At 45.2% G+C, this 72,089-nt stretch overlaps 2 protein-coding genes across 2 annotated transcripts; both read right to left on the reverse strand.

Moving 5' to 3' along the window:
• Window positions 1-6,168: 6,168 nt before the first annotated feature.
• On the reverse strand, window positions 6,169-7,412 carry LOC307246012 (heparan sulfate glucosamine 3-O-sulfotransferase 3B1-like; the record flags this gene model as incomplete). The annotated part of the gene is made up of 1 exon (XM_080021781.1): window positions 6,169-7,412. Exon 1 carries the CDS (start codon window positions 6,751-6,753, stop codon window positions 6,169-6,171), a length of 585 nt encoding a protein of 194 aa, XP_079877907.1. The 5' UTR covers window positions 6,754-7,412.
• Window positions 7,413-11,235: 3,823 nt separating this feature from the next.
• On the reverse strand, window positions 11,236-48,389 carry cox10 (cytochrome c oxidase assembly factor heme A:farnesyltransferase COX10). Its single transcript, XM_080021510.1, has 7 exons — window positions 48,292-48,389; window positions 45,981-46,123; window positions 44,811-45,177; window positions 43,810-43,934; window positions 18,490-18,560; window positions 13,957-14,189; window positions 11,236-12,327 (listed from the first exon to the last, which is right to left on the reverse strand). The coding sequence occupies exons 1-7, from the start codon at window positions 48,320-48,322 to the stop codon at window positions 11,900-11,902; spliced, it is 1,398 nt and encodes a 465-aa protein (XP_079877636.1). The 5' UTR covers window positions 48,323-48,389; the 3' UTR covers window positions 11,236-11,899.
• Between the last annotated feature and the right edge of the window lie 23,700 nt (window positions 48,390-72,089).

Here is a 72,089-nt window from a genome sequence, read left to right on the forward strand (position 1 = left end):
TTTTGGGGAGGACAACGTCCCGCGGGGGGGGGGTCCCAGGGAGCAACGGAGAACCAACTCCACCAAGCAGCTTTGCCTCCTCTGCGCCGTCCGCACCGCTTGGTGGCGGAGCCGCGAATCACTTCCTCTGCATTGGACCGTGGTACGAGCGGCAGGAGCCGGGCCGCCAGGGAGCGGCGCCCGGGACCCGACGGCGGCGCCGGAGTCGGTGCCCCGGTCGAGGGCCTCGGCGGGAGCGTCCAACCCCCACGTGCGTGACTTGGGGGCGGGACGCCATCCGGGGGAACGCGGGGAGGACACGCCGACTCCAAAGGAGAACCCAGGACCAGACCGTTGCTCGGATTAAAAATCAAACGATCAAACGACCCAGTTATTAAACACAGTGGGTTAGAGCTGGACTACAACACCGCCTCCATCTTGTTTTGGGGAGGAAAGGGCAGTTAACCCCCAGTGGGACTTGCATGTTGCAGCAGCTTTCTCCTGCTCTGCAGATGGCCAGCGTCAAGGCCCTGTCAGCCACCAGACGAGGGCCCTGACCCCCCTCAAAGGCCCTTAACCCGGCTCCCCACATTACCTCTGATCGGCCCCCGACCGATCAATACCCCCCCTGTCCCGGCGGAGCCGTGACATTTCTGTGTATAATTGTCTGCGTCCTCCGCCTCGCGCCGCCTGTGATTGCGAGGGCGAAAAATGATTTGCGGCCGGGCAGCTGAGCCTGTCACAACGCCGCGCCGGCCGCCCGCTCCCCAGACGGGGCCCGGACTCCGGCTTCCTGTCGGCCCTTTCCCTCCGAGACACGGACGCACATTGTCCCCGTGTGTGCAAACATCACCGCGCTCCTTTGTGACCGACTCCGGTTTAATCCTTTTCACTGGCACTCCACAGAGCCAGGTGGCCTTTTTTTTTTTTTTCTGCCCATCGGGAGGAAGGGAGGGAGGGAGGGAGGGAGGGAGGGCGAGGTCAGTGGCGACAGAGAGTGAAAGGGTCACCAACATGGAAATAGGAGCGCTCCCGCGGTGAGCGGCTAAAAAGATGTGCAGCCACCCAGAACTGTCCCCGACACGGCTTGCGGAGCCGGTCCCAGCGCGGCCGGGCGGAGGCGACGAGGGGGTGGTCCTGCCTTTTGAAAACAACTTCCAAGTGGCACAGACTTCCGCAAAAACCACCTCAGCGCCGATGGCGGAACTCGGGGCTTTTCTCTTTTCTTTTCTTTATTTTTTTTTCCCCAGAAGCCCTCGTCTGAACAATGCCCCGCCCCCGCCTTTGTTGTGGGGACGCTTTAAGTGGCCCTTACCGACGCCGCGCTTCAAGTATGTTTACCTCCGCAGCCCTTTATCACAGACAAGATACAAAGGTTGACCAAGGAGACTCCCAACTCAGGGACGGCGCCAGTTCAATCCCAGCTTCAAGGGAAGCCCAACCTTTGATCACGAGCCCCACACACACACACGTATGCACACGCACACACACACACACACACACACACACACAGGCTTCCACGCTGGCACCGCAGCGTTAAGATGGCGTTCGTTTCATACCTGTTACGTAACAGCAGGGCCGGGGGGGGGGCGACGGGATCGGGTGTCACAATATCCTTTGGCAAACGCCTCAAAATCGATAATTTGATCGTATTTTGGGGGCGACTGTTGGTGCTTTCACGACACGTGTATGCGCGAGAAATATTTGAGACGCGATCATTTGCAGTGTGGATATTGTGACCCTCAAGTACTGTGGGGGGGGCGTTGGCTGGAACAGTCTGTGAAGCTCAGAAAGTTGAATTTCTTTATTGCAGCTCAGCCTGAAAGACGACGTTTACCTATATATCCGTATTAGCATAATTAAAAAACCCCGACGATGTCTGATCCCAAATCAAGATGCTCATTATAACAGTATATTTCCCAGCTCTACATAATAGCCTGCAACACAACTGTCATATGTGCACTATATGGGCACATTTGCAAAAATAACCACTCATAGAAATACAACAATCAATCAACGAGCGGTTGTTTCTGACGGGATCTGCCTCGACGGCACAGCCTAGAAAACAACACGGCATTGCACGCTGAAGTCAAAAAAAAAAAGTCAAAGTTATTTAAACTCCCTCGCCCTGGCATGCCAGAGCCCTCGGCGCGACAACAAAACCACAGCAACAGCAGAGACCCTTCAAGGCCAGCGGGGCCGCATGCAACATGAAACACCGGCCACAAAACGACAAGAATGACCAGAGGAGTCAGTCGCAAATCAAACGCCGCGAATGAGGCTGAAAAAAAATACAAATTATGGATTCCTACATGAGATACTGTGCTTGAATTCTTAAAAACGAATACACTACGACTTAGAGGGAGGTCAGGGGATGGGAGAGCGGGTCAAATCAGTCCCCAGCCAAGACAAATAACCCCAGAGACACATGCATTACAAATTTAAATTCTATTTTTCTTTGAACTATGTGACAACCCTGGACACAAATGTTCGGCACAGCATCCGCCGACTCCCCCACCAAACAGGTGCCAACGGCGACCGGATCCAAAAATCCAGATCCCCGTTTCGTTTGACACCGTGAGGCAGGTCGCCGGCACAGTCTCTCCCTCCCTCCCTCCCTCCCTCCCTCCCTCTCCCTCCATCTCCCTCTCCTTCTCCTGCCCCTCGGGTCCGTTTCATGCATGACCTCACCGTGGAAATGTGTCTGCTGATACCAGGACCCAGGACCCGTGAATCAAGCGTTGGTCTTTGGTCACAAACGAGAGGGAACAATGTGCAAACGCTCCGGCTGCGTTGGCCCTCCATTTAAATGTCTTTTTTTTTTCCACTTTTATTGGGAGGGACGCCCCCCCCCCCCCCTTCCCGTTCCTTCCTCGTCGTGTCCAACCCGTGACGATAAAACCCCGGTCCAGACGGGACTGGACGCTTATCGCCGAGGTTCGTTGGCACGTGCAGGACGACCGCGGCTTCGCGCCTTTATGCGATTTTTAGATTTTTAGCGTCAGAGAAACGAACGAGGAAAGCCAAAGGAGGTGGGGGGGGGGGGGGGGACAAAAAATCTGATCTGAGCAATAAATCTGAACGGCAGCGCGAACGTGGCCTTAAGTGTGGAATTCCAGGATTTAATGTTTGTACCCATGGGTACAGCGCGGGATGAGGGGGGGGGGGGGGGTAACGTTAAAAAAAGATGGAGGGCTAAAATTGCACAATTCCCAATGTAATTTTAATACCGCATTTCAACCTGTTAAACTCCCCCCCCCGTGGTCCGTTCTTATCACCGGCTCGCCCCGAGGGGTCTCCACTATCTGCTGCTACCGGGAACAGATTGGTGTGGGGGGTAGGATCTCCATCCCTCCCCGCTCCAAAAACACACCAAAACATTTTTCGATGTCTCAAGCTTTTCCACGGTTGAGGCAAAGCCAAGCGGAGAGCACGTACGAGCGGCAAACAAACATCACCGGACAAAATCGCTCAAAGGTATTCTGGTACAGCCCAAAATGTTGTATCAGACAAAGGCCCGACTTCAGAGAAACGTCCATTTCAGCCATAAAAAAAACTGCTGTTATAACATAGTCACTGCCAAAATAAACCCATTCAATATTAAAATAAGTCTGTGTGTGTGTGTGTGTGTGTGTGTGTGTGTGTGTGTGTGTGTGTGTGTGTGCTCAGAACAGTGATCTTGTGCAAACACTGTGCTCATTCCATTAATTGCCAGGACAAGTCACCGAGGTTGATTCTCATCGTGGCTTTTAATTGCAAAATAACAAACAAGACTTCATAGAATTTCCCTTTTTCCACAGGAATGCTGCTGCAAAAGAGACGCAGTGAAGCCGACTACACTACAGAGTAAATCAAAGCAATCCCTGGGTCCCAACTAAAAAACCCCAATAAATCAAATTCAGAGTCTTTTATTCTGAAGGCTGCCAATTCCCTGGTCGCCCGTTCCTCTTTTCTTCCATTTTGCTCCACTTGCTGGGGCCCCTTCTTTTAGGGGCCTGCGCGTTTAACATGCAGCTCCTCGGGCACCCGACCAAGACCCTGCAGCTCATTCAGATCCAGAGGCGTTTTTCTTTTTTGTTTTTATCATTATCAACTTGTCAGATAAGCTTTTTGGTTCGGAATAGAAACCTTCCCGGAGCTCCTGTGATTAAGCAGAGACCGCGTCTTTGCATATTAAGGTATTAAAGCAAAGTAGACAAGTGGAGGAGATCCAGAAAACTGTGAACACGGCTCATTCAATCCCCCCAAAAAGTAGTATATAGGATAAGGAAAAAAAAAATGTATAATATATATATATATATATATATATATATATTTATTTATTTATTTGTTATAATAATTAATCCCTTATGGAATGGTCATGACATTAACATTGTTTTATTATTATTTATTTAAATTGTATTCAATTTAAAATGCTGATTTTAATTATCTGTACAATATAAATATAAACGTTTTCAGTTTGTAAGTCCTGCCAAATGGAGGGTATTACCGATTCCGAAATCCGACAAAGAAAAGAACTAAATAAAGCGCCTGGATGGGGCCTATTTGTGGTCACTTAGGCCGCAGTCGTCGTCTCATTAAATTTACATCTTTTTAGAAATGCAAATGACAGGGATGAACGGAGTTAGTCGCTCCCGTGAAGATGTTAAGTGCATTTAATAAAAAACCTTTGTCCTGAGAGAAACTTTTTTTTTTTTCTGTTGTCTTGCAGATCGTTGCTGTTCCACGGAAGAATCACTTTTTAAAACTTAAAAAAAACAAAACGTCCCTGTTTTATTTCTCATTGTATTTAATTATTTAATTGTATACTTGTTTTTATTCATTTATATTTTTGTTTTGTTTGTTTGTTTGTTCATTTATGTATTTAATTTAGACAAACTATTCCGGGGTGGAAAAAGTTGGGCCTAAACTTTTGTCAGTTGAGTTAAAGTGTTTTTATTCGTCTCAAATTGACCAGAATATGAAGAGAAGCGTCACCGCACTTCAGCTTTACAGAGGCTGAAATGACGGGAACTATTTACTTGGAAGTTATCGTTAAAAAAAAAAAAAGGTAGATATGTACATAAACCAGCACGACCGTGCCCCTCCAGCCTAGTCCCGTATTTGCACTTTCAAAAAGTCGTTGCAAAAATATAAAACAGTCGGTGTTGAACGGTCCAGCGGAACAAATGGTGACGCCGCGCCCGGTGCATTATAACTTGTTTTTTGTCGGTTCAGATCCGTTAATTGCGAAAGTAACGCTCGAGTTGCAATGTTGCGCAGTGTCCAACAGAGACCAGTGCGCAGCGCTGCAGGGCTGCGGCGGGGGGGGCGCGCAAGGAAACACGCGCGCGCACGCGGGCGCACTCACGCACACGCGCACGCGGGCGCACGCACGCACGCACGCACACCCGAACAAGCGCACGCGTATACACACACGCACGGGACCATACGTATAACACACCCTTCGAAGGCTCCAGAAATGATGTATTTGTTTGAGTTAAACTTCAGAATAATTCAAACCTTTATTCCACGAGGCGCCTCCTGCGCACGATCCACGTTCAATGAAATTCTCAGCAATTACACGTAAATCAAGCCGGGCTGGTGTCTGTTAGAGGGAGCTATTTCTAAGGTCACGTTTTTGCCGTAATAATGGGAAATAACCATTTTCATCCATGCGTAGATTAGGCGACACCAGTATCCCAAACCCTTTTCCTGCCACGGCGCACCTTTCTATTTTATATCTTTTTTTTTTTTTACAACGAAATAATCCCACGGCGCCCCACGATCCCATTAACTCCCCTTCCCCAATCAAATAACTGTACTTATTATTATTATTATTATTATTATTAATAATATTAATAATAATAATAATAAAATTATGGCTTCTACTAAAATGGAATTGGGAGAGTTGAGTTTGTTCTGGTGAACACAGCGCTGCATGGTGTCCCGCCTCGAAGTGATGAAAATCGTGCGATTTTTGATCTTGCAACACAAGAGGCAAATTTCCCAATTATTGATTAATAATAACTATTGACAAGGCTTGTTGGGAGAATTGAAGGGGGAGGAAAAAAACCCAACGAATCAAATAGTTGGATCGCGTTTGATGACGGTGTCTGCGCTCCTCGCGTTTACGGTTCAAACGCATGGCGGACACAGGGAGTGAACCTCCAACCTCCACCTCCAACCTCCACCTCCACCCCACCCCTCTCACCTGTACCACTCCAGGCCGTGGTGGTAGTTCCGGTCGAAGAAGTGCGGCTCCGCGCCCACGGCCCTGATGTCGGGGTGCACGCGGAGGAACTCGAGCAGGGCGCGGGTGCCCCCCTTCTTCACCCCGATGATGATGGCCTGCGGCAGCTTCTTGCACCCGGAGCCGTTGGAGAAGCTGGACATGGCGGCGGCCCCGGCGCCGGGCTCCGGGGCCCCGGGGGAGCCGCCGCGCCGCTGCGGGTCCCAGTCCGCCTCGGTCCCCGCGTCCGCCTCGCGGTTGTCGGAGCTCCCCACGGAGGGCTCCGCGTCGTAGTCCGACTCCACGTCCACCCACGGCTGCTTGCCCTTGGTGCTGGGCATCAGCCGGGACATCAGGTCCGCGCGGGCGCCGCTGTCCTCGGCCCCTTTGCCCCCCGCGGCTCCCCGGTACCCTGCGCCCGCGTCCGCCGCCGCGCTGGGCACCGTGGAGCAGTGGCCCACGCAGGAGTACAGCATGTAGACCCACAGCAGGAACATGATGCCGAGCAGCAGGAGTTTGTTCTTCACGGCCCCGGAGGAGAGCGCATACAGACTATATTCCATAGGCCTGGGGGTTGCACGCCGTGCTCCAGCGACTCATACTGCCCCTCATACAACGCACACACACACACGCGCGCACACACACGCGCACGCACACGCGCGCACACACACACACACACACACACACACGCACACACACACACACACGCACTCCCACGCACTCTGATTTAGTCCCGCGAGCGCAAAAACACGCACATGCTCGCCCCAGAAATAGGAATTAAAAGATGAATAAAAGCAAAAAAACAAACAAACAAAAAAATGTTTGTTTTTTTTGTTTTTTGTTCAATTAAAAAATGTGAAATTCAATCAAATGAAATGAAATGAAATGAAATGAAATTAAAGCCGAGATGGAGAAGTTAAGTCAGAGCGCGCGGGGCCGACAGCTCTGTGCAGCCCGGTGCGGAGGAGCCGCTGGGTGGAGGAAGGAGCCGCTGGGTGGAGGAAGGAGCCGCTGGGTGGAGGAAGGAGCCGCTGGGTGGAGGAAGGAGCCGCTGGGTGGAGGAAGGAGCCGCTGGGTGGAGGAAGGAGCCGCTGGGTGGAGGAAGGAGCCGCTGGGTGGAGGAAGGAGCCGCTGGGTGGAGGAAGGAGCCGCTGGGTGGAGGAACCTCATCTCCCACGGAACCGTCGCCGTGGCCTCGCGGGGACGTGCGGGGACGTGCGGGAACCAGACGCGTGACGACGCTCCGCCGACCAGCCCCGCTCCGCGCGCTGCGCTCCACGCGCGGCAGCGACCGCTTTATGGCGCCGCGAGGGGGCGTGTCCCGGCGCCGGGACGGACGGGGGCGGCGGCCAATGGGCGGAGGGCGTTGCGGGGCGGGCGCGCCGCGGCTCCGCCCCCGCGCGTGAGAAACGGACCAATCGGCGTGGAGAGTGGGCGGTTCCCGAGCGTGGGAGTTTGAATTGGGATGAGTTCGGAACTTTCAACTTTTCTATTCCAATAACTACGGTTTTATTGTGGAGCTTTTTGTCGTTGTGATAAACATTTGGGTTTAATTTTTAAGCGTTTCAATCAATCAATCAATCAATCAATCAATCAATCAATCAATCAATCAATCGATCGATCGATCGATCCATCTGTCTGTTCCCATTCTTGAGTATATACTATTCATATTGTATGTATTAAAAACAAACAGGACGTTAATGATCTTACCTCGTGGAAATAAACAGAATGAAAGGACAGATTTTCCTTCTTGCTGATTTGAAGGTTTTCTAAAAACAAAGTCGATGCGTCTCTAAAACAGCCGTGATGAGGAATCTACAAGTTCTGCATAATATACATTTACACGGAGTTTTAAACCATGTAGACACACCCCATAGAATAACAGGAACTTTCGAATAATAATTATAATATTGTAATGATTATAAAATACAACAATAGTAATGAGTTATAAAAATAATTAAAACATTATTATTATTATTATTATTATTATTAATAATAATAATAATAATATCAATATTATTCACTAAGAAGTCAACTCAATTCATTTTATTTTCCATTCCCAGTTTCTCTCTAAATTCAGTCAAAACAAACACAAAATGAAATGTTGATTTGGTTCATGTGGAAATCCTTCAAATGGATCAAACTCATTTGTTCCGAAAAAAAACAACGACTCACGTTTCTCTGCAGAACCGTTGGAAGTGGATTTGATCGCAGAACTCAACGTGTGAACGTCAGTAAACAGTGGAGCTGTGTTTAAAACCAGTTCAACGGACACGGAGTCAAGTGAAAGCTCCAGGAGGTCCCGTTAAACTGTAGTTAGAGAACCGATCACCAGAATATAGGAGCATTTCTCAAGAAAATAGTACATTTACTTTATTAAATATCGTAATATAGTAATATAGTAATAATATAGTAATAGTATAGTAATGTAGTAATATCGTGATATAGTAATATTATAGTTATATAGTAATAATATAGTAATATAGTACTAACGTAGTAATTTAGTAAAAATATAGTAATGATATTGTAATATGGTAATAATAGTAATATAGTAATAATATAGTAATATAGTAATAACATAGTAATATAATAATAACATGGCAATGTCGTAATAATATAGTAACATAATAATATTATAGTAATTTAGTAATATATAGTAATGTAGTAATAACATAGTAATATAGTAATATTATAGTAAAGTAATACTATCGTAATATAGTAATAATAAAGTACTGTAATTATTTAATAATATTGTAATATAATAATATATTACTATATTAACATTACATTATTATAGTAATATAGTATACTAACTCTAGTTCCAGGAGGAAAGACGCACTCCAAATAACTTCATAGAAAGGGAACTGGGAATCTCAAAGTTGAGTTTTGAGGCCAAATGCATAAAGTTTTATTTCCCAAAATGAGCGAAAAAAAAAAATAGGCTTATGACCTTGAAAAGACTGTAGAAAGGCCTTTAACAATTTAGTTTGAGGTTCTATCCATTACTCCCGGCACAGTAAGTGTCGGTCAGAAACTCTGAAAAAAGTCCCCAATTATTGCAACAGTGATATACACATATATATATATATATATATATATATATATATATATATATATATATGATAATTGACAAGAAAATAATTTAATATGGATTAGACACTGCAATGACTCGCACAGTAACCTATTACATTTCGGAGCTGATCTGTTTACATGCGTCATTTAATATTGGACTACGTGATCAGTTTGATCAATTCGGCCAAAAGGTTATTTGTGGGCCTTCGATTTAACAACAGTATGTGACAACTGCAGGGATTTGAGTTTTCCCCCCTTTTAATTTACTTCCTATGAAAGCGCAGATGTGCGGATAGCCGTTTTGGGACCTTCTGGTGTTTACTGATGCATATTTCCTTCTTAACTTGTTGACTTTGGCATGGGAGCTGAGTTTCCCAGCTCCACTTTAGATTTACCACTTGATGTCATGGTGTGCGATGGGAGGAAAAGGAACAACCCGGACACGTCCTAATGCATGCAAAGGGACGGGACGAGGGGAATACTTCCTCATGAAATATAGTTGGTTGATGAAATAATCACGCGTGAACTGTGTGAAGTCTCCTCCAAAAGTCTCTCTGAAGAACTCTTCCTCAGGGTACATTTTATTATATGAAATTTCATAATAATGGTCTGCAGTAGTTGCCATGCCAACCATGTAATTTTCCATTAAAGGCAGCATATGAGGTCTCCCTTGGGTTATTGGGCCATAGCCCCAATTTCTTAAAAAAGCTTGAACGCAGGAAAAAAAAAAGAAAAATGATCCATATTATTTATTAAAAAAATCTTAAATTACTGTAATAGTCACAGTCCAATGACTTTGTCACACCTATTTTAAAGATGAAGAGAAGTTACGGTGAAATATTTACACACACAATAACTTGTAGACAAAAAAAAAATCTTTAAAATCGTTGTGACAAACTAACCCAGAAACTGAGCCGTTCATTGCACCGTGAATTACAAGCTGAGTGAATCATAAAAAAATAAAAAATAAATCAGAATTTACCTTTTTCTAGAAAATGAAGAGTTGAGTACAGGATTTTAAATTTTTTTGTTAATCCATCTCTAAGGGCCCAGGCCAAATTGAAGACTCCAGAGTATTTTCTTGACAGACATCAAAAGTTCCTCAAAGGGGTAGATGAAGTTCCATACCTAATCAATGGCAGGTAAGCGCTTCTGTCCAAAGCAACGTGTACATGATGACTCGGTGGAACAATGTTAAACTAAAAGAATTCTCCTTAATAATAGTAATTCCACTTCCAGATTGAGCCCCAGGACTCCTGCGCCCCCATCGGAGCGGAGGTTCTAAACCCTGACGGGACATCACGCTGACATTCAATCTCTTTACAAGTTCGCCGTGCCCCACCCCGCCCCTCCCTAAACTGTAGCAGCTGGCTCGACCCCCCACCCACCTCTGATACGAAACACGGTATCCGGTCGACACTTTACGAGGATATTAGCGTTTCGGGTCTCCAACTTTTCGGCTCGGCCCCGGCCTTCGCCAAATCCCGCAGCGCCTTTTTTTTTTTTTTTTTTTTTTTTTTTAATTTTAATAGCGGGAGGAGGTGGAGAGCGGGGCAAAGGGGGCTCGTTTCTGTACGGACACGGTGATGGAAACGTAACCAAACACCAAAACTAAGGGTAAGGAGCGGAAGGGGGAGCATGTGCCGAGTGACAGGTGCGGAAGGCGGCTCGCTAAGTAGAACGCATCGGGGCCGCGCGTCCGTTTGCGCCCGACGTCAGGACAGAACCTCGACTTCGACCAGTACGGCGGGCCGTTAAAAAAAACAATACAAAAAAAAAAAAAACAGGTCCAGGTGTGTTGATATTCAAGGTGCAGAACGTAAAGCGGAGGGCGCGCCACACCCCAGGGTACAAAGACAAACGAACGCCGTCGATGCATGAGCAATGCTCAATTTGGGGAGGACATGGAGGAAAAAAAAAAAAAAAAAACCCAACATCTGACATTTCAGTAAATCACGACAGAAACACAACACTGCGGGCGTGAGACATTTATTGCCACAGAACATTTGCCCTGGTGCTCCTCACGCAGGTGGAGCACTTCCCTGACCCGGACGCAGACGAGCCGTGTTGAGTGAAAAGCTTCGTGAAGCACAACTTGTAACCGTCAGGGAGCTTACAGACGAGCAAAAGCGGAGGATCAGGCCTCAACGGAGAGCCGTGCTTAAAAAAAAAGCTCTTCGTTTTCAGTTTCAAAGACTCCTTCACAGAGTTTTGATGTTCAGCTCATTTTTTGCATTTACACAATGCACCGTGTTCGAGCTTCAGATTATGGCTCCGGTGCAGATACAGAGCCAATAGATTTACACTGTACAGTATTATTTAAGATCAGTCATGTATAATACGGGGGAGGGGGGCGGCGCCTATATAACATAAATATATATATATATATATATATATATATACACACACACACACACACACACACACACACACACACACACACACACACACACACACACACACACACACACACACAGCCATGATTAGAACCTGATGCAACTCAGGGATTTCAACAATTCAGCGTGTGCTTTCCGTCAATCGACTATTTTCAGCCAGTGAGCACTGCGGTTTCGACACCAACGCGCCCACACACGGGTGCAGTATCCAGTCCGTGGGGTGGGGGGGGCGCCGCTGGGTCTAAGTTAGCCCCGCAGGCCGAGCGGCGGGGGAAGCGGCCGGGAGCGCCGCCTCGCCGCGGGACTTCTTGCAGGTGAGCGCCAGCAGCAGCAGCATGGGCAGGTGCCACAGGCTGCAGAAGAAGAGCTTGCGGGCGCTGGCGCGGTCGCCCCGGCGGTGGAAGCGGAAGGCCAGGAAGCTGATGTACAGGTTGATGGGCAGGGAGACGAGGGGGAAGGTCCACGTGGTGACGTCCAGCACGGGCGCCAGGCACGCCAGGCCCGCCAGGCCCACGCTGTGGCGCAGGGCCACCCGCTTGCACATGCCCGGGTGGGTGACGGACATCATGCGGTAGCCGCCGCGGGAGTAGTCCTCCCGGAGGTTCCAGCTCAGGGCGTTGAAATGGGGGAACTGCCAGCTGTACAAGAAGCCCCCCAGCAGGAGAGCTCCTGCGGGGAAAGGGAATCAAACATTTTTGTTGATTAGCATCTTCAACGTTTCCTTCAACCTGCAATAAACTTCATGCAGTTTTCAACGTGAGTTCTTAAAGCAGCAGCTCCATGAGAGAGCTGAGAAGGGGGCATTCCATCTCTCACACACACTTATTTTTTTAATGACTTCCATAATAGCCACAAGCATGGCGACGCATTTTGGCTCTCGAGTGGAGGCCTTCATCGGAGCATGATGAAGCCTTTCAATTAATTTAAAACCCAGCTCAGATGAACATTAGATGTTGTTTTTTTTTTTTATTGATGGCATTTCCTGCAAGAGGCCAGAAGAAGAACAAACCTTCTAATTATGGGTCGTTACGTTCTACGACTGTGCTCATCACAGTGAAGCCGACAGGAGGGCGCATCAAAGTGAGCCACCGCAGAGGCAGCAGAGCGGCACGTACGCGCTTCCTCGTGCCCTCATTTGCCTCCCCCGACGCCGCGGCGAGGAGGCCGAGGGAGCCGAGGCCCCAGGGGCCATTGAGAAGACCCCCTTCATCCGAGGTCTTCTCAATGGCGTCTGGGGCCTGTGCTCCCTTGGCCCCGGGAGCGTTGGGTGGTGTGAGAGGGCTTGTGCTCTCCCATTCACCTCATTCACTGCGGCTAAACCTCAGGATAACTCCCCGCTCCATTCAGGAGGAGAGGTCTCCTATCCGGCCAAGAGCTACAGTACAGGCCCAAAGTCCTTACAAAACAGCTAGCGTGAATAGCCCCAGTTGCTATGGCTTCAATGGCCTTCTCCAAATAAGTGGACGTTCAATGGCTATGGAAGCGTGTTCCTCTCCACCAATAAAAAAGGTTTTACGGCGTCAATCATTTTTGTCGCTGTTGAGGAAAAAACAAGCTAAGCACTGGCCACCTCCGTGTAAACTTGTGTACGTGTGCACTTTTCAACACGTTGCATAGTTGCCATAACAGAACACTTAGCATGTCTAGCAAACAAGGCAGGCAGGAACTCCTCTGTACTACTAAATGAGGGGGTAGTGTAGTACTGTAGTACAGCTGGGCCACATGTAAATAAACGTAATGTAGTGTGGGGTCACAGAGGCTCTGCTGAAGAAAATACAATAACTCCACACACGGGCTGAAGTGAGCTCAGAACAAAATGGCCCCATTTTGGCCGAACACTTGACAGAAGAACGGAGGAAAAGGGATCTAGACGCCGAAGGAGCGTTCACCAAATTATCAGCCGAGCTGTTTGGTCGAGGTGTGATCTCGCCAACTGGTTCGCTCGACGCGCAACATCCCCGCTCGCCGTAAAAAATCCAAGTCTGTCCCGTGACTTCACCGCCGCCTGGGAAAGCCGCGGTGGGGACTCTGTAGGGACATAAAAAAGAACCCGACCCCATTTTCCCGCCGGCGCGTTGTCGGGCTTGTGCCGCTCGTCCCGAACTGGCAGGTTGGAACAGCAGAAGAGCGAGCGCCGCGTCGGGCGCCAATGACGTCAGCGGCTGCGTGACGCGCGGTGGGAGCGCACGTCTGCATGGAAATGACGCTCGGGGAGGAATCCAAATTACATTTCCATTGTTGCCTGTGCTGCTCTTGCAGATATTCCAGTGTGTGTTTGTGTGCGTGCACGTGTTGTACCCGCGTCGAGGCTTCCGGTGGCGGCCGTCCATCCCATGATGGGGGGGATGGCCCCCACCACGGCCCCCACCCAGGTGTTGGCGATGCTGAGCCTTTTGAGGGGCGTGTAGCAGCAGGTGTACAGGAAGATGTTGAGCGCCCCCAGGAGGCCGGTCAGCGGGTTGACGGCCAGCGTGAGCAGGGCGACTCCGGGAACGCCACAGGCCAGAGCGAAGGACACGGCGTGGAGGGGGCTGGAAATGGTACGGAGAAAGGGGGGGGGGGGGGGGGGGGTGACAGGATGTTTATTAAAATAGACGAGAGGAAGATATTTAAGGGAATGAAAAAAAAAAAAAGAAAAAACACGTGAAAATATCAGGAAAACTAGGAACAGTGATGTGATAAGTTTCTGTGGGTTAAATAGAGTAAATACAAGACCATAATGTCTCCACACATACACACACCACGGCCGGGGCCCACACATCCAGAGCAACTCAACAACTGAGCCCGGCTTAGTCTCCAAACGGGAGGCTTAGAGGGAGCCTCTCATCTGATAAGAGTTTGTCAGGGATAAAAGTCGTTGGGCAAAGACAAAGAGCGTGTGCACACGCTCGAGATCAAAACCGGCTCCCGGGAAAAAACCACAGTGGCTCAGGCTTTTAACCGGATGAAGACTTCCCACTCCTCCTCCTCCTCCCCTCATCTTTTATTGAAAGCAGGGGTGCTGAGGTCTGGTTCAAATTCACCAGTAAATGCTCCATAAATTAGAGAGGGGAGAGATTAAAATCTTGACCAAACGCAGGCCCTTTCTTTTGAAAGCAAACAGGAGCTTTTATTTTGGTGGTGTGGCCAGGCAGGGAGATTGGTGCATTAATGTGATTAGTGGTGTTATGACTGTTTTATGTGGGCTGAGGTGGGGCCGTGCAGGCGGGCTATGGGCTGGATGCCGTCTGGCTGTGGGCGGCCTCGGTGGGGGTCTGGGGGGGGGGGGGGCTAAATCGGGGCTCCTGCCCTTTGTTTACGCGGTGACACATCCAGCCGTAATAGCAGGCAGGTAATGTCAATACAGACCACATCGAGTTAAAAGGGGAGATCATTCACAGAGAGGTGAGTTTAGAGCCATTACCGTATTGGAATTCAATACTGCTCTGGCTCTGCCTGAAGAGCATTAATATTTTGGAGTATCAATATTAATACTGTGGTGTTGAATGCCAAATTACAGCACCTAGGCCCTTCATTTCTTTGGTGTCAATGAGCCAAAAATAAAAGCGACAGTTGTACAGTAAACGTCTCATTGTGTGTTGTTAAGGGATATTTTTAAAAGCGGTACGAGGCCTTTAACTCAACATTTCCAGTACAGAAATAAAGAAATGCTATTGTATAATTTGGGAAGCATTATCAAAGTCAAGTTTTCAACAGCTATAAAGGATATTTTTAAATAATAAACAATCCAAGCTGAGTTTGTGCCAAAATACGACTTCAAATAATAGTCAGAAATCGCAAGGTGATGGTGCCCGTTCCTGTACCGTTGCCGCTCTTCCCGTCTCTTCTCGTACCATATTTTTAGGCAAATAATTACACTCTGTCGTATTACACGTATGAAATCTCATATTTTGCAATTTAGTGTCGCTGATTCTGAAGCTCTGTACTATCCATGACTTTATGTGCATCCATTATGGATCATTTTGAATCACTGGAAGCAAAGGAATGTGCCCACTGGCACACAATACAATAGTTTCAAGGACGAGCGTTTGTGGAACAAACGTCATCTTCTGCTTTCGGTCTCTCACCAAGATAACTATCGTCATCCCCACAGGCTGCAACCTCAAACTAGGCTGAACGTCCTACCACAACAAAGAATGAAGCTCCTCTCATCCTGATTTCAAGGAAAGCCAATTGTCTGCTGTGACTCCCACAAAAGGGCCGTCTACAGATGGGGGAGATGACGCCGTGTGCTGGTGGGCGACAAACCATCTCTGACGCTGACGTCACCGCGAGGCCGCCTCGAAGACCGTTTTGTTGAATTTGAATCTCTTCTGGGAAATTATAACCGATGTGTCGGATTGGTTAGATGTGGGGAGGGTGCCCAGATGCCTCATTCTGGGCGAGAGTAAGTGAATGTGTAGAATGTGGCCTTCTGACGGTTTGTTTGACTAGAGTCCAGCCACCCAGCTGGTCCCCGTCTGAATGCAGGTTGTGTGTGTGTTTATTAAACAGAGAGAGAGAGAGAGAGAGAGAGTCAGATAAAGAATTTCAGCGAGCGTCGGAGACAGAGCTGTGCCTATCCGACTCAAACACACACTCGAGATTCAAACACACTCTGTCGTCGCATCAACAGGTCAATAAGCAGCTCTCTCGACGGGAGCGGCCGCAAAGGCATCCAGGACAGGCTGTGTTTAGAGGATGAAGGAACCTCCTCAATCACTGACTCAACAGGACAGGACTGTCCACTCCGTCCAAGCAGTGCCTGTGGGTAATCCCCGTGGCTGGGATCCCCCATCTCACACGTTACTCCAGTATCTAGAGCTCTCACATTTTAGCCCTGCAGAATTGCCCCCCGCTGCCAGCTTGTTTTAAGAACACGATAAGGTGAATAAGTTTGTTCTTGCTCAATTGGCCACGTTTGGATCGGACTGGCGCTGAAAGGCGACCCACCCTCTGTCAACAATTCCAGCTTTTTGTGTTGTTACTGGATAAAACAAGAGGAAATCAGGCAAGCTTATGTGAACCTTTTGGCGGTAAGAGTGGACTGTGGGGGAGAAGTTTCCTGGCACTAGGCTTGGGAAGATTTATGGTTAAATCGTCTATCGGCGATCAATGGAGTCCATCGCCGATAGACGTTGAAGAGGCGATTAAAAAAAATAAAAAATTAATGTTTGCGGCAGGAAAAATTGAAACAGTGTAAGTGCAGTTTACTGTGTTCTGAAACTGGAGCGGGAAGGGAGAGACGGGGAGAGGGAGAGGAGGCTCTCGCTCTCTCCGCTCAGAGTTGTCCAGTCCAGTAACCACTAGTGATCGGATCTCACTTCCCCGCTCTACAAGCAGAATATTTAAAAGGGGCAGGTGCTCAAAAAAAAAAAAAAAAAAAGGCGCATGGACCCCCAGCTCCGGTTCTAGGCATTTTGCCGCTCTGGGAAAACGGAGCAGCGCAGTGGAGCGCAGATCAGGGGCGACCAGGATTGTGTGCATTGAGACGCCCGTGATCTACGCTCCACTGTGCACACATTGCGAGGCGCAGAGGATGGGTTCCTCATGAATATGCATATCTTGCCCAGACAATCAGCCACCTCAATGCCCTCTTTAAAAAAAACCCTGATAAAGAGGGCACCATGGGGTCCATGCCACCCCCCAGTTTAAAACAAAACGAGTTAAGGGACTGTCCCCTTCCTGTCCAAAGCAACAGGCAGTTGCTTTGGGACTTCATTTAGTAACAACTGGATGTTTTTGTGTAAATACTTTACCTGTAAATAATAAATCCTGCACTTCTGGAACGGGGAGACCGCATTTGCCACATTCAATTACATGCTATGCTATGCACCCCCGATAAAATCGTCAATCGAATTGAAATTTTGCATGATCGCCCAAGCCTACCTGGCACTGACGCAACTGAAAAGGTGTATGTGTGTGTGCTTGTGTGTGTGTATGCATTTTGTGCAAAAGTGTGGATGACCTATTGTGAGTTGGACTACAACTGAGTGGTGGCAGACGTCCAATGGGGCAGGCACAAATGTGCCTATCCGGTTACAGAGTCAGATTAAGGAGAATGTTACTAGTGGTTCACTGACCGGCACGGGAGAGTTTATCTGCCATCTAAATAGCAGAGTCAATTAGTAATACAAGCAAGGTACTCTCCACCCTCCCGCCCACCCTCCATCTATCCATCCATCCATCCATCCCTCCTACCTGGCAACCAGCTTGTGTTACACCTGGCAGGTGTGGATGGGAGGATCCGCCGTGTGCTGGCGTGCTATTTTTGTTATTGGCAGTAGTGACTTGGCGGACTGCCTTTACTCTATATACAGTACACAGCGTCTAATGGTCACAGCGTTAACAGATATGGCATGTGTGCTAAATAACTACTGTTAGTGTACTCTTCATTACAACATTTTTTGGGGGAGGGGGCGAGTAAAACAAAAAAGTGGATTAGTATCTAGATTATTCTTCCTCCGCTTTTCTGTCAAAAGTGGATTGGCATGCATGCTTACACTGTATATTGAGTGGTGGGATTGGATTTCACTCCCAAGGAAAATGCCACACAGTGACACTGGATCACGATTAGAGGACTGTTTAAAAGCGAAGTAAATTAAGAAGTATTATTATATACGTTTTTGGTCGGGTCCAACGTGAAGGGCGTTGAGCTGGCAACAGCATGTCGGTGCGTCTGTGCGTCTGTGTGCAACCTCCGTTCATACCACGCAGCTGCCCCTGCCCTTCCCTGCATCCAGTGATTCTAAAGTGGTTCCTTGAGATTAAACTTAAGATAACTGAAGTGCTGAAGGAGGCAAAACTGCCACCTAATCTCCTATAATACAGAAAATAAGAAAAAAGAGGTACCTGATCTGTCCTCTGACGATTGGACGGTTCTTTGTGCGGTTCATGTTGGAGTCAAAGGGCACCTCGAAGTACTGTGGAGACAAGAGAGGAACAGCTGGCTTAATGCGAGAGACTCACCTGGACTCGTAGAGAATGACAGACAGACAACACGACAGAAACACAGGACACTCGTGTGCGCCACTCCGCCCACACGCAAACGTTCATCTTCAGAACCAGAGGCGCCCAGAGCCAGTCAACTCTGTGATCAATAAATCCTGTCAGCTGGCGATCATTTGGCCGAGCCCCTTCCATACAGATTCCCAGACGTAAACAGCCAGAAACCGCCTCAACTGCTGTGCTCCCAAGCTGGCCTCCGAACCGGAGGAGCCTCTCCGCTCCCCGCCTGCCGAAGGACCAGGCCTGATGCTTGCGCGCCGGTTGGGTTTACATTTTTCATTTTCCATATAAGTAACAAATTAAGGAAACAAAATAAATTCCATACGAAAGAAATTCCACTCTTTACGCAAGCTCCTGCTCGCGGAGAGCAAGGGGGCGGAGGAGTGCGGCCCTCCCTCCCTCCGCCCTGAGGGATCAGTCATTCAGAACATGGTAAACTGCACTTACACTGTTTAAATGCGCTGATTTATCCTGGCAGATTGAAAAAAAATCGTCTGTCATTAAAGGCAATTGCGATCGACTCCATCGATTGCCGATTGATGATTTAACTGTCAATCTGCCCAAGCCTACTGGTATTGCATCAACAATGCATTCAACATAGTTGAAGTCAATACCTAGATAAAGCAACAAGCAAAAAGACAGAATGGGAGCGCAATAGCTAGTGATGCCGAACCCCCATTCAGAGCCCTAATGCTGAGATACTAGGCACTAATGTCTCTGTGTGTCCTTCTAGGCCACATCTGGAAAGAAAGAACTCTGAAAAGTCAACGCTGAACCTCTACATGTAGGGTTAGAGCGGTGTGAGGCGGGGGCTGTGAAGAGACAGGTGAAAGGATGGTGGTTTGTGTGTGTGTGTGTGTGTGTGTGTGTGTGTGTGTCTGTGAGGCGGCTCCGGGTTAAAACTATGTGAAAAATGACTATTCATCATGTTTTATGATCCGCTTTGGAGGAGTTTGCTCCAAAGTGCCCCCTTGAGATCTGCATTGTGTGACTGAAATACAAACACATGGGCCGCTTAATGGAATCTGCAGCGTGCGCACGTATACATGTTTGCGAGAATGTACATGGACACACGACTAATGAAGAAAACAGAAATGGAGACAGACCAGATATATCAGGAACAATAACTCCTAAAATATAGCTCCCATTAAATATCTAATAAACATAAACTAGTACTCACTACCATTCTCAAATTACTACCCACTTGACATCTGAAAACAGCCACATTAAAGAGCACCCCTGAGGATGGTCTCATATTGCATACATTTACGTTTTGGGACTGTGTTGTAGCAGAGGGGAGTCCTTCTTTAGGTTGGTGTTTCAGTGCTGTTGGCCTTGTTTTCTTGAACCCTCAGTGAGCGCCCTTACGCCTCACCCAACACAAGATTAGTCCGATTCGGACCAGACCCGACAGAGATGGGGCGTCGGGGCATTGGATGTAATCGTTCCACGCCACGTGCCATGACATCTTGAAAGACAACCGACAGCATCTGAGACGCCTCAAGATGCACGGACGGAAAGCTTCCCATTCCTTGGGCCTCTGTGGAAGTCCTGGGCAAACATGAGTCAACGTATGTCGCTCATTGTGTGTAAAAATTAAATGGTGTCCGGGGGGGGGGTGCACCCTGATGCTGGAATGGGTCACTTTCAAAGTCTGTAAGAGCTGCTCAAGTGGGCTCAAACCTTCTTGTAAAAACACCTTTACACGTGTTGTAGTTGAAAGGAGGTCACTGAACAGACCATGTTATTTCCCCAAATACTCCTTTAATTACTCGTCTGAAGACAGCATTTGCACTAGAAATGCAAATGCCAGTCCATGCCTGAAGCTCCCAGAAATGTTGGTGAATATGATTTCTTCTCCTTTGGCTCTGGTTGCCTGTGGGATCGCAGTGGAACTAACCGCCCCCCCCGAAAAAACCACCCAGATTGATAAACGCTGGCGGTAGAATAAGCTCACTCCCTCTCTGTCCATGAGCTCAGAAGAAATTCCTCTGCTTTTGCCTTTCCTCTGTTGCCCTGGCCAGCCATAGCAGAGCACTAGCTGGCTGGATGTGACTGCCGGGCCAGGCCTCCCGTGCACAGCTGTGGCTGTGGGACCCCCGAGGCCCGGGCCGAGGTGTTAATTCTATTTCCTGGGTCAGGAAACACATCAAGAGGTCAAGGGCTGCGTGAGAGAAGTGCTGTTTGCGGCCAGGCCATAGCTGGGCGGCGCTGAACCAGGTCTTAGGCAGGCACGGGGCTACGCTCGTTGCTTTGCTCACATTAGAATGAATTAAACAAGAATCCATCTATAAAACAATGCTCCCCAATTCAAAGGTAAAAAAACAAAAACAAAAAAAAACTCTCAAAACCCTGCTAGACAACGCTTTAGATGCCCCCACCACACTTAAAAGGCACTATTTTAGGGGTTAATGGGACTGGAAGCATAGGGACACAGCCAGCAGGGGGAGGGAGAAAAGGGCATCGCAGAACAAAGACTTTTAGTCTCTGTCCGTGCGAATCCCTGATTTTATGTGGATGTAGCAGTCACTCCGCGAGCTCACTGTATGCGCCGTGGCGTCATTTCACAGTTTGTCCCATTCTACTCCCTTTTCCTAGATCTCTGCCTTTTAAGTCAGGAGTCGTTCATCTGGTTCACATCAGTGTTCCTCTCAGTCCCATGTCATTATTTCCGCCCAGCGCCGCCATGTGTTCCAACGATGGTCTGTGACATTAAACTGATTATGGCCATTTGCGCATTCACACAGGTCGGTCTGAAGTTAAACTGCAGGATCAGTTGATTTTTTATGTAAGGGAGAGTCATTGTGCTTTCTGTTTAATAACCTCCTCTGTGACACATGCTTACTCCCTGATATCATTACTATTTTAACCATATAAATAACTCTAGGCTGTTTTTTCCCCATTTTGCTGTCAAAAAAAATAAGATGAGGTTAAAGAAACGTTGGAGACAAACAAATAGGGCTTCTGATCTAGCACAGCACGAGAGCATCCATAATCCAGGTCTTACATTATCTACCTCCTGCTCTCCTTTAACACTGGAAATGAATCCAATTCTCTGCATAACAGGCAGGATGTTATGGATAGGCAGGATATTACCATACATCTATCCGTATCCGCACAGTATCATCCACCCTAATAGCTATGATAGAAACGTTACATTTTGTTATCTGCCATCCCATACATTTATAATGAATTTTTGTTATTGTGTGAATGTCAATCTAGTTAGTGCAATGAGGACGTGTCATATTTACAAACACACTCCTGCAATAACACAATTTCCTAAGCAGATCAATAAAGTGAAATCAAAATATATCAATCTAATCATGCAAAATAATAAGATGAAAAATAATCTATCTAGAACAATAGAAATACATTAGCGACTGTGTAAATATTCTTAAGTATGGTAGGCAAAAGGTCATGGGTATCAGGAATCTTATACTTGAGAAGGTCAGGTGGCATATTGTTATGCTTTCGAGTCTGGGGATGATATCAACCTATGATTGAGTTCTTTGAAGGGATCCATTCATGCCACTAAAATGTGTCTAGCGTTGATATAATATTGCAAAAAATTGCCAATGAGCCACAAAGGTCACATAAGCCACTTTCTCCAGATTTTTCTTAATTTCAGAACAATATGCCATGGGTTTCACGGCACTCCAATTCCATGGTCCTTCACCAGCGATGAAACAATCATGGCTAATGATCCGAGCTAGCTTAAGTGCTCCGTTGGAACATCCCTACCACGAGGTCGAGGGAGATGGGTAAACTGGAAGTTTAGGAGAGCCTGGCTGCTGCTTCCAATTATAAACACGCATGTGCATGCGCACGCACACGCACGCACACACACACACACACACACCATAACTGCAGGGACAATTATCTGCCAGATGATAGAACGGAAAACAGAGGCAAGACCAAAGCCAGAAGCAGAGGTGGGGGGGGTGGCGGGTACAGCGGCCAGATCCTCAGGGGTATCAAAGACAGAACGTGATCCACCGACCAACCACCAGGGCTCAATTGATAACAGGCTGCAGGCAGGCATTTCCTGCTCTCGTGTGGAACACGAATGAGATAACTGGGCCGTGCATCATGATGTATTTTAGAACAGCGTAATGGCCAAAAACCTAACAGAGCATGTGTCATAATACTCCTGATATTGAGCTCAATACAGATGGCAAACTACTTAACCATTTCACACACTTTACAAGGAGAGAGCGACGGTCAACGCCCCACCGAGAGCTGCTACCACAACTCCGTGGGGAGCTCCTCAACTCTTGTGAAAAGATAGAATAGGAATTGTATAACACAGAAAAATGCACAGGCAGCGTTGCATGTTTTAAATAGCGCATACCTGTTTCATTATACACCGGATGCTTCTCCCACTGGGACAAGTTTCCCTGCCAACCACACATGACAAACACCACCAGGTAGGCACTGAAGGTTGGAAGAGAAAGAGAGGGGCAGATAGATACGGTAACTAAACACACGGCATATACTGTGTTTACTTGGGAGGCAGGTGTGCGCCAACACGCGAGCACCAAGAGTACACACAGCTGAGCAGCTGGACAACTGGGGCTGACAGGAACATCGGCTGGGCCGGGCAAAACGTCTCTCCTGGTCTGCCCAGGGAAATCCAGGTGCATGGGCTGAACTCAACAACAAGAGCAAATCATCACCGCTCGAAATGTCACTGGCTGGCACAGTTGAGCTGGATGGCAGACTCCGGCATCTGCAGTGGCTGGTGGTGCCTCCGCGAACGCAAGCCAGGTCTTCTTCAGAAAGCACGCAAGGGCCCCGAAAAAGGCTGCTTTTAAATTGACTGTGAACTCTCTCTGATCAACTGCTTGGCACAGACGAGCAGCCAGAGATTTACATAGATTAAGTTTTCTAAAGAAGTCAGTTCATTGGCTCTGGCATAAAATACTAGATGCTTTGAAGAATAAAATGGAAAAAGAAATATTTACAGAAGACATGCAACTAGACTGGCCACCACACAAACCCGCTGGTGGGACACTCAAGGTTATTATGGGGTGTACACACTGTAGAAATAAAGATGGTGCACTGCTGTCATTGAAAAGCTTTTAGTGACTTTTACTGACTCATTGCAAATAACCCTGGTGCCATGACATGCTGCTGTGGTTTTACACTATTGACTTGAAGAACCTGTTTGCTAGATACTGTCTTACAAAGAGCTTATTAAACTGTGAACAAGCAGTGGGGAGGTAACAAGCTCACGGTGAGCTGTTTAGCAGATAAACTGAACCACACAGTAGGAGATGGGTGGAAGAGAAGTGATGCACAAACATGAAAATGCTTGACTTCGACTGAAGCACAAACAGTCTTTTTTCATTTATTTGCCTTTTTTCACAGAAGAAGTAGTGGAGTAGTGTGGAGAGTAGAGTTAGTTGAAAAAAGGAGAAAAATAGAGATGGCCGCCAGCAGCAGCAGCAGCAGCAGCAATGGAAACTTTGATACCAAAAACTAATGGATTACGACAAATGTATCTAGGCTAAGAAGAAGAACAAAGAGTTAAGAAAAAAAAAATAGTGGACGGACGTTAGCGGAAGATTTTTGTATCTGCATCGAAAAAGAAAAAGGGGCATTGTACTATCTAAAGAAAACTATAGACAAGGCAGAGCAGATGACAGTGATTGGACTGAAGTGAACGCACTTGGGTAAATAAGGAAGAAGGAATTAAGTAAGGGAAAGACAGATGATGGAGGGGAGCGGGATGGGCTCGGGTGTAAAAACACTGCAGATAACTGTGCCAAATCTGACCCTGTTCTCACTGACAAGAGTTTTTATAATAGTTTAAACTTTATAGTTTCAATAAAAAATATGTTAGCGCTTCACAAAAGTAATGTAAGCGGTTCGATGCACAACAGTTAGACATCCGGTGCTAAGTACATCTCCCTTATTTCATCGCTGTCACGGAGAAAAGGACAATATTTATTTTGCACCAAGGGCAGCCAGGGGGTAAGAGATAAAGAGGGAGACAGCCCTCTGAGTGCGGAATGCGACCCTTGGACAGCTGGCAGATGTTTCGAGGTTCTCAGCCCGGCCGCTCTGATCCGGAGACGTGATGAAATGACAAGGGATCATTTGGTGTGATCCGTACGAGAAAACCCAGCATTGTGTACACTCTGCTCCGCGTGAGGAATAATCTTGGGATAAATAAAATATGAAGTGGGACAGAAAAGGAAAATGCATAACCTTTAAACCGCACATCTCTCCCAAGCTGCAAGTCCGATTTTAGAAGTCCTCTTGGCAACCCATGCATTTAGTGAACTATTTTATGTGCAGCCTCAGAGCCCCAAGCAGATGTAGCTAGCCAAGTTGCTAACAGCTCTGCCTACTAAATCCCTCATGGAGGTTCACTGTACTTTTAGCTGCGCAGTTAAGTCTCGTTTAGGTGTTCCTCGGCACCACTGTCCAAGACTACATTACTTTGTCTGGCCACAGATTGGGTCACGTCTCTCTTTTGGCTGTGGATTCTGGTCTATGCTCCCCACCCCGCCCACCCCCAATCCCTCTCTTTATAGTGCTCCATTTAAAACTGTTGGCAGAAGTTCAGCTGGCACAGCCGCTCCTTTGATTAATGGCTTGAGTGTGGGACAGTGAAGTGCTAAACTGTCCTCATGTTAATCAGCCAATTAATGCTGCGCAGAGCGGCATTACCTCTGCCCCGCTGATAATCAGTCCCTTCGGCTGCAATGATCTGGGAACGCTTACTGCGGGGCAGGGGGACGCTGTACCCCCACCGCCCGGGCAGAGAACAAGGCAAAGGAGGAAGGAGCTGAGAAGAAGACAAAGCTGGGAAAGAATTAAAAAAAACAAAAACAAAAAAAAAAAAAACATTGCTCTGGAAGGACGGCCTTTTTTTCGAGGTAGAAGGATCATTCTATAAAGACAATTGTGGTTCCAGCACTCCATGTAAAAAGTCTTTGTGTTCCAGCTCAAGTCAAACAAAAACACACAAAGGCTACTTAACATGTACTTTTTTTTAGTACCAGCAAGATAGATTAATGCAGTCTGTTTAGATTGGTATAGCTGCTCTGGCCGACTGCTGCTTCATCACACATGCCTTGTGTGTCGCAGCGCATCACTATGCTCATCGTTTTTCTAAAGCCGTGGCCATGGTGCAGCGCCTCCTAATGTGCGGCTTGTGTTACACACTAAAATCTCAGTGCACATCCTTGAGGATGACAATGACAGCAAGTCTCTAGTATTTCCCCGAATCGTCTCGAAATATAACTTTTTGTTGTGACTCATACTGTCATGAAACCCCCATTCAAGACCTAATATGCATTATGCTGTTAATTCCTTAAGCTGGTGTTGGACATTTGGACTTCCGACTTGTGGTCCAATTTTTCTTTGGATTTGTTAAATATCAACTTAAAGACTTCATATAAGATATTAAAATCTTCATTTTGACTTCTAGGATGTGGTTTGGTGCCATTTGCCACAGGACCAAATGAAAAACTATAGGTCAACCTAACCAGAAAGCTTAACATTGGCCTCACTGGCTGACACGCTTATTTTCACTCCACTGTATACACATCAATTATACTAATAGGACAAATTCCTTTCCTCCAGCGCCGGCCAGCCATATCTTTTGTCTTAGCTTGATAAGTTAACATTCAGTCTATTTAGCCATACATTGAATGGGAATGGTGGGCTAATGTAGCAGTGAGGCCTGACTAAATTGACCGAGGCGCTGTGTGGTCAGGACACTTGTTTAAAAAGGAAATATAAACAGCCTTTTCCGCTGTCATTGGGCATTTGAAAATAACAGAGGGTGTGAGTGACATGGCATGCCATTCGAAAGCCTCTCAACAGTTTGGTGCGGTTGAAAAAGAGGCATGTGCATGACTTTGTGTATGTTGGAGAGAATGTGAGTGTTTAGATTAAATTCTTCCCCAGCTGTGTCCAACCACAGGTCAATTGTACTGTGTACTTGAGTCTCCAGTAATGGTAAGAAGGGGGATGTAGACATCTATAGCTCTTACTGTATAAGGCTGGCTATTTAAGTGTTGAGGCCTTTGGTAATTAAAATTGGACGAGCGAGGCAGCGTAGGTCAAACATGTGAAGGCCCTCCTTGTTCTCTCAACAACATGACAAGAGTTATCAGCACCTCTGGCAGGTTTCTGTCGAAGCTGTAGGCATTGGCGGCCCATAGCCATATCCATTCCTTCATCTGGACAGGCTCATTCGTCAAGCCTTTCAATTCACGATGGCAACTCAGAAAGAAAAGAAAATCTACAGACCCAACTCTTTCCCTTTGTACATAACCAATGTTTTAGATTTCAACTGCCCAAGGCATTTCCTTTGAGGTGCCTGTAAAGCAAAAATAAATTTGTGTTCTGAGTTTGTCAAAAAAAGGCAGTTCCCTCTGCTCTGAGGTTATGGACACACACTGGGGGACGTGTTCGCTCTCATGCCCGTGGCATGAGATCACAGTCGGTTCATAGAAGACGCCTCTTACTTGGGAACAGGACAAAACAGCAATTAATCCAGAGCTGTTAGCTTAGCTTATGTCACCACTGATGCTCCGGTTCCAACCTGGTGTTTATATAGTGTTCGGGGGAGGGGCCATGCCAAGTATGACCACTCCACGTCATCGAGTCATGATTTAGGCCCGCCCAAAAAATCCGGACAACAAAAATTGTGAGTAACTAATTAAAGGTTTAACTCCACAATGCAGCACTAAACCATTCAGTCTTCTCACATGTTTTCGGCAATGATTTTCTCACATTTATAATGTGTTTAGAAACTAATCACTGAATTCACTTCCCAGGTACTTTCAAGAAGGCTCACTTTACATACTGACTTCACAATGCGACTGTGTGATGGTCAAACTGGTATCAATTTAACAAGCCAAAGCTAAGTAGGCTCAAAGTAGTTTCTGCTGCACAGTACTGAGTACTGAAAGGCGCCTGTCATGACCTGCACAGACATCAGTCTAGTAGTATTTTCAGTATTTGTGTTTATTAGCGAAAGACTCAATACTGAGATATTAATCAACAGAAGATAACGTTCTTATGATTTAACTTTGGCCAAATGATTTCAACATCAATTCTGAACCTCAATGTACCCCCGCCCCAATTTTAATTTTCATGGAGGTGCGTCCTGTAGAAGATGTTTGACATGCACTTCTGCCTGCCGAGACATGGGTCACAGGACTCGACTGCCCGCTTTTGCTCCAAGTACAGGCTGCCTCTGAAAACAGACCGCAACGACAACAATCAGACCCGACATCAACTATACATTCCTCAATCAGGACGACCTTTGTTCTCTCCCCCTCCCCGCTCCCCCCTCCTCCGTGCCAGCATGTTCTGTAAACTAGCCATCTGATAACACGCATGCAGCTTGACTTTGAATTTCAGAAATAGTTGCCTATGCAGCGTATGGTTCTACATAGCCACCTCCTTGATCAAAATATGAAAAGACAAAAAGACAGTGTAGGAAACAGCAAAGTCTAACATCAGGGGGATCCTTTGAACTAACCTGGATAAGTTGACGGAAACCTTTCAACCATCACGTGGATCATGAGTTAAATGAAAAGGTCAACCGCCATTAAATCTCTAATTATAAACTGAAAAAGTGTGGTTTTCCACTATATTAGTAAGCTGAAAGACTGTTTTTCCACTAAGCCACTATCCATTAGTTCACTTTAGGCTGGACGATATGGGCAAAAATGTTATCACAATGTTTTTATCTTATATTGATCGATAATTATATATTTATAATTTTTATTTATTATTATTAATAGTAAAAATAATAATGCTCAATTTACAGTTTGAAGTGTATTCTCATGGCTTTATGTTAAACACTGAATAAATAAAATAAGTGTGAACAAAAAAAGAGAAATAAATCATAATAATATTATTATATATTATATAAATTTAAATATATAATATAATCATCATTGTCGTCTTAGAACAGTCTGAAAAGTTCCCGAATCTGCGCTCTGTGATTATAAGCGGGGACGTTTGAAGCAGAGTGCGGGACCCTCTCCGACCATGTCAGACCAGACGTCACTGAAGATCACCAATTCTTTCTTTAACCGCTCTCCTTTTGTGGGGATGGGGGCCACGCTGGGCCCGGGTTGGGGGGAGGAGGGGGAGTTCCACATCAAGTTGGTGTTGGAGGAAGATCCGCTGCCCCAGCTCCAGGGGGCCCTACCCCTCCTCGCTTTGCTTGGACTGACAGCGCCGTGGACGGGGAGAGAGCGGAGGAAGCTCCGGCGCATCTGGATCACAACACTGGTCAGATGATGCTGTTTGTGTCACATGGTTGTTCCTCTGCTGTATGATTGGCTGTTTGTGTCCCATGGTTGTTCCTCTACTGTATGATTGACTGTTTGTGTCACATGGGTGTCCCTTTGCTGTATGATTGATGTTCATTTTGCGTCTTTAGGTGGAGGAAAATGGACTCAAAAAACGATTGAAAATAAATCTCATCAAAATTATAAAGATGGTTTTATCACCCAGCCTTGGTTTTACACGTTTGTGAAAAAGAGGGAACAAATGATTGAATTTATCTTGGCATGAGTTGGGATGTTTGGCTGGAAAATCCCAAATAACAAGCCTGGCCATGAATGGAGGAAAATATGGGAGGTTGGGGGGGGTGGTTAATAATTCATCCATGGGTGGCAATCCCGTTTGCTTTAGCAGTTGGGAGGAGACTGTGTGAATAGGGTAACAGTTCCTGTCACAGTCTGTCGTCCTCGAGGCTTAGCCCCCGAGACCAGTCGTTCCCCTCTGCCGTTTTCTGTATCCTCTCGCCTCTTACTGTCCCCTCAAGCGTAAAAGGCAGCCAGTTCACTCCTCGACGGGTCCTACAAGTGAGTTGTCAACCATCTGTCCCTTGAACGGAACAGAAACGCTTTCTGTCAGGACACGGCGTGCGACAGCTTTCACTGCCTTCGCACGGGGAAGCATGGGAGCACTGGAGTAGTTGTGGGAGGACCAGAGAGTGGAAATCATGACTGTTGCTAAGAAACCCTGGCCTTCCGAAAGCTCCACCGATGACGGCGGGTCACTCGAAAATATCATACATAAATCGCATATTAAAATTAACAGGCTATGGCAGTCAAGCTATTCTGTGGTGTTAAAAAATGGTGGTAAAGAATAGATAGAGCGGGAAGAAAGAGTGGGTTGTGGCAGTTTTCCAAAGCAAACTTAAAATCCAGGATGCATTTCTGTCTTCACTTAACAGCTCATGGCTAAAATGAATCTCGCATAACCTATGAAATTACATAGGCCCTATAAACAAAGGAAGTGATTTTACAGTGACTAATGACCATTAACGCAGTCAGCTGGTGAATGGCGTCGCTGCCCCTTTCCAACCCTGCGTACTCCCTGTAAGCATTTATAAGAGGACGCTTCACACAGAAGGCAAGAAGCACAGATTAAAACACCCTCAACAGACAAGCAGCGGACATAGTTAATCCACAGGTTTTGAAGAACAGAATCAACTCTGCTTTTATTTAGAAACTGGTTACAAATGTAAGGGTTGTAAATTAATGGGGGGGCGCAGTTATGACCTCTGAAAGAATGACTAATCCTGGACAGGGTAAAAGGCTGTAGTTCGGGTCTTTTTGTGTGCCCGTGGCATTTGCATTAGAGGAAGTAGGTAGGCAGATAACGCTGGAGTATGAGGAGAACTACTTGCTGTTCAATTGGGTCAAAATCTAAAGGTTGAAGAACAGAAAAAAAGAAAACTGTATGTTTAGCTGCTAAAACACCAAAGGCCTGATCACAAAGCCCTTTCAAAGCAGAGCAGTATTGCTGCCACTCTCCCAGTGGATAAGTCTGTTTTGTCCTGGTTGACAGAGGCGGCGGTTTCAAAGAGTCTGCTCGCAGGCAAGTCGTGCAACTCACAGAATACAGTTATTAGGTTCAGTGCGGAGGGCTAATGTGATTTTATGCTGCAGGCATAAAAACAAAGTACAGCATTACACTCCCTTTCTGTAGTCCAGGTGGGGTTAACCACAGGATTGCAGGTGATACAACCCTGACAGACACAAACACTCTTTGGCCTCTCATGTGTATAGTAACAGTAATCAGTGCCTGCCATGCTACAGAACCTGACAGCGTGTCAGCACCAGAGTTGCCGTTATCCGGTAATTACCGGTTTTTGACAGGGAGAACCTGTTGACTTCCGACATATTTAAATCGCTCAGGTCATAATGTCCGGTGAAAATAAAGCCCTCATAGCACAATTCTTAAATAGTGCTGGGCGATAAAACGATAACTATCACCGTATTTGTTATATTTTATTATATTTAAGTTCTGACCCAAAGCAGACGGTAAATATGCATTGTGTAAAATATGTCGACAAGACGTGCAACACCAAACTTTTATTATTTATTTAGCCCTACTGGCCATATTTTTTGATTTTTATTTTCATCAATTTTATCGAAGTAAAATGTTAATTAGAGCATCTATGACCGTATGTATATGTATGTGACAAATAATCTCTTGAACTTGTCACTTATTGTTCACAAACAGAAAATTTGATTTCAAGTAGTAATATTTGTAATATTTAATTATTTATATTTATTTTTTTTAAAACGCCTTCTGATGGGCCTTGTTTTATTTTGAATATTCAATCAAAAATATCATAAATCTACATGACTTCATGATTTCATGTTTTATATAGCCTGCCTATCAGTTGTTTCTAAGCTCAATAAACACAGATGATATTTGACCGGAATTTCTCCCATTTGTCAGGGACATTGAAATCTTCCAGGACACGTGGACCGGCACCAATTTTTTCTAACAGCAACTCTGGTCAGCACATCAGACACTGGTATTGAGATTCAGTTAAAGGATAGGTTAGCTCGTATTTTACTCCAGCCTAGGCCTTACTAAAATGTCGGTTCTCATCATTTGCAATGACAGTAATACCACCCCCTAAATTTAAAATGACTGCAATTGCAAATTGCAAATGCATTTGTGGCAGTACATCCAAGCAAAGTCTTTTAATTTAGCACGGATATAAACAAGAGTCAATAATAACCTGAAATGCACAGCTTTCTTAAAAAAAGAATAAATAAAAATTAAATCTGACTATACCAGACCTGCCAAACCTGGTTAAATATTTTGTGAACCCCAATAGTGTAACAGGGAGTCTCTGTGGCATTTGAGTTACTGAAGCTAAATGACTCAGATATTCACATGGAGCCGCCTCGTAACAAGGCCAATTACATCGTATGAGAGCTACTACGGCTAACTATATACAGTATACACATTCCTCTCATTCGGACATACAGCAAGAAAGGCATCATCTCGTAAAGTTACCGAACATGTTTACCAAGTAGAGATGCACCCACTGCAATTTTCTTGTCTGACTCAGATTCCTGATTTGGTTTAATTTTTTAAGTCTGACCTGCAGATTGTGATTTCCGATCTGCTGTGCGTCAATGACAAATACATCCTGTGATCTGATCACGCTCACGTGATTGGACAGCACCGCTGCAATTTTCAGTTACCACAATTTACGTCATTAAATTACAATTATTAAAATATATAATTTTTTTTTCGTAGTTTCAGCTGGCATTTCGTACCTGCGTACTTTGTCTAAGAATTGGGTAGTTGGTACATTTGGCAGGTCCACTATACAGTGGCTTTCGTGTTTTCAAAACAGAGATTTAACATTTTTCAAGGCTTAAAACAGCACTCCCATCGGCGGTAAAAGTCAAAAATCCAATTGGTTTCAAGGGAACTTAATGATTGATACAATACACCACATTTTCACCAGAGAACAAGATAAATGACGATTCAGAAGACATAAGGGCCAGTGAAGGCTTAGGGACAGGCTTTGGTCAACGTGGGAAGCCATCTTTTATCCCAAACAGCAGTGACACTGGCCCAAAAGCTTCTCAACTCAAATCAAATTAGCATGCAGTGTTAGCTCGCAGGCACACTATAAACAGGGCTTCTTTTGTTAATTATCCACGCATCCCAGCATTAAATAAGAGTGTTCTCGCTTGCCTTTGGCTGTGTTACCTTCAAATGGAGAGGGCAAACTTGAGATTCAGGGGGTGGAAAAAAATAAAATAAAATACTGGAGAAGACATCAGTTGAGGAAATAGATGGCCTAGACCAGCGACAGCAACCATGTGCCACAGCGTGCCAAGAATATGCAGGTTTTCATGCCAACTGATCACTCCATCAACGGATTTGCAAAATTTCAAAAATCCATTTCAAAAATCCAATTCATTTTCTCATATTTTTGGAAGCAATTTTAGTATTGGACATCGAATACAAATGTTTTGCTACTTGTAACATAGAATAGCAGTAGGACAACAGAAAGTTGGGAATCTATATTTATTTTTTTACATTTATAATTTTCTGACACAAATTAGTTATTTATGCTTAAGCACGAAGAAAATAATTTCAGTTAAACTGGCACTTAAAAGAATAATAAAAAGACAAATTAAGGGTGGATGGAAACAATTTTGATTCACACAAGCATTGATCTTGACATGGTCGCCAGGCTGCCCTTAACACAGACAGCAAAGCCATAAAAAGACTAGCAAAAGAGGGTCCGAGTCACGCATTTCCCCAACACCCAAACCATCAAAATAGCCATGTAAACAACATAATCTGTTAATGTTCGGCGGCTCTACAGGGTTGTTGACTAGCAGAGAGGGCTACTTCTTAAATGAAATGAATCTAAAGCAACCCATTAGCTCAGTCCGATATGGGGCTCAGAATGACATTAGCGTTACGGGAACAGTGTGTCCTCTAGACATGCAGGGGCCTCTTCACCAGACTGCACTCATTAACAGATACTCCACCAACGTAGGATGGTGGCGCTGACGCGACTATCGGTTTCAGGGGGCAACCAGGGGGCTCGCCATCGACTGAGAAAACGGACGCGGAGAGGCCGCCAACGCCAGCGCCGCTTTCTAACTGCGGTTCCATATTGCTTTTCGATAACGTCGTCAAATACGGCGCTTTAGGTTCTCGCTGGCGTTTCAAATTTTACATTCTGCAGTTTTCATCTGCCAAAAAGAGTACACGGGTGAAACAAGAGGCGATACAAACAAGGGAAGAGAAAATACATCGAGCGGATGAGGTGTGCTGGTGAGCAACTGCATTTGCACAGCGCGCACAACTTTCAAAATCTCCCAAGCCAAGGGCAGCGTGAGAGGGAGGACTCTCGGTGACGGATACTGCTGTTGGTTCATCTGACACAGGTCCCTGCAGCATTCGTCTCACTTGGTGGTGAAGGCCGTAATCATAGTTCTTTGTCAAGGCCTGAAGTAGGGGATCCACCCGCCAGTCACTCACTCACGCCCCGGCTGCATGACGGCAACTGCACCGCGGTAGAGTGTTTGCTGTAAACAGGCGGGGGTGTTGAAAGCCCGTTCAGAAAACTTGTGTGTGAGGAGATCCGTGACTCCAAGCGCAATCAATGCACTTTCAAAATCCGCATATGTGCTATGAACCACTCCCATCTATTATTTTATTTTTAATATAAGCACTTTGAAGCCACCCGGGGGATTTTTTTGGTTCTGTTTTTTTTTTTTTTTTTTAAACATGATGTGATGATTACCACAATTCATGCAAACGATTACTTACAGATCGTAACCAGTCTTTGCTGGTAACTGTTGAGCCGCAATAGAATCAATATCATAACATTTGAGGCGGAATGTATACGTATATCACACCAGCCTATATTTGTGATACAAAAATAGGCTGGTGACTTATGTACAGAGTTAAAAGACTGAATTTTGTGGGCAATGGCCTACTTGAATTGAATTTATATTTAATTGCTGACAAGAGATAGACATTTTTCTTCTTACTGCATTTATTCTCTGCCTGACAGAGATTAACACAGACTAATCTAGGCAATCACCGGAAGTAACTAAGGCACCGTGACTGCTGTGTGTCGTCACAACTACGCTCCTGGATCACCATTGTTTTGCTTGACATTCTCGAATATCTTTAAGGCAGTTTTTGAGCTCAGGTTTACTATTACGCCCTGGAGCTCAGGTAGCTGTGAACAAAAAATATGGAAAAAGATAAATATAAATAACTTTATGGCGTGAAGAAAACCCCTGTGTGGAGCCAAAGTCTGTGCAGCAATTAAGACCAAGACACTCAGCAGCAGCTGATCAAAAACATAAACAGTAAGGACTTGGTTCCCAATAAATTGGGATACCTGCAAAACAAGACTCCACTTGGCCACCTTTCCACATAGGCTACCTTGAACTGTAGGTGGAGGCCACTGTCCAACGTCGTCCATCCACTTTCTCCATACCTCAATTTCCCCACAGGGATTGTCGAAGTGTTATCATATCTTATGCTTTACAGTATTTGCCTACAACTTTACACACTGCAGCACCGGCGGCCTCACTAGCGGGCCAAATACAAGAATCGCTCATGGGATTCGCTCTGCAATTTTTCTCCCCGTTCGACACATTCCATTGGGATCTAGGCCAATACACATAAAAGGCATACTGTCAATGTCGGAGAACTTTTGTGGTCCAATATGTCAGTCATTGTTCCCCACAGGAAAAAAATATACTCTACTTGATCTGTACTACACTGAAATTATTAATCGACACGCAAATATTTTAAAGACCAATAATGAAGGCTCAACTTGCGGCACATTTTCCTCACGCCCCCTCCGGCTTTTTTCCTGAGGGCATACAAAAGCTGCAGTTGTCCTTTATGAGTTTCATGAGAGGAAAGCATCTGTCTTCCATGTATGAAGCTTCAAGAGAGACATGGGTACAGTTTGACATGGATCGGCACCCTGTGGTTGTATGAGACAAAGGCTTTAAGGGAATTAACTATTAAACAGGGCTGTCTGGTTAAATATTCATTTTAATCCAATGGTGAATGAAAGACAACCATCGAGCCATCTTGCCTGGCGATTAAGTGGGAATTTCCATCCATTCTCCCTAGTGAATTGACAGCTTGGTGGAAAACATCAACACAAATATCTTAAGCTGCCGATGGCAAAGGTCAGCTCGCTGTATTCTTTGAAGAGGTGCTGGAAAACAAGCTCTAAGGTGTGGCATCCGTGCAGATGGTGGGATCAAGTTTGCGTTAAATCTGTCTTTTGGTGATGCTTCTAATCTGTTTAGCCTTTACCTTCAACATACGTACTCAGCATAAAAGCCCCAGAGAGCATAGCCTGTATGCAGTCCAGCAATTACACAATCATAACGGAACACGTAACCACCATTGATCCACAGTAGACTGTGGAATAAGGCAGCGCAATTGGAGGTAATGTCCAGGCAAAACCAAACTTTATTTAAAGATGAATGGGTCAACATCATGTTGGAGCTATGCCAATATTAAACCATATGTCCTGTCTTTTCCTAAGAGGGGTACAAATTCACAGTGTAGGAGTTTCTTTCTTTGTCATCGAAGATGCTGCAGTTGGTTGCGTTCTAACCTAGCAACAGCAAGGCTTTGTTAAAGCCGATTATCCTCTGAAGAAAAACAAAAAAAGGATAAGATTGTTATGAGGGATACCCCAAACTACAATATGAAAGGCCAATCCTAGAAAATTTCTGCGGACAACCTTGAACGTCGGGTCTCAGTGTTGTGCAGCTTGTCACGCCTCGTCAGGGAGAGTATCTCGGTAGGTGGCGAGCGCCTCTTTACACTGTTGATGAAACACTATATCCTGCCTGAAGTTTGTTTAGAGAGGACCATATCTACCCATAGAGTACCTGCATAAGTTCACAGTCAAGGGCAACAAACAAACTACAGTATATGAAGTCTATTTTGTAAAAAGGTAGCTTAATCAAAATTGTTTTTATTTTGCCGGGTATTTACATATAGAAAGAGGAATTTCTTCTGGTGAGGTTTGGTGCACTTCAGTAGAACCCATAAGCATTAAAAGATAGAAGTTTAACAGTCTGAAAAAAGGAGAATAAAAATAAATGAGGATAATGCTACATAAGGAATGTCTTCTCTAGCAAAAAGGATGAAAGTTTGAGTCCTTAAAGGTCAACAGGTTTTCTGCATGTTTGAAAACACATTAAGCGTGGAGTTTCAATGCAATGACAATTAAAAACTTAACCAACATCTAATCACATACTGTAATGAAATTGCCAAATCAAAAAGGAGAGAACATGCCAATTTACACATCACACTGTTCTTTCCACTCTGGGAATACAATTATGACACAGATCCATCCAAATGTACTGCTTTTGAAGGGAGCGCTGAAGAGCCCATATGTGAATTGACATAGCTGTCCATTAAGACAAGCTTTAATTGCAATTTGAACACAATAGCTAATTTAAAATGGGCACATTTCTTCTGGTAACCCACACAAATACGTATACATATATATGAATGGTTGACTTATTTCACCATAAGCAATAGAATGTTGGTATTTAAAATATGCAAGAACATTGTCTTCAAATGACACAGGATCTTTTGATCATCCTGCTACCATTACTCTGCTGTTAATACAGCAGTTTGTATATATCTGTGTTGGCTACACAAGATTTTACTTTATTGATCACCTGAAGGGGAACTTAAGGATGAAAGTCATACACAATGAAATTCCAAGAAATCATCACAATCCGTTGTTTTATGCCAACTGCAAAGTAGTGCAGCTTTAAACAGATTTATTAACATACATGAATAAAGAAACAAAGAAATAAACACATCAATGTCATTTTAATGGTTACAATCCTGGAAAGGCATGCTAGTGAATAGCACAGTGGTCTGCTTAACACTTTGTATTATGTTCAGTCATGACCCCCATCTACTGTACTTCGGCAGTGGAAGGGGAACAGTTAGGAGGGTAAATAATACATGCCTCCACAAGACCTGAGTGAAGGGCGTATCTTGAAGCGGTGGGGTGGATGGGCCGGGGGCTTGTGGGGGCTTGCTTGTGCGTGCCAGCCTCAGACAGCTCACCGCAGGAGATGCAGACACAAAAGAAGACTCACTGTCATGATCATGAAAGCAGAAATGACACTAGACAGCCACAAGGCAGACCAACTTGTATTCTCATCAAAACAAACACACAAGCCGACACGGTGTCACTTACACTATAGCCACTGTCAAAACAGTCCAGCAATTGCCGACGGCAGGAAAATACCGTATTGGGTCCCATCTACACTAGTAGCCTCAAGTTTCCCCTCCAATGCTTTAGCTTCCAGCTTGAAACTCTGCTGTTATGCAATTATCCAATTAGTTGAAGTTGTCACAATACTGGAGGACGATGACGGCTGGAACACCCTGTGAGATGACGCCTGCTGTGAGGCCAAGGGACTCCGAGGGCCAAACCACCCCCAGGACTAATTCAGTCTTCTAAATCCAGGTTTCTGGCCAGGAAGCACAGGGAAACACCTAAACCTATCCAAAGCGTCACCAGTCTTACTATGCAGATACACAACACTCCCCTTTTCACGGAATACTTCGCAACTCCAGCTAAATTGGAGGTTCACGCGGAAAATGTGGCCAAATTTGGCTCAGCCCGGAATTGCTGACATAGGAAACAAACTCAAAATGTAAAAATACATGCACTGCTAATGCAGCTGATTGTGAAGCATTTCTTTCTGATCAAAATACGACAGAGGCGGCAGCAATAGGTCTTTTGTCTGTAGTGACAAACTCCAGATGGTGACATGCCATTTTTACATGACTTAAATTTTCCTAAATTGGGTAACCACAACATTTCTGCCTGCCATACAGACCCTGTCCTGTGGGACGAAAAGCGTCCTTGGCATTTGACGGTACTACTGAAAGGTCTCGCTGCTAGTTTGCAGAGCCAAAGCAACCTTCCCCCCCTCCAACCCAAAGACATATTTTCCTTTTCCCCCCCTTGGGGTAATTTGACAGTTGTGTGGTCATACTCACACACGCCTCTAACTCTTCAAAAGTCAGACATTAAGGGATTAGGGCAGACCGGCTGAATCCCTAGGAAGTGATCTTGAGTAGGATCTTCCTCCGCTTTGATTTGTTTGTCAAGCTTTTGTTTGATTAGCCATATGAAAAAAAGCCCCTTTGCTTTGATCACACCTAAACACGCTGAAGCTCTGGTGAAGGGAAGAAGAACAGAGAGAGGGGGAGAGAGGAAAAGATGGAACCACATCTAAGGTGAGCTTCTTTACCATTTCCTAGTTTTTTTCTTTGCGGTGTTATGAAAACCACAGAGGTGACCAAAGTGTTGAGATCAATTACACGGAGGTGAGGGCGTGTCTCTTGTGAGCAGACAAAGGACTGACAGACCAGAGGATCAGAGTGTCGCCGCTGTGTCAGTGCAGTAGGTGATTATGTGTCTCACACGACCGCCCCAAGCACCTGGTGTGTATAATTCGACTAAAAACACATTATATTCCCTTCAGTTTAACATAATTTTCTCAAGATGAGTATCCTTTTAACTCTTTAAATAAATAAATAAAAATTGTCGTATGACAAAAACACTTGGTAAACTTTTTTTTTTCTGATATTCCACTTGAAAGTGGATATCCTTGAAGCCAGATGGCTGCTTTTATTCAAAGCGGCTTTAATCTGATCTCCCTATCTTGCCAATTAAGACTCTGATGACAAGTGCGCATACACCCATCAGCCACAACATTAAAACCACCACTAATAACACATAGGTCCCCCTCGTGCCGCCAAAACAGCTGTGACCCATGGAGGCATGGACTCCACCAGACCTCTGAAGGTGTCCTGTGGTATTTGGCACCAAGACGTTAGCAGCAGATCCTTTAAGTCCTGGAAGTTGGAGGTGGGGCCCCCATGGATCAGGCTTGTTGTTCCAGCACATCTCACAGATACTCAATCGGGTCTTAACTCCGACCATCAACATGATGTAGAAGAAAACATGATTCATCAGACCAGGCCACCTTCTTCCATTGCTCTATGGTCCGATTCAGACGCTCACATGCCCATTGTAGGCACTTTCGCGGTGGACAGGGGTCAGCATGGGCACTCTGACCGGTCTGGTGCTATGCAGCCCCATACCTGTGTTCTGACACCTTATCATAGCCAGCATGAACTTTTTCAGCAATTTGTGCTGCAGCAGATCTTCTGTGGGACGGGACCAGACGGGCTTGATTTCGCTCTGCAGACGCATCAATAGGCAGATGGGCGCCCATGACCCTGTCGCCAGTTCAACGGTTGTCTTCGCTTGGACCACTTTTGTTAGATACTAATCTCTGCATACTGGGAACAAGCCACAAGACCAGCCGTTTTGGAGATGCTCTGACCTAGTCATCTAGCCATCACAATTTGGCCCTTACACTTGCCCATTTTTCCTGCTGCGATACTATATCTCACCCCTTCACAGATGCTATTGGATCGAGATGAGCAATGTAACTCACTTCACCTGTCAGTTGTTTTAATGTTGTGGCTGATCGGTGTATACTCAATGTCACTCCATAGTGGAGCAGAATGTAGCAGATGTGTGGAGAGCCAGCGCTTGAGTCCACATGCCAACTACACGTCACAAAAATGAACCCATGGCCTCCAAAAGAGCCCCTTCTTTAAAAACTACCAGAAGCATCAATACACCTCCGCATTAATTAAAAAAAAAAATGCATTTTAAAATCATCAAACCTGCCACTGTTTAAATTTCAGTGAAATTTCAAAAGAATCGCTTAGCAAGTTGTACCTCTGAGCTTTTTGTTCAGACATGTAATTCGGCAGTATGTTTTTAACACCGCTGAAGCAGCAAAAATGAACCACAAGGATATGATTTCTATTATGCTTTCTGATTTTGACATTTGACCTGCCACTTGCCGTGTACTTCTTGACAGAGTAAATGAGCCCACCAACACCACCAACATTCAATGTTTCTACCCATTAAGACTTCAAGGCAAAAGCACTTCAACGACAATACATCATCGTCATTCTTCACAGTGGCTCATCACTCTAGCCAGTTTGGTATGGCCTACGCGTTCAACATTTCTCATCTCAAACTGCCTGCACCCAAACCCCTAATTTAACCATCGATAACTGAAGTGTCAAGCTCGAAGATTTCTGTTTTGTTGTTTTTTTGCAGCACCTATGGTGAAAAGCGGTAATTGCAGGTGTGTTTGTGGACCTCACTTCCCAGGGATCAAAACAGTGTTGCCTGTGGGACATCAGTCAGCTGGGTAGTTAGCAGCTACCCACTGCTGCCCGATGAAAAATGTGTCACTAACTGTGCCGCTTGCGATTTGGATGCATGGCAGAAAAATTGCCACACTCACCCGGTTGTTAATACTCAGAATACTGCAAATGCAAGGGCTTTCATCAGTGGGCCATAGGCTCAACCTCCTTTGTGTTACCTCATTCAGCAACAGTGACTTAACAGACATTTATTTAAATGAAAATCTTAGAGATGGGCACTTAAATACCCTTTTTCGTGACATTGAACGTGACATACCAAAAAAACAACAACAACCCTATACTCCACTCTGGCAATACGGTAAGGCATCACCTATTTTTAGCAGTATAAGATATCATTGCTGATGTAAGGTGAGTGGCACACTGTACAATGAAGTAGTACAAGAGCCGAAGAAGTTTGGGACAACTCTCAAAGGTATCTGAACAAGATAATGTATTATTTGGCATTGAAGACGTTGAAAGGCAAATTACATTATTTTAATGTACATGAAGCCATAAGTCGGTGGAGAAAATTAAGACTGACAGGACTTGACATGGGGGTGTGCCTAACGCCCCAGGATTGAAAGGGTGTGTTGTCGCTCACATTCTCTGCACTCTGAACTTCTTGAGCCTAGCGTCTGAACTACCCCGCGTGACAGGGACATTTTTGGAATACCTGAATGATATTTACACACCTGCTCCAGTGTAAGGTATAAAGGTGCAAAATTGAGGAAAATCACAACTCTTCATGTGTGTGTCACTGGCAAGACATACATATAAATTCTAGCATAACAGATGAATTGCACAACACAATACAAACTTGGCGTACCAAAACAGAAAAAAGACCTCAACAAACATTTGCACATTTGTATCCATCGACCCTGCCCCGCGAGATGACACACAGGGGAAAATGACTACATGACTTGCTGGTTAGGGCCATGGTTAGGGCCATAAATATGATTGTCAAGGCAAATTGTAAGTTTGGTTGACCTCGTTGAGCGCTCCATTTCAGCTGTGAACAAGGCAGGTGGTCTTTGGAACCGAGCTATTGTGAGCGGGCTGTGGGAGTGCTTCTTTTTGGCCCCGAGGGAAAGAACCTGCAGTGTAATCATGGCCCTTGCCAAACAACAGGCAAAAGACGGCGCTAAATGGAGTTCAATGCAGGGCTGAGGGTGAGGTCACCCTCAACTAATATTCTTAAGTCAAAGAGTGCATTCCTATAGACAATGTCAACATTAGGCAACAGAGGTGGCCCTGATCATTACAGGCAGTTGTCCAGACACACTAGCTCTGCTTTGTTTATAGTTAGGGGACAAAAAGCTTTCATCACAGAAATATTGAAAAACAGTGTTAAAGTTCAATAGTACTTCATTTTTGAGATGCACAGAAAAGGAGGAACGTAGCACAGGTCAAGCATGGGGCTCTGCTGGCTACTGCATTCATTTCCAGAACAAGCTATGGAGCCCCATGAGAATAAACTCTGAATGCAGGTGTCAACAAGGGAATACATTTTCTGTTAGCACACGCACACTTGGTTATAACAGAACCAATAGAAATACAGTGCCATAAGAAAATATTTGTCACTATTTTCAGTTTGTCATATTTTTTGTACTTTTACTTGTTTGCTGTGCAAAGGAACTAAACATGCAATCTCCGGGTGAGATCATAATAGCTCCACCCCCCTGGTTAGCCCAACCCAAATAAAAAGGCATAATCAGAGTCTGCTGAGGAGTTTGTTTAGCAGCCCAATCTCAATGTCCTCCCAATGCCCTAAGCGCTGAACTCTCAAAGACTTTAAATCACATCACCTGCCGCTCATCGTAAATGTGGGAGTGCAGGGGATTGAAATGGTATAAATATGAGGAATGGGATAGCACTTTGTGATATCACGTTACATTGGCAAACACGATTAACAATTGTGGCTTTGGGATATTACATGCTTTACCTGCTTTAGGGCCAAGGCGCTTAAGAGCTTGTTTGATATAAAAATCACACAGGCTACTGCTTTACAGTGTGGTCGAGAGGTATTTGGCAAGGTTTTTTATAATACATCGGGCCATCCCCTTGTCCCCATTTTTAACGTCACCGCATTATGAACTGTGAGATACTCCTACCCCCTTAAGCATAGTGTGCAGAATTGGAGACTTATGTTAAGTGTGCAAAAAGGCCTCAAAAAGTCAAAGTCAAAGTCTGTGAGTCTGAGTGCAGAAAAGGGATCAGAGATTGGGCTCAGGCCTGATTTGGGTCAACCTTGGCCCAATCATTTCTGTTCTTATTTTTTACTTATTATATGATTGAAGATATCTGCACAGGCATATCCTGCCTTGATCAAAACACATTCTTGAAGACCTCAAAGACCTCCAGAGGGAAAAAATAGATATACCCATCAGTCTAGAAAGGGCGTTCTGGAGCACTCAAATCCCCAGTCAGAACCTTATTGTGCAAGACTAAACAATAGCTACAGGAAGCCTTTGGTCAGTTACTTGTGCTAAAGTTGGTGTATCCACTGAATCTGGGGTTTTTTTCTTGAATAAATTAAATATGTATGAAATGTTAAAGTGTCGTCTATTCGGGGTTCCCTTTCCTATCTTATATTATAATTTGGTCAAACGTCTACAACAATTTAGTGCCAGAAATATGCAAAAACTTTTAAAATTGGGCAGAAGATATGCATCTTTGTTGTTTTCTCTCATCTAGCCCTCTATTTTGCATTAAGAACCCTCTAAGAATCAGTGCAAGGTGCAGGAAAAAAAAAAAATCAATGTGCAGTCCCCTCTAGTGCCCTACTGTGGCTGGTTGCAAAGTCATTATGATAGTAAGTGATAAAAGTGTAATTGCTTCGATATTGTAGACACTAAATGAGTTAAGTTGTATTGACAAAAGCTACTCCATTTCGGTAAAATAGGATTTTAACTTATCCAATATTCAATACAGAAGATAATGATCGCTATACCAGCGTGAAAAGATAACCTCTGTCAGTAGATGTGGTGTGCAGCAGAACAGAGAGCTCCAAACAAACAAACTCGGACAGAAACAGACAGCCACACAGGTTTGTTCTGAGATGTTACGGGTACCCACCTGGTTGATGGAATTGGCAGCACAGGAGGCCAGCCCTGTTCCCAGAGAAGACAGGAAGAAGATGGCTGGGTCGAAGGGTACCGGCGCCATTGCATAGCCAGCTGCTGCCGTCACTACCACCAGTGCTGAACAGTAACATAGAAATCACATACATAGTCATTCGCACAAAGTATGACTTTTCTGACAGTTTTCAATCCTGACAAAAACAGCAGAGAGACAGATTTTCCGCCGAGCCCCGGTCCTCCAAAGAAAACAACTAAAAACAGTGTGGGGACAGGGCACAACTCATAGAATCGTTAAGATTATTGTCTGCGCATAGCGCGTGGAGAGGGGGTGATCAGGGAAAGAGTAACGCAGAGTTTCACCATTACGCACAGTTTTGTTCCATAAGGAGATGTAGAATAAAAAATCAAAACACACTGCTCTGGCACGTCAATTATAACTGGTAGTAGGGCAGCGATTATCAACTTAACCTACTAAACACAGTGTAACCCAGCGTTCCACTCTGGCCTTGGCAGCAGCACGGGTGTTGGTTTTCACCATGATTCATTTATTTGTTACTTTTGCATCATAATTTACATTTAGATCTCTAAATACACTGCTCTATGTTTCATGAGATTGGCAAAGAGTTGTTAACCACCATCGCAATATAAGTTAACCATGCACCGCTGCTGAAATGTTGTCAGAAACCCTGACTACAGAGAACAGGATTTGTGCGATAGGCCTTAGAGGCCCTAAAAATTAGCTTGAATTTCTGTCATTGTTTTTAGGAAAACGTCACAAAATCCAACAAACAAGCTGCTAAGTTAGCGACATTTATCACATCTACAGTACAGTACAGTAGATGTTTGCCCTATTTCACAAATCACTCATTCGGCACAAAAGTTTCACACAAAACAACACATTTAAGCCATGTGCTCTAGATGAAATACGAAGATTTTATGATATTTTCTTACACCAAGCAAATCTACAACACAACAATAATCTTTATGCAACTGTACCTGTAAGTTTAATCTTGGCTAGTCTGGCATAGACATCCGGCAGCTCGGCAAAATCCACCTTCAGCTCCCTCCACTGTCGATCCAGACGGGCCTCCCGGGCCTCGTCTGTCTCCACTTGTAAATGTGGCGCCTCGACTGAGGTCTCGACCCCAGTCCGTTCCTGTGATACAGACTTTGTGACGGTGGTCGTCTCTGTGGTGGTGAGGTCCTCCGGTGGCGGTGTGAGGTCCGTGACCAGGGGATCGATAGTTGGAACATGCTGCACCTGTCGGACCACACTGTCGTCCCGCTCTTCCACAACACTCACTACAGGGGCCTGTTTAGGGATGGCTCGCTGGTGAAGCCCGCTGCTGCCGTTCGCTACATACTGAAAACAAAAATGGGAAATTACACAAGCTTCTTCGAAAAGTAAATTGCCGCTGTCATTGAAAATATTTAAATATCGAAAATATTTAGACAGCTGTACAGCGAAAAAGTATCATTACTCGGGATGTGCAAAATTCAAATTCTTCATGGTTGAATAATCGGCGAGTAGTCGGCGAATGAATAATAGATTATTCGGATGTGTGACAGGATCAGAAATGAACACCTGCCAAGTTCCAAATGCAGTAGATTTCCCTTTTGACAGAGTGAAACGACTGAGGTGACTGCACACCACTCTTCATTCATTGTTCATTGTTCCTGGAAACTCCTCCGTCTGTCACTGTGCATTACACCAACTGAATCAAACGAACAAAGACGGAAAATGGACTCTCTTTACTGAGCCAAAATCCGAGTCTGAATAAAAAAGTTGCACTTCTCATCACTTCTCCCTTGGTGTCTTCCTTGCACCTAAACAACAAACTGCATGATCTGTTCTGCTCGGTGTAACTCTAATTATTTATTTGAACTGTATTCACTTATACAGTTTATGCATACCAAAATATTTTTTACATGTGATAAAGTGACAATGTTTTTCAGTGAAAACCACCCACAAAAACTTTTTCTTTTAAGGCATGAACAAATAATTGAATATTCTCACCCACCCATACCTATTGATTACCAATCTCAAACAAGGCAAAATTCAGAACCATAAGGCATTTGTGGCATTTGGCATGGATGCAAGAGATCTCTAAAGGCAAGACACTCCTATAGCTTTACTTATCAAAAGGCATAGTAAAGTGAACCTACCTGTCGTTTTAAGAAAGTCAGATGTTGGTATGTCATCCACTGAGATGGATCTCTCCTGTGTAGCTGGGCAAGGCTGCGTGCCCCATGGCAACTTTTAGGCACATTCCTGGAGAAATTGTGGTTCACACAGAGACCAACCAGACCTAGAAATGAATTGAGAGAATACTTTTACTATGCATGTACTATGTAATCCCGCAAAGGACAGTGTTTATTACGGAACTTCAAACATTGCTCTGAAAAAGTAGATATTTGTACGCAATATTCCATCTGCATCTTTGCACGTATTGCACCTATGCCTGTACCTCACTGTGTGTTTAAGAATGTACATACATAAACACACACATATCCATACATATTGCTTGCAATATGTTTGCTTCTTGTGTGTGTGTGTACACGCACACACACACACACACACACACACACACATATATAAACACACACAGACATACACACACACACACACACACCAGTACTTTTGGCACAACCTGCTGTTCTCTTACAAGGAGCTGAACGGCAAAATTCACAACAGGTGTTTGATCCATGAATCGATCAAATACATTTCCTGGTTCAATTAGAATTGGTATTTAAACAGTCCTTTTCATCAAGCTGTTCACATTTTGACGCCATGAGACCAAGACGACACCTAACAATTGATCAACAGTACATCGCCATTACGAGACTTCAAACAGGATGTTCTCAGAGGGAAGAGGCCACTGAGCTTAGAGCGTCACAGAGTGTCATCAGCAGCTTGCAACAGAGATACAGAGACTGGAAGAGTCACAGAAAGGCATAGAAGTGGACGTCCTTTGGCCACATCCCACACTGATGAGCGCTTCATTGTGAACAGTGCCCTGCGCAACCGCATGATGATGCCACTCAACTCCAGGCACATTTAAGGGAGGTGAGAGGCACCAAGTGTCACATCAGACCATTCGAAACCGTTTACATCAGCGTGGTCTGCGTGCTAGACGACCTGCAAGGGCACCTGACCACACCACCAGGCACAGGCATCATCGTCTTGCACGGGCCAGGGAGCCTTTACGCTGGACGAGGGACCAGGGGCCTCAGTGCTGTTCTCTGATGAAAGTCGATTCACGTTGAGCAGAAATGTTGGAGACGTCAAGGAGAGCGCTATGCATCAGCCACTGTTGTCACCAGACGAGCCTTTGGTGGTGGTGGTGTTACAGTGTGGGCAGGTGTGTCTGGTCAATACGGACCTGCCCTACACTTTGTGAATGGTACAGTGACAAGCCCATACTACCTGAATAACATCATAAATCCAGTCATTGTGCCCCTGCATGAACAACACAGGCCTCATTTCATCTTCATGGACGACAATGCTCCAGCTGATGGAGGTGGCATCATTAGGGAACGGCTGCTGGAGACTGGGGCACCTCAATGGGATCAGCTGAGTGGCCGTGTAGAGGCTCGTCACTCTGTGCCCCAGAACCTCAATGACCTGAGGGCCGCCCTTCAAGAAGAGTGGGGGGCCAGGCCTCAGCAGACAATAAGGCGACTTGTGAACAGCATGAGACGTGGTTGTCAAGCTGTAATTGATGCTCAAGGGCACATGACAAGTTATTGAGACATTGTCATTTTTTGTTGTGGTAAACCCACCACTGTTGTTGGCTTTTGTTTCAATAAATTGTTTGAGATGAGGAAATCACCATTGCATGCTTCTACTTAAATGCTCTACTTTCATGATATATCACTGTAGCGTGAACTTTTTACATTTTCCATAAATTTCACCCAAAAGCCAAATATCCCAAACTTTTTGTGAGTAGTGTATATATACATACACACACACACACACATATACATATGTATACATATATACATACATACATACATACACACACACCTATATATACATATTTTTTTTATTTATACACATAAATATATACGCATATTTCAGATTTCGATTATTTTATCACTCTAATTTGTTTTGTAGTCTTTGCAGTTGCCCTTCTATCACTGCACTGCACTGTACTTGAACAAATAAAGATCTTGAATCTTTGAGTGATGCTCTGGCAGTGATGGCAGTTTCGTCATTTTACATGCTGATTCACACCATCAATTTAAAACAGTGTGGAAGTAAATCCAAATTAAATGGGAAAAAGATGAGACGCGATAGCAAACACGGCTCAGACTTCCCTGTATCCCTATAAGGTCAATGCTAGCGCCTAACGTCACCCAGGGCTAAGCTATGCTAAGATACCTAGCCGCCGTTGTAACGACCAAATAACTCATATCGTGAAGTACTTTCAAACGCTGCGGAGGACGCGGTGTCTGACACGACCTCTGCAGATACCTGAGAGTCTGCTCCGTGGCGCTTTGAACATGTTCTTCGAGCACGGAACCGGCGCCGCGTCCTCCTCACACGCAGAGCGCCGCCATTGTGACCCTGAGGTGAGGGGAAGCACTTCCGGTGACGCACTTCCCGAAGCGGCGGCGTCTTCGTGCGAGGTTTGACGTGTGGGCGGAGCAACGCTGCAGGTTGATACACCTGGTGTGAACCAAAAAATAACACTGATGATACCTGAAACCATACTCACAATTTAATAATAATTGTACTACTACTACTACTACTACTACTACTACTACTACTACTACTACTACTACTACTACTAATAATAATAATAATAATAATAATAATAGCGACTAATTATTATTATTATTATTACAATTATTATTATTATTATTATTATTTATTTTTATTAACATTTGTGGGTTGGTTTTTTTTGTGGTCCCGCCCCCATTTTTTTTTTTGTTAATGAAAAACTGAGTCAGTGGTGTGTGGATCTCATGGATCCGCTGTACTCACAGACACGATGAATAAAATGCGTATTCGGGGCGGTCCCAACATGCAGTCGTCCAAGTTGGATCCAGATCGGTCCGTTATGCAAATGACGGCGCGCATATGCCACATGATAGCATTGCAGTCTAGTGATTGGTCAACAACCGGGCGCTCACCAAGATGGCGGCGACGTGTAGATGGGACTGATGTCAGACTTTCATGGATGTCATGGATTCGATGAACCTATGGGCAATCTGAGTAAGATGTGCATTCGGGGATGTTCCAACATGGCATCGTTTTGAGTGTCATCCAGATCGGTTGAGGATTGTGGAAGGAGTTTGTGATCAACAATCGCCACCTGTTGATCGAGTTGACGGAGTACACAGGTCGCGTGATAGCACTGCAGTGTGCCAGGTAGTTACCAGTGAACTTCTGCACTCGTAAAATATGCCGGAGGAGAAAGCCAGGACACCGGGCTCTCTGTGGATTGTTATCGGCTCAGTCAGGCGGCGTTGTCGGCTCCAATCGGCCTGCTCGCCGCTTGGACTTCCAGCTGAGTGCAATTTGTCCTCGTTTTCCGTCTGATCGCAATTATCCATGTGTGACAGAGTAAATAATCTGTGCATCCGTGGGTACATTACACATTACACATACATTACACCGTAGATTATAACTGCAAACCGTACATTACACCTGCAATGATATCTGCTGGTGTATTGTAACTGAGCTTCTTGTTTGAAGGTAATTTATATAGAGCCATAAGAAGATTCATGTGAAGAAAGTCATATTTTGAGTCAGAGATTTGTACATTTGAGTTTATTTTTATTTATTATATTCATTAATTTAAATGTTATTATATATATTTTTTTAGTTTTGTTTTATTTATTTTAAGGTTTATAAAATACATCACAATTTCAAAGGCAGTTTTCTGTTGATTTGTGTGATTCTGTGCTCCCAAAAATGGATGAATAATCATGATAAATAATGGTGATCACAATATTGACTAAAATAATCGTGATCATCATTTCAGCCATAATCAAGCAGCTCTTACAATGATAACCGCCGTTAGTTGCAGCATAGCAAAACCACCCACAGCCGCAAACACCGCCGATCATAGAATCACACTGTAACCAGGCCGGAACAAACAACCTCTGCAGTCACAAAACACACCGGAACAGAGAGCCACAGCACCCTTGTGCATTGAACTTTAACGAAGGACATTGAACACTAGACCCCACGTATTTCTGCCTGAGCTATATTTATAATAATAATAATAATAATGATAATGATAATGATTATTATTATTTTTATTATTATTATTATTATTATTATTATTATTATTAGGGGTCCAGCCCTATTGTAATTGTAAGGCAGCCCCTTACTGTTATTGTAAGAGAAAAAATTAGGAAAAATTATCTGAATTTTTAAGTCTAAAACTATGTGGAAAACCAACTTCGGCATAACACACGAACACGGCTGATGTCTTGTTTGAACCACGCTGCAACAAAAACTTTGCGGTTGAGGTTTCATCCAAATCGATCCACTTATGGAGCAGATATTAATGAAAGACCTACAAAATTTGGAGCGATTTTAATGCCCACGAGCCAGTACGTCTGACGCCAAAATATGTCAAACCCAGCTAAAGCTATCAAGGACACATACTTCTTACTGCGTAAACAATAAACATGGTAACAGTGTCGTTTAAACCACTATTTAACAAGGATCTCGTGGTTTAAATCTCATCCAAATAGATACACATACAGAGCAGATATTAATGAAAAACCAAACAACTTTGACCCAAAACATTCAGTTGGTCTTGGTTAACTGACACGTCTCACGTCTCGCTCTAAAATAAAGGAGATGATATTTCCAGAAAGACGCTCCATGATGTCATCATATTATTTACTATAAATGATATTTATAGTAAGAGGCTTTATGACGTCATCATATTGTTTACTATTAATGATATTTACAGTAAGATGCTTTATGACGTCATCATATTATTTATTATAAATGTACAGATTCCGATTGAGAATGTCCAGTTGGGCCGTGTCCATTGGGCGGTGTAGACTCGGTCACTTTGTAGTCTTAGTTGCCAATCTATCAATTTACGTGTATATTTATACAGCTTCTTACCTGGTAGATGTGAGTAGATCTGATGGATTGATATTTTAAACCTGGGGTCCACATTACTTTGCCGGAATTAATGAAAGAAATAAAAGAAAATAATTATAATTAATAAAGTAGTAATTAAAAGTAATTACCCACAGACAAAAACGTTTGTCGTATTTCATGGAAACGGAACTTACTGAAAATGTAATCCAACTAAAATACTGAACTCAACCTTACAAATGAAATACGTTAATTTAACTGCTATCGTAAATCAACGGAAATACGTCACAATTGACGTATATAACACACAACATCTACCGTCACAGAAACTCTAGATGTAATCCAATGCAGCAAGGTAAGTTATAACAATGACAACATATCGTTTAAAATAAAAAATAAAATACTTTTATTTGCTAATAAACGTCATGTATAAACATTGTCCTATAACTAAACGTGACAAACTGTAATACTTACCTAAAATGAATAAGCTGGACCCCGTGTATTGCTGCCTGCAGCTATATTTATTGTTATTATTATATGAAAGTGAAAAATAAATAATAAGAAGAATAAAAAATGCAGCTCATAGCAGTTTCTCCATGACCACATTTAATTTGTAGTTCTTTAGTCTATTACAGGCTCAGCTTAATGGTATTTTATGTGCAACGAGAGCTTGCCGGCTGTGCCGTGATGTTCTTTTCAGATTCCACTTACAGAAATAATAAGGCAATTTAGCACTTGTTTTGCTAGATCAAAATAGCAATGCTATACCAATTAATCAATTCCAGCCTGAATACCAGCTGTGTTAAAAGTGTGTCCCGGCAGAAAAAGAGGATCGGAACCACTTTTATATAACAACCAACCATTTAGCGTTTTGCCTCATGTAGCGCTTGAAACAAAAACTTGATTGGGCAATTAATTCCTCCTTACATCCTGAGAGCAGAACTTCATGGTGGTGCCGTGTGGTTTGAATCCTGTCTATTGTTACCAGGCTACAGCAACCTTCAACTGGAATAAGCAGTAAAGTAAATAAAAGAAGCATAAAAACAGGTTTTTTTTTTATTATATTGAAATATGCTATATCGTTGGAAAAACAAACATGATCCGTTGGACTTTCATTTTTCCAGAGATCGATTTCACCAGATGAACGCTGTCGTTGACCAATAAATCTGAGTCGGAGATTTGATTTGTTTAACTCTAAATTGCCTTCTAATTCAATGTCTGGCCTTTCGTCTCTTGCCCTTGTGTGTCCTCTGCCTTGGCCTGCTGTTTGGCCCGTTATTTATGTGTGTGATCGTGGTGATAGTCCAGACCGCCCGTGCAACTGTCTGATTAATGCATCTCACGCTTGCTTTTTTTATTTTGCTTTGCTAGCTCAACGGACTTGTTTGAATCCGTATCATCGTACATCCGCAGTGTACATTTTCATATGCGATGAATTCGTGGCGGTAAGGATTGGTGCATTTCTCTACAGACAATTAGCATTAAAAAAAAAAGCTTAACAGTCTGAAAAAGTACAATTAAAAATGAATAAAATGACAATAAAAATAGCCAAATAAACATGAATACAGAACGGAAATAGCCATACTCCTGTAAAAAAAAAAATAGTACAATTGTAAGCACTAAATGGAATGGAAAGAGTTGGCATTACGCTTCAGTCGATAACATTCTGACACAGCTGTGGAGATGAAAACACGAGTTGACTCGTGCTTTAATAAAGCGCCGCACTGTTATAAGCTGAATATGCATTTGTCATTAATAATGGCGGATGTTGAAATTCAACATAATCACAGCACTTTTGCCAGTGTGTTTCAAGGTCACATGGGGTTGATTCATTTAAGTAGAATGTTGTCTACGAAATAAATTGTACGCCGTTTATTTACAACATCTCCAGAATCCGAACCCACGGCGATCCTGAGCCAGCCCGCCCGCACACACACACACACACACACACACACACACACACACACACACACACACACACACACACACACACACACACACACACACACACACACACACACACACACACACACACACACGAGATTACATCACGTAATCTTCTTCCTCTATCGAGATGCAGGGCTTGATGAATACCAACAATACAATACACACAAGGAGCCATTTCAGAGCCAGGAACGTGATCACCTTTATTGCTGGAGGCATAACCATTATGTGCTGTTCCAAACGACATTTCATCCTGCTGCTGACCCCGCTGGTCACCCTTTTTATTTTATTTTATTTTGTATTGGTGATAAACAGGGATATGGTTGTGGGGGTGGGGGGGTTGTGTTGAATATCTTTTGTTCTGCTCCACCTTACGTTTCTTGGATGGTTTTTTTGTCGAAGGTGGGATGGAATTCGGCAAACCTTACATACAGTACTTACTGTTCTGCGTCATTGCATAATAATGCATTGCATTTCTGTTATTTATTCATGGCCACAGCCACTATTCATCCTTGCCTCTCCAGGAGGGATATAATCACCAAAAATTAAACATGGAAACATGTATTTGACCAAACATAATTAAATCAACAAAAATTTGAACAACAGTTGCGGCATGTGGCCTCCTCCTGTAACAACTACAGCAATAAAGGAGTAGTATATTGACATAATCAGGAGGATGGATTCAGGGGAGTGTGAGAGGCAGATGCTGGCAGTGTGTGTGTGCATGTGAGTGTGATGTGTCCACCTGTGTGTGTGTGTGTGTGTTTGTGTGTGTGTGTGTGTGTGTGCGTGTGTGTGTGTGTGTGTGTTCCCCAATTAGTGGTCGTGAAGTGAGAAACATGTTGTGGTGCCTCCAAGCAGCAGAGAGGCTCCGCAGTGGCACAGACACCCATGGCCGCAAGAACGTTCCAAGCCCAAAGCACCGCAGGCGGAGAAGAACCCAGTCTATCTTCAATTTAGTCTTTAGGTTCATTGTGCATTGCCAAGTTAGGTCTTGTTTAGTTCTAAGGTTATTTTGATTGTTTTTGCTTATTTTTATATTTATTGTTAATTATGGGGTGGTGTATTGGATCTATCTATCTATCTATCTATCTATCTATCTATCTATCTATCTATCTATCTATCTATCTATCTATCTATCTATCTATCTATCTATCTATCTATCTATCCGTCAATCCGTCTATCCGTCTATCCATCTGTCTGTCTGTCTGTCTGCCTGTCTGTCTCTCTGCTTCTGCAAGTAAATTAGAGAATACAGAATGTCAGGGCCTCTCACATGAACAAACACATTCATTCATGAGTCATGGGCCCTTCCTCCTCCCGTCCCTGAGTGGAGTGGAACAATATTTGTTTACAGTATTAAGGAACAGTTCATCCTCTGCCAGTGAATGGGACTTTGACAACCTCAGGGGAACGGCTTCCACAGTTTTTATTGCCTGCCTGCATGATTATTAACAGGATGCAGTCTAGGTCTTTAATGTGATTTTCTGTATGAATGTAACGTAGCAAATGTGTGACGTGCATACTGTGTGTGTGTGTGTGTGTGTGTGTGTGTGTGTGTGTGTGTGTGTGTGTGTGTGTGTTAGTGATAAACTGCATGTTCATTTTTCTTTACTTCATTTTTTGTTGTTTATTGTACTTTTCTTGTTTGTTGTTTATTTTAAGGTTTATTTCATTGTTTATTGTTAATAATTATTGTATATATCTCGTATATATATATATATATATATCCATCCTTTTGATTTCTATTTTAAGTATTTCTGATGAAATCCTCTAGTTATTCCACTTGTTTAGATATTTCTTAACAGTGCTCCACTGTATGAAAACAGAAACATTTTGGAAGGTCACAAACCAAAGACATGCCTTCCCTTCCTTCTGTCCATAAGGTGGACAACAAGGCACAGCCCTAAGAACAGATGGACAAAATGAAGCTGAAAAACCATGTAATAATGGGAGGAGTCTGCAACAGTCTGTTCAAAACGAGGCCCTTTACAACGACTCCATCCCTGGTGGTCGACTTCATGTGAGGCTCTTCTTTCACTGCATCTTGAAAAAGTGAGAAGGCTGTAAAACTCCCTGCTGTAGAGAAACAATGACACACAAGAGCCCAGGGATTTTTATTGTTGTGGGGCCATGACGTATGGTCCGGCAGGGTTTTGGGTTTTGTCAGCAAAGGAATGTTTTATTTTTTTAAGGACTAAATCCAGTATAGTTTCTTGTATATGCAAGTACAATTCAATCTTTGTGGTATGTGTTTGCTGTAGGGTTTCCCATCAAAATCATGTAAATAAAGAAAATCCTGAGTATTCCTCCAGGCTTGCCCTGCAAATAATAATTCTTGAGGTATCTTAGAAAAAACAAAAAAAGAAACTCAAGCCAGATAATACATACAGTATATATATATATATATATATATATATACACACACACACAGTATACCTGGCTTGAGTTATATAAGTTGATGGTAAATAAACACCGTCCAGTTTTTCAGTGAAAAGCAGCCATTTGTCAGATTGATGGGGTAGCACAAAGTTAGGATTAGAATATTACCCAGTTTGCTATTTTAAAAACAGATTCTTGGCGCTTGCTGGTGAAAAGGTAACATATTGAACCAATTCAGGGTAAAGCTGGCTCCAGGTTGCGTAAACAAAGTGCAGAAGGGCCTTTGATAGACATTAATACCTTTCTTACTTGTCACAGACAGCTCGCTGGTCACATACGACCCTCACTGAATAGCCAAACCATTTTTTATTCCTGTTTACCTGTCCCAAACTTGGGAGAGCACTAAGCATCCATAATGAAACACCCTCTTTCTCAAGGAACCCCAATAAATAGCCCAGTCAAATAACAGAGGCCTCCAAGACCTGTCATCGCCCCGGTTCATCCAGGCTGATTTACAAGGGCTGTCCTAGAAGCTTTAGTGCCATCCCTAATCCCACAGGGCTGGCCATCTGAACGGCTGTGGAGTCAGCCCTCCAAAAAAAGACAGACAGCGCTCCATAATTCCAAGCAGAAACAGATGCAGGGATGCTCTGCTCCCCTGTTTATAATTGATTTTCAAGGGCAATGTTTTGTTGTCAGAGTTTGTCTAACAAGCCCCCGGCTGGCGCCCGAGTGCTCATCATCCACAGGGTGTCGGGTGCACCCGACCATCTCGCCCCCTTGTTGTGGTCGGGGATGAAACCTCATTGGTCCTTATTTTACTTCAAAGTCCCAGCGCCCTTTTGTTCAAAAGTATTTTGAGTTGGCAAAGCATCTCAAACCTTCACAGAACAACACTGGGTTCTGCCCCGGCTGGTGGTCTGAGGAATGCCCCCTTTCCACGGACAACAGGTATTGCTTTGGCCGCCAATGTTTATGTCTGAGATCATGGTGTCTTTAACAGGCCTCCCAGGCTAAGCCTCTAATTGGCCATGGCTCATCAATCTTTTCGAGCAACCTCTTTCACCCAAATTCTCATCCAAACAGCTTAGAGGAATGAGAGCCATGGAATGGACTCTATGCGTCCCAAAGGCCTAAAAACTCGCGCTGGGAGGGGCAAGCGATTTATGAGAAAACCACACTCATTCTGAACTGATGTCAAGTGTCCATCTGTTCTTCCCCTCTCTTTACATACCCCCCCCACACACACACACACACACACTAAAAATAGCAAACATGTCGTCCTGTTTCGCCATTGAAAGAAGCGCAACGGATATAGTTATGCAGAGTAGAGATAAGTGAAGGCAGTGCCTTTCTTTCTTTTTTTTTTTTTTTTTTTTAGCTGTTTTCACTTTACTTTGTTTCACTGTGTGTTTCTTTCATTCCAGTTTATTAGGTTGGTTTTGGCGGCTTAGTGTGTCTGGCCAGTGGGTGGAAAGGTCATTTCATGTGGCGTATGACAAGGTGACACTCTGCAGGCAGTTGGTCCCCTCGGCGAGTCCAGCGACCGTATTCTGAAAAGCGGGACCCAGGCCGGGGTCACAACAACTCCCCTGGCCCATATTGTATTTACACCGTGTTTGGTTTGGCTGAACTCTCCGTTCAAGGGGTTTTGGCCACTGCCAAAGACGGAGCCCACAAATTTGTCACGAGGCATAAGCCAGCAGGTCCACAGCAGAATGCGGTTTCTGGGGTCTGCACAAAGGTTCTGCATTTCTTCACATGCTCACAGACAGCAGGAACCAACCCAACTTCACTCAACATGGATTTTACATTAGTCTGCGTGTTATTTATTTATACGCATTTATTGACCCGGACAACACTGAGTTTGCCAACGGTGGTGTAGACAATAGTCTCATGAGAAGTAGAGAATCCCAACCGAACATGCACACACACACACACACACACACATACACACATACACACACACATACATAGACATACATAGGCTCCCACACAAACAGACTTGACTCCAGTCCATGTCTAATTCTTCTCGGTAACCAAAAAGTAATCAGCGGTGTCACCCTCGTCGTAAATCTTCCGGCCAGGCGGTGACTCCCATCCCAGAAGGGAACAGGCCCCGTTCGGGTGCTGCACTTGCCTCTGTGTCATAAATCCATTGGCGTCTTCGGAGAATCCGTTTCCTGCTTTGCTTCGGGTATCTCTCCCAGCAGAAGAGTGTGAGGAGGAGGAGGAGGAGGAGGAGACAGTGAGGAAATTGTAAGACCGAAAGTCTCCTGAAAGTCTCTTGGACTTTTGACTCATGGATTCATGGACCTTAACTGTAGAACCCAGAGTTGTAGACCAGTTCCATGGCTGAAACTGCAATTAAAATGGTACTGTATGAAATATCTGGAACATGTTCCATATCCATTAATGAAGAAATCCAGTTTTTTGAAACTATAGCAAGAGCTGAGCTTAGTATTAATATTATGTTATATAATATATGTTTCGATTGACAGGCTCAGTCTGTTTCTCATGGTTGTCAATGGAACTAAAACTGACTTCTTTGATTCAAGTAAAAGGGAATGGAAATAAACAAATCTGGAAGATACTTCATGTAAACAGATAACACATGTAATACAGAAACCATACGGCTGGATGTCAATTTATCATCTGATAGTTTGTGAGACATTTAAGGGTGTGTGGCGTGGGGGTGGTGTGGTTTGAGCAGCCACACCTGCTTGGCTCTAGGTAATTGGGCCCGGGATCAGGGTGGCTGTACGCCTGTTGTTCGTCAGGGCAATCAACGAGCAACAGGTAAATCACCCATCCCCCCCCCCCCCCCCCCCCCACACACACACACACACAGGGAGAGCCTCTTTCATGACATGCGTCCATCTGCTCCCGGCTTGTTCCACCCTGCCCACTCTCGACAATAAACCGGTGTGTTTGCAACATCTCTGCCTGTGTCTCCGCGGCGGAGGGCCCTGAAAACGCTGCTCCAGCAGTGTGTGGAAGGCGGAACTGCCACAGGGTTTCAAGAAGATCTGTTTGATTGGTGAGAATTATTGGACATCAGAGCCAAAACCCTGTGCCAATGACTCCGTGACCCTGAATTACATTTATTTATTATAACATGTAATACAGTTAGCAGTTCTGATGACTGCATAAAGAAGGATCTCAGCGTTTAAAGTCGTTACAAGAAACTCTAATTGAAAGATTACAGCATGTGCTCTCTACATTTAGAATCCAGTAACAAATTGAATTGGCAGAAGTGAAGTAAAAGAATAATAATAATTGTTGAACCTCTGGGTTTTGATGCAAATTAGCAAATCCACATGGCTGACTCCAAATCCCGGAGTGGGGATTTTACTTTCTGAACCTGGCTGTTCCACCTCTGCTGTGGGGTTAGGGCAGTTTTACACCCCCCTTTCACCAAAATAGATTGTATTTACTGTAAAGACAGATTGTCATCTTTAAATAGATATACTCGTGAGGATTTTTTTAATTTGAAGTTTAATAATAATTTAGTGTGTTTAACATAGAAATTTACTTTTGAGATTTTTTTTTTTTTTGTGATTTCCAAGCATTAAACGGCCTCAGAATGCAATAACCTAAAGTCTCTTTTCATGGGCAGGACACCCAGACTGCACACTTGAGTTTTGAAAATCCCCCTTTTTGGGAGGTCTCAAGGTTGTCCCTTATGACACACACACACACACACACACACACACACACACACACAAACACACACACACACACACACACACACACACACACACACACACACACACACACACACACACACACACACTACTTATAAAATAACAGTGAATATGAGAACACACCCATCTGATTATGATATATTAAATACATGGGATTGCTTGTTGAGTTATGAAGAAGTCTTAATTGTGTGAGATGAAAGATATGACCATGGGTTTATGCATTTTCATCAGTATAGTAGAGGATCGGCCACTAGTAACATGTCTTTGCTAATGAGAACATGGTATTAATAACCCAACTGAAATCTTAGAAACTCTCAGAAAACCCTTCCCATCCGCCCCATCGCCCTCCTCTTCCAAGTGGCAGGATGACAAAGTGCACGGGGAAAGCGCGGTGGCAGAAAACGAGGCAAATCCTATCAGAGCATGAATTTAATTACCGCTGCTCCACATAATGAGGAAAAAGGTGCATGTGTGGAGGAACTTGCATAATTCATTACACTTTTTTCTCATTTAAACTTCAGCCGCCGCCGCTCCTCTTCTGTCTTCCCCGAGTTTCCCTGATCCTGCTGGGGTCAATAATTTCTTTTCAACTGAAAACATTTGCATAGCGTAGTGAATTATCGGTGCACGACGTGTCACCGAGGAAGAATGCGAGAGAGCACAGGTTGCAGGGATCCGCTTTCATTTTGAGCGCCTTCTCCCGCTACTGATCCCAATTTCTCTTCCGCCGCCAGAATAAACGACCAAGGCAGCGTCGCAGACTGTAAAAATTCTCATCCTGGGCCTTTAGAGGAGTCGTGCGGAATTGTACTGGAGTGTCAGTATTAGCCCAAAAAGTTTGGAAAGGGGATGAGCAGTGACTCAGAATGCAACACTGGATCAGTAACTTCAATACAAAATTAGTTATTTATATAATCATAAATTATATAATCATATATATTTATTTTTATATAAATATATATATGACCTAAAATATAAACGAATGTGACTTCAACGGCGATGAAATTATGAAATTTTGACCAAAAAAATGTCACTATACATTATGCTCTACACCTTTATGACAGCATTTTTAGGACTCTTACTTACTGACTTAAATGTTTTACATTTAAATACTCCCTTATATAGAGTCTCCTGATGGTACCATAGCGTCACTTTCCTTTTTAAATGAAACTATGTGGCGATTGTGATACTGGCAGGGTACTGCGTTTGTTTAAAGGAAAACCTTCGTCACTAATAACGTAGAGATCACCGATCTTCTGCTCAAAGAGGTTGTCCCAAAGCACCCACGTGCAACAGAACGCATTGCGCAAAGAGGAAGAATGAGAAGACGCACTTGGTTCTGACCTGTAAGGAAACCAAAAGGATCCACGGGTGTGGTTGGCACCTGTGGACCAACTCTAGAGCCCGAGAGCCAGTGCCTTGATCGGGGGCACCAGCAGGAGAGTCCCGCCCTGACTTGCGGGACTTTAGGATGGGAAGGAACGCACGTGAAGATAGAACCTACGAGCGCCGCACGGAAAGGCCCCTGCCGGGCCTTGACTTTGTAGAAGTCGTTGATTCACTGACGCTCTCGCTTGGTTTCATACCAGGGCAGGAACAGTTGTCGGTGGCAAGCCTCCCTCCTCCGGGTCCACGTCTTTCACAAGACCTTTAGGCTCATTTCATCTCATTTACAGAGCCTTGAAGCTTCCATGAGGCTGGGTTCCTGCCCTTGTTATTTTTATTTATTTATTTTTTTTTTTCTCACAACAAACCACCAATGGACCGGCATTCCCGGCACGTTTCCACAATCCAGACATTTTACACACATTTCAGTGGTGTGTGTTTGTGTGTTTTTTGTAAATCCGCCTGTTTGTCTGTCCTCGGTTTATGTTTAGGAACACATGTCTCTGCATGTACTGTATATAGAAACTTTGCCGTTGTTGCATCTACGGTTATCTCCGTGTGTGTGTGTACAGTACATGCGTGTGTTGGCAAATGCTTTAATGTGTTTGTGCAAGCGTTCAAGAATCCAACCGTTTTTGCATGTGTGAACTGGTTCAAGTCTGTGGGTGTGCGTGCGTGCGTGCGTGCGCGCATTGGATGATGGGGTTTGTTTGAAACTTGACCCCCGGGGCAGTTGGATTCATGAAGGGCCTCTTTTACGTCCCCTTCCCCTTCCACAGTCACTTAAATCGCCCGGGCCGAATCAAGTGCTTCCTTATGCCCAGTGTTTACGCGGGTGTTTAATAATATCAAACAAGCCTTTCACTCAGCAAGTGTCGGGCAAAAAAAGACAGCGGCAGTCTGTGAGCGTCTCCGTATAACGCTGTCCGTCAAAAGGCCTCGGGCCGTCACAAAGAAAATAGACACTCATCTCGTTCTTTCCAAGTCGCCTTCTTCCTCCTGACAGATTCCCCCTCGCCGGTCGGACACGTCCGCAAACGGTGGCTTAAGAGAGATCGATGCGAGGCGACTAATCTCAATTGATTTACCGTCTTTGTCCTCCATTGTTTCTGCCGAGAACGCGGCGGCCAGGTGGAATAGCCATTAACCGCGACTCGCCGGACAGAAAGTTGGAAGGCGGGCGGACGAGACGGATAGACGGTCATTCCATACGCAGGAACGCGGAGACATTTAATAGGACCTGGGAGCTCCCGCGACGGGTCTCCTGCGCCGGTGAATCCGGGCTTATCCGCCGACATCCCCGCGTCTGCCGGTCGGGTCCAGGAAATGGATACGCTCCTAAATCCTGGGGCGCGGCGAGCGAGGGACGGGTCTGGATGATTCCCGCCCGGGGGAACGAGACAAATCGCAGCGTGTTAGAAAAGCCGGGAGATCCACAGCAGATATTATCTTCAGCTATATAAAAAAATAAAATAAAAAATCTGTGCGTGTGAGAGAGAGACAGAGAGAGAGAGAGAGAGAGAGACAGAGAGAGAGAGAGAGAGAGAGACAGAGAGAGAGAGAGAGAGAGCATCCTTTGCGTTACCGTTCAGGTGTGCAACGAAAGTCGAGGTCGCGCTCGTTTTTTTGGGCGTCCGGAGGGTTTTGGGTGCGCGCGCTGAGCGTGGAGGGTAATGTGGTGCTAATTTGATTTGAATTGTACGGGAGACGTGCGTTGACCCCTGAATTGAAAACGTCTGCCCGCTGGATCTGTGAGCCAGGTTGCAGGTTGGCGCAGCCCGAACCCAGACCCTTTATTTATTATTTTTTTTTTTTTGCGTGTGTTGTTTTTTTTTTCCTTCCCTTTGGCTCATCGTCTACAGCTGGTTACCCTTTAGCAACACAGACGGCTTTAACAGTCTTATGCCTTTTGTTGCACTCGCAGCTCATTCAAGTCTGTTTGAAAAATTGCCAATAGGTCGGGAACACCTGTGTTTCCCTCTGGTTTGTGTTTCTCTTGCGGTTTCCCTCTAATGAACAAAAATGTGCCTCCGATCTCCATGATGGATTCTTTGGATAGCTTCTTTCATTCGCTTTGAGTTATTTGTGTGCCACAACAGAGATCTTGTGTAATGCACATCTGACAGGCTAAAAGAAAATGGATGTTAGCGGTTTTGTTCTTTATATTTGTTATTCTCGCACAGCGTATTCCCAGCAAAAAAAAATAAAAAAATAAAAAAAGAGAATGATAAATGATAAATTGATGATTGCCAGTCGAGGATATAAGCCCCGCACATGTGTTCACCGTTTAAAAATGCAACACAGGAGGCGACGCAGTTACTAACCCGTTCCTCCCCAGAGCAAATTGTGATGTATGAGGGTAGTAGTACACAAATCTATCAAATGTATCTGCTCCAATTACTGCTACTCCTGGTTTCTAAACTAAACGACCAAGGTATTTACGTTCGTTCATAGCAGTTCCAACACTTGATACCCATAATTAATCCTTACACTCCTGATATGGTTTCCCCCAAAAGATGACGCTTCTCAAAGTCCTGGCGTTCTTTGGTCCACACCAATGGGGAACACTGGACGTTTTGGAGATCACATACCTGACGGAATCTTGTTGTTTCACTCTTTATTTTTTGCACGACTCGTCTTGTCGGTTTTGTGGCCCCGCCCAGAGCATCGGCCTCGTCTTCTGTGCTGTCGTCTCGCTGGAAAGGGAGATGAAATCACGTATTTGTTTCACCCCGAGGGCGGTAAGTCTTTGAGGCAAGGCGCAGCTTGCATCCTTTGTGCGCAACCAGCACAACCATCTGGGCCTTTTTGTTTCTGTGCAGAGGCATGACAACGTTTGCCGAAAGGTCTTTTGATGTGCACAGAGTAAGAGCCCGGCGAGATCTTTCTCCCGGCCATTTATCCGTGCGAACGAATGAACTGTGCAAACATTTCTTTTGCGGCCCTTAAAATAAGAGATGTACCGACCTGACTCCACTCCCTTCCCGTCCTGCCTTATGGAGAACGCTGTTTACCGGCAAACATTTCATCCTCGATGCTACCACGGGGGGAAAATATCCCGAGGTCACACATCTCAGTCCTGGGAAACAGAGTTGGGGAGTGATTGCGGTGACATCTCGCAGTATAACAGTGAAACTCAACAGCCTCGTAAATGTATCTGCATCTGGCACCGAGCAACGTGCAGCGTCAGACTGGTCTTTTTTTTTGAACGGTACGTTCTGGGAAAATGTGAACAGAGAAGATTCGACCGAGAGGCGTCTTGATCCTGAAGGAAACCGGAAACACTCCCCTCATTGGGTGTCGGAGGAATCCACGCGGTGGCTTGGAGCCGGTTCAAATGGAGGCCTGGAGCACTTTGTTCAAGGGAATTTGGGTTTGGGGGGAAAGCGTTTTGTTTAACATTGGAATGACAGTGTATTGAGAAGCGGTCAGTGGTCAGTGCGATTCCCGCCCGTGAGCCCTAAGGCTCCCCTCTCCGGAGATCCCCGAATGTAGCGTGGTGGTACCGCTGATGGTACCGACAGTGGGAATAAACGGGGAAAGACGGGGAAACGGGGGGAAAACTTTAAGAGGAATGGGAACAGTCTGGAGCACGCCAACGGAAACACAGATCACTCTGGACTAATTGTCAGACTGGCGGCTGCTGTGTAAAAGGAAGCTTGTAAAGCCATTCGTCTGTCGTGAGCCTCATCCTTTAGAGAGGAATCACAGGCGTCGGGGATGATATTTCACAAACGGAAAACAGACACCGGGACCTCGAGCGAGACCGGTCACGGCGAGTGTATTTGTACGGCCCTCTATCACGGCTGCAGTCTGAAAGGTCTTCTGCCGGTCAACGTGCAGTGGGCAGTTTGACAACGCCGCAAAAAAACCGAGAGGGTACGAGAGAGGAATCCTCCAGCCGAGATATGTAAGAGGCGTAGCAGGATGTGGAAGCGAGTAGTGATGCGGAGACATACTGTATTGAATACGATGATGAGAAGAGTGCAACAGGAAAAACAGCCAAAGCCGTTATTCACAGAAGAAATTCGCAGTTGCCCCCGTACCTATTCAGATGGGGCAACCGTGACAACGTTCTTGGGCGACGCAGTCGCCCAGGTAGGAGGCAGTAAACCGAAGCTATTCTTTCAATACCGGATCAATCGTCGTTAAATGATCAAAAAATATTCGGAGACCAAACACTCGGTTGACTCCCAGTGATTGAAAAATAAGGCTTAGGTTTAAAAATACCGGATTCGTCCTTTAATACAGACAAGTTCTCAGCAGGGAACCGACAAAGTGCTCATCATGACCGCGGCGCCAGACGCTAGGCTCTGAGCAGCGCCTGCTTTCTGTGTCCAGGAGGAGGATCTACACCACCGCTGGGTTGCATTTCCCCTCATAGACCAATCCGTTCATATTGGGGAGACTTCCTCATCTCCCTGCGTCCAGTGTCTCTCAGGGCCCTCCCGTCGGAGCAGCGAACCGATCAGGATTTCCCAAGATGTCCCGCCCTGTGTCAGGGAAAGCATGAAACCTCCTGTAGAGCTGACCGTGTCAACTATTGGTAATGCCGTGGAGCCCACGCCTGCTAAACACTCGGGGTTAGGGCTACGCTCTCCTTTCAGGCCGGACAGCTCATGAATAACTGAGCCGTCTTCCACTCACGCTTAATTGGGTCCGAGAAAATTGTTGACACGTGCAGCCTCAACCTGCCAGAATCACGGTGCATTAAGTGTGGCTTCTTTATTATTATTTTTTTTTTATCACCTCTATGAGATTAAACATGGAATCGCTGTGAACGGCGCGGCCGTAACCGGACTGCTCCATCAGCAAGGGGAGTTGACAGCTAAAGATGATTAAATGCGGGGGCTTTCGATGGCGTTGGATCTGCAGCTTTGACACACGAGCAGGCGCACGCACACGGGTTTTGCGATCGCGCTCATTTCGACAAACATATCTCTGGACGTCCCCCATGACGCCAGTGCTGGCCTGAAAACACGGCCGACTTTAAGATTGCGTTCAAAGCCGATATTGAGTTAAGTCTGTTTGTTAAGTCTTCTCTAAATTGTATGCGTGGTTTTGGTGCGTTTCCATGCGCGTCTACCAACAGCAACACGCATGAAAACATGACCAACGGCAGGATGTCCTTCCGCTCAAGGTGGACCAGGGGCGTTAAGGTCGTCTTTGTTGTCGCTCTTGCCAGTGGTGGCAGGTCTTCTGGCAATGTTTGAACGGTGGCTTAAGTCGACTGTTGGGGATTTTGCCGACTGGTGACTGGTGCCGTGATTAATAAACGCCACATGTCAATTGTAATTGTCTTCAAACAAACAGTCCCATATGTGGAGACGTGCGGGCAGATAATCAACTTCCTCCATTTAAAGACCATCTACCGTCGGTCAATCGGCCTTATCTGGAGGCCACCCACAATGAAATGACCACCCCGGCTGTAAAACCCCCTCCGTGTCTTTAAACAGGGAGCAAACGCGCCATGAGGTCGGTGAAATACTTTATTGCTCTATAACCTTTATCCTACAGGAAAATGGAAAGGGATTTGGGGATAATGGGAAGGTATATGTGAGGCCAGAGCTGGTGTAAAAGCATTGACAGTAATGGAATACTGTTCCTGTGACGTCCAGTCGATGTGTTTTGAGTCAAGGACAAGACATGGAGCGGGGAATTGGAAATAAAAAAAAAGAAAGAAAAAATCAAAATTCAGATGGCGAGATATGTTTTTAAATAAAACCGCAGGGGGCTCCACGCGGGTTCATTTATCAGTAACAGCCTGGAAAGCGGCGTGGCGCCGCGAGACCCGCAAGAAACCCGGAAGGTGAAACAAATGAGGGCGGACGGAAATTATGTCTGGTGAACGTTTGATACGACGTCGAGGCAGATTTCATTACGGCGGGTTCGAGGCGTCGGCGTGCGGTTTGAGATTTTCACTTGCTAATTAGCACCGCCCTTCCTCCTCCTCCTCCACCTCCTCCTCATCTTCCTCCTCCTCGTCTTCCCCCCTTCGCTGGCTCTCGTTTTTTTTTTTTTTTTTTTTTTCAAAACCACACATCCATATCTGTCCCTCCTGCACAAGCACGAGCACACAACCCCGGCGTCTCCGTCCACGTGGCTGCACACATGCACGGACACGCGCGACAAAAGTACGGACGCATTGTAAACACAGGAGACCTTCTCATAAGAATCATTTCCTTCTGTCAGAATTATTTTTCTCCGGCAGAAGAACGCAAACTGTGACCTTTTGGCCTAATCCTCTTAAATAATATTTATTTGACCAGACAAATGTGTGAATCACAAAATACTTGATTTCTCTCAAAATTATGACTTTTTTTGGTTGATTGTGAAAGTGTAAATCAGGCACATTCGATATGAATTATGCCAACTGGCTTGGCCTTTTGTTGTTGTTGTTGTTGTTGTTGTTGTCGTTGCTGCTTTGGACTCTAATTTTTGATATTTTCACTTTGGGAGGGGAGGATTCACTCCCTCGCCGGAGAGACTCCCGACTCCCGCGCCGTTTAAGCGAATCATTCGCAGCGAGCAAATCGTTTGCGACTCCCTCAAACACTGTCTCATTATTCCTTATCTGTGTCGTATCTCGTAGCCAGGAGCACCTTTTTCCCGTCTGGGTGCAGCAGTCAGCTGTCTGGCTGCCTCCCCCGGCAGCGTCGGCCATTTCCCCCCCTTCACTAATTTAAAGCTACTGTATGGATTCCCCCGACATCCCTCGGGCAAGATTCCCCCTCTTCTCTCCCTCTTTCTGCAATGAATCAATCACTCTTAATTGCTCAATTACTCTTGCGAGAGTGCCAGGGAAGGAAATTGAGGGAGGGAGGGAGGGAGGAGAGGAGAGGAGAGGGTGTGTGGTGGTGGTGGTGGTGGGGGGGGGCGGTAAAAAGCAACAGACGAAAGAAAAACAGCCGCCCTGCCCTGACACATCCCAGCTCGGTTTGGTTAAGGATGAGACGCTTCCTAATTAATCCAAACACTATGTGGCGAACAGGGGCTTCCCACACGCTTTACACAACCGTCGAAGAACGCTCTCCCTCTCTGGCGCTCACAAATTTGGGCGCTTGTATTTCTTCCACCAGATATTAGGAATTAACAGATAGATGCGAAGATCAAATTCAATCAGGACTCCACCGCTGAGCGGGAAAAGGAAGACAAGAAATGCCCACGAACCCTCAAATCTATTGTGTATTGGGCGGCGGGTTTTGATACGATTCCCTTGTTTTAATCTACGTTAACCTTGTAAAATCAGGCTCAAGCTGTTTCTGAGCAGCAGCGGAGCTTCCCGTCGCCTACAAATCCCCAAGCCAAGGCCTCCGCGTTTGAAACATTAGATTGAGCCTGTCATCTCCAATCCCCTCTTCATGGCAGCACATTGTTTTCACTGATTCCTTCACGATGTGGATGTTGTTTTCTCTCCTTTTTAATAGATTTTTCGAGGACAGCGGTCGGAATCAGAACCAGAATGTGTATATTTCGCCATCGAACATTTTCATAATCCAAGGAATTTGTCTTGGTGAGGATTGGTGCGTCTCTGTACAGAGCTTGAGTCTGAAAAAATATGAAAATGAAATAAAATAAAAATGAAAATAGACAAATATACAGAGATAGTCAAAAATACAAAACAGGAATAGCCAAATATATATATATAAAAAAAAACAAAACAGAATATGCAAAGTGAGATTCCTGCAATGGATAAATTATTGATCAAGTCATATAAGAAATAAGTAATCTCTAGTGGATAGAAAGGCACATATTTGAATATTACTGTATGTACAGTAACATTCTTTTAGGACTCATTGACATGAAAACCGTGTGTGTCACTGGGGAGCAACGAAACCAAATCAATTGAAACCCAACCTCAGCCGAACCTCAGCCCCAGTCTGGGCTGAAGATGAAGATGAAGATGAAGATGATGAAGGACCCCGTCAGGCCTTAGCTCGCTCCTCCTTTGAACCGGCACCAGAGCCGGAGTTGAAAGCCCGATGAAGAGACGCCCCGGCGCTCGCCTTTCATCGGCGGCGGCTCGCCCGCCCGCTCCCGAGGGCGACGCTCTGGAGCCGAGCGCCACCGCCCTCATCGAGAAGAGACTCTGGCGTGTGGGTGAGTGTGTGTTGGTGTGTACAGTGCGTTTGCTCGCCCTGATTGCCTTCCCAGTGCTTAGTGTAACGACTTCCAGTGAAGCCCTGCCGGTATTGATCTGCTCAATTAATCACTCATTTCACACGACCGTCGGGTTGCTTGTAGCCTCTCACCTCACCGGAGTAAAACACAAAATGGTTCTTTTCCCCCCCATTGGGGCGAGGGGTCGATTGGAAAAAATGTCTGTCCGTGTCCTTGCCACTTGTTCTCATCCAGACAGCCTTGCGTTAATCTGTCGGCTGCGCGTATGATTTATTATCTCTCCCGTCCCGTCCTTCATTCCGCGGTAAGTGACAACATTTGGACGGAGGAAGGAGGAGGCTTCCAGACGGCTTTCCACGCTTCCCTTCCCCTCAGCATCCCTCCCTCCCTCCCTCCCTCCCTCCCTCCCGCTCCTCCTCCTCCTCCTCCTCCTCCTCCTCCTTCTCTCTCGGCTTCCGTCGCAACAGCCAAGCACAACAAAGACAAAGAGAGAGGGAGTGGATCGGGGAAAGGGGGGTACGGGGGCTGTGAGAGTTGCAGCAGAGGAGGATTCCACCGTGTCCCACATCATGTAAGACTGTCGGCGATTGGATCGCCTCGTGTCGGGTCAACAATTTTATTTATTTTTTTTTTTTTTTAATCGCCCGGCGCACGGCGCGGCCTTTCCCCGTTCCATCCACTGGAGCAGAGCAGCGGAAAAACCAACACGGTGGACGAGCGAGGAGGAGGAGGAGGAGGAGGAGGAGGAGGAGGAGGGGCGGGAGGGCTATATTTCTCGTCCGTCCGTTCCGTTCGGGAACAAATTAAGTGGCTTGGACGGTGTCCAGGAGTCTTCCTGCACTCGGCGATTGCAGCGGCGGCTAATTGATTTTGGGGCCGGGCACGGCGTCAAGAAAACATTACACAACCGGATTAGGGCCAACGAGAGGCCCGGGGGCGCCTCGCGGTAGATGTGGGGAGACCTCCAATTAAACCTCTCCTCGGCAGCGCGTGGAGTTCTTATAGTTAATAATATTCAATCCCATTCCAGCCTGCACTTTTTCATGTACATCACCGAGGTGTGTACGCTCAGGGATAAAGCCCAGAAGTTTGCATGGAGTCAAAACTTTCGGGGGAGTTGCCACCGGAGTTTATTGGCTTCCCCTCAACAGAACCGGAACTATAATCCCCGCCATTTGTAAGAAGCCCCTTTTTCTAACCGCCCTTTGCATGCCTGTGTGTATGCGTGTGTGTATGTGTGTGTGTGTGTGTGTGTGTGTGTGTGTGTGTGCGTGCGCGCGCGACACACATTTTGCCACCTTGCCGATTCTTCACAATAAAAGCCTTTATTCTCCTCAGCGGGCTGACTAAGAGGGATTTACCAGGCCCAGCGGTGTCTCCCCCAATGCATTGCAGAGGGAGGGAGGGGATTGAAAGAATATTATTATTATTATTTAGTTTTTCTATATACATTACATTATTAGTATCATTATGTATTATAACCATTAGTGTTATTATCAATAATAACAAAAATAATCATTTAATTTAATTTTTTTTTTTTGTTATGACTATTATTATTATTAATATTATTTGTTTTTACATTTTGGCATCACAAGTTCATAATTTCACATGCCAAAGAAGCATTGAAAGGGAGTGAGATAGAGAGAGAGAGAGAGAGAGAGAGAGAGAGAGAGAGAGAGGAGCCTGAGTGGGGTGGCGGGGGGAACGGTGCAAGTAAGAAGGGGATGAGCTATGAGGTGTCAGCGTTCTGGCCGCTATCATGGTCATCTGTTCCGTGGCCATTGCCGCCCAGGGAGCTCGCGGCGGGTCCAGAAGTACTGATGGACGGGCCGCCGTGGCAGCTGGAGACCCAGCCCATCCAGCCTACAGCCAGCTGCCAGCAATCACCAGGAGGGGGGGGCTGGGTGGTGGGGGAGACACCGGGCGATGGAGGGGAGGAGACGGAGTGGAAAAGGGAGGTGGGGGGGGAATGTGAAAGTAAACCGTTATCCAGGCAGTAATGTCCAACGTATTTTAACTGTAAACGTCTACTTAAGGCGTCTGCGGCCGAACAGCAGGAGGGGAGGTGGTGGTGGTGGTGGTGGGAGGGGCTGGTGCTCTGAAGATGTCTCATCACGCGCACAAATCTGAGCGGCCAATGAGGAAGAAGAAGAGGAGATGAAAGGCGAGCGAAAACAAGCGGCAGAGGGAAGACCATGCGGAGAAAGACCATGAGTCCAAGTCCACAGTCCATGAGCCGGCGGCGGAGGTTCTCCCGCCGCCCCCGGCAAATCACCATCCACCGAGACGACAGCCGACAAGAGGAGCAGCGAAGGAGCGAAAAGAAAGAGGAAGTAGGAGGAGGAAGGCAGCGAAAGACAACGTGGACCCGGCTCTTCCACCTCCGACAGAGTACAGACTTTTCTCTATCGCGACAGTACGTCGGTTATTTGAAAACATAAATAAATAATAATCAGGGAAACTTTGGGATCGCGCTGAATGGGTGTGGCGTTCTTCGGGGGGGGGGGTGCACAAAGTTTCCCCAAATTGCAGGATTGCCAAAAGCGCTCCCTGAGTGAAAGTTGAAATGACCTGGCGACGTCCGTCCAAGCACACCGACGATAAATCACGGGGGTCAAACGGACAGCGATGCAACCGTGACGTGATGTGAATGAACGTATCAAATGCGGCAGCGACGGCCGCTGCTCTGAGGTCTGTGGTTTATGGTGTAAGCAGAAATAGAAACAACTGCAGCAAAACGACTGTCGGAAAAAAAAGAGGCCGTTTCAGAAGAGATGTAGCAGCAAATCATGCTCCGCTATCGACGCCGTCTGCGACACAAGCAGTTCCAGCTGCCTCCCCCTCCCCCTCCCCCTCCCCCTCCTCCGCCTCCTCCGCCTCCTCCTCCTTTTCTCAGCTGAACAGAAGTAGACAGTTTTTTCGTGAGTTCAGCACTTGACCTCTGGAGACGCCACCTCGTGCCAATGAGTGAAGGAGCTTTCATGTGTCTCCAAGAACCACAGTTCTGAAATATTTTCTTTGTATAAGTTGGACGGCAATCTAAGAAAAATAAATTGGTGAGATGGATTCTGCTGCAAAATAAGGGCGCTGACGTTGGCCGCCTGCCGCTATATGGCCAATCTATCCCCCCCCGTTTTCTTTCTTTCTTTCTTTCCTTCTTTCCCTCTCTCTTTATTCCCTGTCTTCATATTAATATTGTTCCTGTACTGAAAATGTTTGCGTATCTTCCCCATTCTCCTGATTCCATTTCATTTTTTCAGTCGGGGAATTTTGCCCACCCGCCAGAACTATACTCAATACATCAGAATAAAGTAGTTTTCCTCTTGCAATACGCTGCGGGGAAACCTACGGCGCTCGGGTCAAAATGTGAACCAACAATCTCGGATTAAATACGAGCCCATCAATAAAACTCTGTAAAACGGGGAAGCGATAACATAGAGAGCCGGCAATAAAAGAAAAGCCCAAAAAAAAAAAAAAGAAAAAAACAGAGAACAAGAAACGAGTAAAAGGCAGACGAGCAGGCGTGTCGGTGCGGGTTTATTCCCAGTCATAACGGCAGCCTCTGCCACAACGTCGGTAATCATCCTCTTCACTCGAAATAATTATGTTTGGATCTCTGACAATTATCGCCGTTCAATAATGATACCTGAGACGCGGCTC

This window comes from Zeus faber (assembly GCF_960531495.2).
Source record: "Zeus faber genome assembly, chromosome: 20".
In the NCBI taxonomy this organism is placed as follows: domain Eukaryota; kingdom Metazoa; phylum Chordata; class Actinopteri; order Zeiformes; family Zeidae; genus Zeus; species Zeus faber.

What these genes read in the sequence shown, in the direction of transcription:
- cox10 (XM_080021510.1), bottom strand. Translation starts at nt 48,322, where the DNA reads ATGTTCAAAGCGCCACGGAGCAGACTCTCAG. An exon ending in TGACTTTCTTAAAACGACAG is followed by an intron (nt 45,178 to 45,980) that starts GTAGGTTCACTT and finishes TTTTGTTTTCAG; the next exon opens with TATGTAGCGAACGGCAGCAG. An exon ending in CACCGGAAGCCTCGACGCGG is followed by an intron (nt 12,328 to 13,956) that starts GTACAACACGTG and finishes CTTTCCCCGCAG; the next exon opens with GAGCTCTCCTGCTGGGGGGC.